Source organism: Mya arenaria, chromosome 6 (assembly GCF_026914265.1).
Source record: "Mya arenaria isolate MELC-2E11 chromosome 6, ASM2691426v1".
In the NCBI taxonomy this organism is placed as follows: domain Eukaryota; kingdom Metazoa; phylum Mollusca; class Bivalvia; order Myida; family Myidae; genus Mya; species Mya arenaria.
In genome coordinates this window covers 10,225,304-10,287,994 of record NC_069127.1, presented here as the reverse complement: position 1 = coordinate 10,287,994, position 62,691 = coordinate 10,225,304, and the positions used below count along the sequence as shown (strand labels likewise).

General features: G+C 38.0%; 2 protein-coding genes across 2 annotated transcripts; one reads left to right on the top strand and one right to left on the bottom strand.

Annotated features, from left to right (window-relative positions):
* Positions 1–31,246: 31,246 nt before the first annotated feature.
* On the bottom strand, positions 31,247–35,181 carry LOC128236640 (uncharacterized). Its single transcript, XM_052951636.1, has 4 exons — positions 34,717–35,181; positions 32,766–32,847; positions 32,331–32,402; positions 31,247–31,979 (listed from the first exon to the last, which is right to left on the bottom strand). The coding sequence occupies exons 1-4, from the start codon at positions 34,760–34,762 to the stop codon at positions 31,553–31,555; spliced, it is 627 nt and encodes a 208-aa protein (XP_052807596.1). The 5' UTR covers positions 34,763–35,181; the 3' UTR covers positions 31,247–31,552.
* A 5,611-nt stretch (positions 35,182–40,792) lies between these two features.
* On the top strand, positions 40,793–42,735 carry LOC128237143 (uncharacterized). The gene is made up of 2 exons (XM_052952414.1): positions 40,793–40,879; positions 41,827–42,735. Exons 1-2 carry the CDS (start codon positions 40,793–40,795, stop codon positions 42,733–42,735), a joined length of 996 nt encoding a protein of 331 aa, XP_052808374.1.
* Positions 42,736–62,691: the final 19,956 nt, after the last annotated feature.

Sequence of the window (62,691 nt, the reverse complement as noted above, 5' to 3'; positions counted from 1 at the left end):
TCTAATAACTAATAATAAATTGTCCTCAATTTTTAAAATCGGACATTAGACCTAGCATGTACTTTGACACATACGGACGCAACACAAGTCCAGAATGACCAGAAGCAAGCAATAAAACACGCACATGACAGCTACATGGTAAAAACTGATGTAGAAAAACACTCGATTTATGTTGTGACACAAACAATAGCCTGTTTAACATTTCATTTTGTCAGAGGCGTAAAACTCTAAGTATCTGTGTAATATTAATTGTCAAGTATTTTTTGAAGTTTGATCTTTATGCAGAAACTGTTGACGTTGACTTGAAAAAAATGCTTGAAGCATTTGTACTCTTTCATAGCTTATTTGTAAGGTGAAGAGAGCCAACATGCAAATGTAATCTACGCAATAATGTGTTAGGATTGTTCACTCGACAAATCGGGAGTAATCAACGATAATGTCACTGAAACTAAACACATAAAGTTTCAAAAGAAAAGCCGATTAGATTTCGTACTTTGATCGTCTACATTCTACCGATGTTTGAAAACAAAGATGTAGATATTTACATATTTATATAAGAATCTTTATACATTTATCATCAAACAATTATATTTCAGGCACGACAGGCATACGTGCATCAAGTCGTGTCTCCTAGAATCACTCTGGAAATATTTGTCATTTGTTACTTTACGTGATTAAGACATGCTTAAAGATGCACTCTTACTCCCAAATAAGATTTACCACAATTAATACTATAGTTTTAATATTCCAAAAAGGATGAATAAATGTCGTAAGCAATGGTTCTTATGAAGGATACCGAGTTTAATTTGAAAGAAATGTGCATAAAACACTGTATTTCTACCTTATGAGATTATAGTAGATCAAAGTAAATCTTTTAGCATTCACCAATCATTTAATATTGTTGCGTTTTTAGCTATTAAATGCACAGTTTCAATCTTGTTATCAGTAATTAATATTTTCAATGACTGTATTATTTAAAAAGCAGTTTAAGTTTCATCAGTCATAATTTATGTTTGTTATTCATGTGTATGTTTCGATTTTGAATAAGAGTGTCACTTTAAGTTTTGTAAGAAGGGTTGCATTATCCATTCGCATTAAAATACTGAACACACATGTTGCAATGCATCTCTACGTGTCGTTGAATTTCTCACTGATCACCAATGATGTAAGCGTATTGTTTAATGATTTAAACAGTGATAATGGGAAATGATTAACATATTTTGTTCTAGATCTATTTACTGTTTTGAAGACGTATATTGCGGTTTCAAAATGTCAAAAGAATGTCAAACTTGTTTAAGATAATCTAAGATTGATTATAGCTGATTTTAGTAAAACAACACGGATGTACGCCTGCCTTTTGGGGGAAATGAAAGGAATGCAGTTTAAAAACACCAAAGACGTATAAGTTTTACACAATGTTTAATTTGGGAAATGCATTTGTTTTGGTTTATACTTATTTATTTTAGCCCGATTGTGACCAAAGCTTATAAGGTCACTCACAAGTCCGTTTCCTGGGCAGAAACAAGTACAGTGTCCTTTATTTTGAGAGGTCATGGGGAAAGTAACCCTAGCTGGGATCGAACCAACAACCTCTTTGGTGAGAGGCGGACACCTATACCACGTATTTCTAATCTGTAATAGTTAATGGAGCAGTGTAGATATAAACATAACTGAATACCTTCCTTCACGTAATGTGGAGTCGGTCAAGGACCATCAGAAACGGTTGGCACTGGTGAATGGGCGGCTTATTCATTCTAAATGTAAGAGTAATTAGAAACAATGCCTCATCATTTGACAGTATGTATACATCCGTATTGAATGCTATAACAGTTTGTATAATGCACAAAAATACGGGCATCATCATGCGAAAGATTAATTCTTCTTCTTAGATTCAAAAAGGCTTTTGATCTCGTCAATCATACAGACATAAACTTTTAATATATCATTCCTCGCGCATGCTCTTAACTAGTTTGAGGTCAACTTATGAAATCGTAATCATGCAATAGCAATTTGCAACCTCAACAACATAAAAAAACCTGCACTGGGTTTCTAAAGGGATTCATTTTATGCCCTATCTTGTTCTTAATCTATAGAAAAATAGATGTATAAAAAGTATAGATATGTATGTAGTATTACCAAAATGATGGGTAAATAATTCATTTGACATGCATAATTCTAATCAATACGGGTGTGATAACCTATTTTACCCTTTTCATCTCCTTTCGTCAATATGGGACGACAGCCTATTACACTATTTTTCTATTCAGATTTGTTATTTTGGTCGAATCTTACGTTTCTTTGCTCGGCTGTCCTTTCAAATGATAATAAACTCATCCAGTCTGCGTCAACAGAACCGATAATAGATGAAAGTACGAATATAAATAATCAGTGTCTGTTATGTGCCGAGATAATACAAATATAAAAACAATGTCTGCGTCAATGTTGTGATTACCTTTGAAACAATCAGTAATAATAAATGGAAGCAGTCCAGGATACCTGATATTCGGAACCAGGCAACCGCAATGCATCAAGTTTTTCCTCCAACAGAACCAGCGAACAGAAGTATTTCATCCAAAGTGCATTTGCATCTAGAATCATCCTCTTCAAAAGATTCATTGCCCGTGCTCTTTTTATGACAGGTAATTATTTTGGATCTTATTTATTGTTCAGAATACAATAAATTGTGACTAACATTTTGTACAAAATACCTGCATCTTTTTCGTATGGAGGCGGCCCCCATTAAACACGAAGTAAACAGTATTTTTAACTTAAACTTTTGTCACAAAACATTGCTTGTACTGTATAGTTTTGAAAACAATAAAATTATATTTTTTCTGCGTTGGTTTGTTTATTATTACCATTCTGTAAGGAATCAAATATTATAACCCAAAACCAATAGTTTCAATATGTGTAAAATTTCCAATTATTTGGAAGAACTAAATAGTGTCAATAATATATAGACACACCCAATTAATAGGTTATAAGTAAGTGTAAAAAAATAAACATTTTTGCCAATACTGATCGATCATCTTATTTATTTTGTTGTTTTACCAAAAACTATTTAAAATATTTAACCAATCATACCATACTTCAGTTCAATTCTTCATGGATTTGTAAAAGTTCATTAACGCAAAGGCAGATGGTACTGTTAATAGATGATCTGAATACTGTTTAAAAGATCACCTGAGCACAAGTTATGAGTGCAAAAACTGACAATAGCCTTGGATGATTTTGGCCAAATAACAAACGATGATATTGCAACAATGCCAAGCTGAAATTGGCCGTAGAGCTCCGGGGAAAGGTTTATTAAGGTACTTATAACTAAATTATAAGTGCAAGATGTGGTCCAGGATGCCCTCTAAATGTTTAAGTTTAAAACTGCTAATTAAGATTGATATTTTGCATGAGTGATGCACATACTTTTAAGATGTTAACCTTTAAATTTATACCAATACCTGCATTCAAACGGACAAAAAACGTAAGTACCTCAGAGATAACTATTTGCTGGATCATCAGAACTTGGCTGTCTTCCGGCCTAAATCAACATGCATTCCATGAAAATACAAAGGTGCTTTACTTCAAAGTAAGTGAATGTTCAAGGAGAGATGCGACATACCTTTTTCATGTTTGAAATAATTTGAACTGAATTTTAAGGAAAATATTGTGATAGAGATGAAACGCTAGAAATGGCTTCTTTTCCAATCTTAAGTGCAGCGTTTTTGCATTGAAATGTAATATTCTATTTGAGCAGTTCGAAGTTGACGCACCTGATACGGTATCTGTGGAAACTCACGAGGCTACCATTCGGAACTCCTCGGCTATTTTCCTTCGAAAACAACCTTACACCATAGAAGTAGTTTGTAAAATTTTGAATAATAGTTTCAATTAAGCGTTTTAACATGCAATTTGGCAGTGAAGTATATTATTGCATATATAGTTAAGATTTTCAAAAATAAAGGCATTAAGTTTAACTGCTAAAATGAACAACGCGATTTACTTGCAGCGTAGTTAAATGTATTGATTTTTTACATTGTAAACCGTCCATATACATCCGAGGTTGTTTTCGATGGAAAATGGCCGAGGAAATCCGACTAAATGAATCCATTTGTTCTTTTGGGCGATGCTGAATGCACATTTATTCACAGAAGAAAAAATGCAATTCATTTTGTCATAGTATAAGGTCCTCACGAATTGTTCACTTAGACACAGTGGCAAACACACTGCTTTCTCGCCACATTGGAACCTATACATACACAGGTCAATGTCTCTACAACACAAATCCTAAATATGGGACAGACGCCTGGTGTTGCACCGGCAGTATAACTACATCCATAGAACATTTCCTCATTTGGCCAAATGTATCTCTTGTCAGTCAGTAAAATGAACAGTTGAAGTTTCCCAATTTTCTCGCGTTGCGAGAAGTAGGACTAAGACTAGGACTCACAGAACCAGAAGAAATCAACTATACCAATTGTCATCTTTTGACATAGGCAGGACTGTCAATTTACAAGACCATCTGACACATCCACATTGCGTAGAGGCACAACTTTTGCATCGTCTTTTATTGTGATTGTCTTTGGCAGTCCGTCTGTTTATTATTCATTTTCAGATTTTGCAAAACTTTTCAACGAAGAAGCTTTCTTTTAACTGTGGTTAGGGTGACTTGTTTTGCTCATACATTATTTAGTTATTTTGGGGTGGTATTCCCTGTCTTTGTTATTACACACAAAGACATGTGAGAAGATGTTTAAGATTGGGTCTTTTTCACTGAAAAGTCTGAATTTCAAAACTTCAGTGTCTTGTTCAGTGTATGGTCCTGTTTCCAAGCCATTGAGAAGTTCTAGAAAGGCTTTATCATGTACCTTCCTCATAATTTATCTTAAATCCATGTAGTAGGTAAGTGTCGATCACAGTGAAAGTGTCAGTGCAGCCATAACGCCATTTGCAAGTTCAAGTATGAATTTCTGGAACACCGGTGGAAGATGATACATGTTACCAACTGCAGTAATTGAAAGTCCACCAAATATTTCATGAAATCCAAATATTTCAGTTAATCTGTTTTGAATTTCGACTAAAAACTTAAAAGTCTCTTCCGACAATGGAAATTTCATCAAGAATAATGAACTGGAGCTCACAACTAAGTGTGTTCTTTAATCATCTGATAGATGGACACGTTTTATATCAAGTTTGTTCCTGGTATCAAGTCTTGCATTCATAGTTACACCATTAATGTCAAATGCCGCTGTTCCCCGTTGGAGTTAATAGCAAAAACGTTCGAACAGTCTGGATTGACATCTTCTTTCCAAAGCAGTAACAGGATTGTCTGTTATAGTGCTGTTATAAGGTGGAATTGTCATCTTCTTTCCAAAGCAGTAACTGGATTGTCTGTTATAGTGTTGTTATAAGGTGGAATTGTCATCTTCTTTTCAAAGCAGTAACTGGATTGTCTGTTATAGTGCTGTTATAAGGTGGAATTGTCATCTTATTTCCAAAGCAGTAACTGGATTGTCTGTTATAGTGTTGTTATAAGGTGGAATTGTCATCTTCTTTCCAAAGCAGTAACAGGATTGTCTGTTATAGTGTTGTTATAAGGTGGAATTGTCATCTTCTTTCCAAAGCAGTAACTGGATTGTCTGTTATAGTGTTGTTATAAGGTGGAATTGTCATCTTCTTTTCAAAGCAGTAACTGGATTGTCTGTTATAGTGTTGTTATAAGGTGGAATTGTCATCTTCTTTTCAAAGCAGTAACTGGATTGTCTGTTATAGTGTTGTTATAAGGTGGAATTGTCATCTTATTTCCAAAGCAGTAACAGGATTGTCTGTTATAGTGTTGTTATAAGGTGGAATTGTCATCTTCTTTCCAAAGCAGTAACAGGATTGTCTGTTATAGTGTTGTTATAAGGTGGAATTGTCATCTTCTTTCCAAAGCAGTAACAGGATTGTCTGTTATAGTGCTGTTATAAGGTGGAATTGTCATCTTCTTTCCAAAGCAGTAACAGGATTGTCTGTTATAGTGTTGTTATAAGGTGGAATTGTCATCTTCTTTCCAAAGCAGTAACAGGATTGTCTGTTATAGTGCTGTTATAAGGTCGAATTGTCATCTTATTTCCAAAGCAGTAACTGGATTGTCTGTTATAGTGTTGTTATAAGGTGGAATTGTCATCTTCTTTCCAAAGCAGTAACAGGATTGTCTGTTATAGTGTTGTTAGAAGGTGGAATTGTCATCTTCTTTCCAAAGCAGTAACAGGATTGTCTGTTATAGTGTTGTTAGAAGGTGGAATTGTCATCTTCTATCCAAAGCAGTAACAGGATTGTCTGTTATAGTGCTGTTATAAGGTGGAATTGTCATCTTCTTTCCAAAGCAGTAACAGGATTGTCTGTTATAGTGCTGTTATAAGGTGGAATTGTCATCTTCTTTCCAAAGCAGTAACAGGCTTGTCTGTTATAGTACTGTTATAAGGTGGAATTGTCATCTTCTATCCAAAGCAGTAACAGGATTGTCTGTTATAGTGCTGTTATAAGGTGGAACTGTCATCTTCTTTCCAAAGCAGTAACAGGATTGTCTGTTATAGTGCTGTTATAAGGTGGAACTGTCATCTTCTTTCCAAAGTAGTAACTGGATTGTCTGCTATAGTGCTGTTAGAAGGTGGAATTGTCTTCTTCTTTCCAAAGTAGTAACAGGCTTGTCTGTTATAGTGCTGTTAGAAGGTGGAACTGTCATCTTCTTTCCAAAGTAGTAACTGAATTGTCTGTTATAGTGCTGTTATAAGGTGGAACTGTCATCTTCTTTCCAAAGCAGTAACTGGCTTGTCTGTTATAGTGCTGTTATAAGGTGGAACTGTCATCTTCTTTCCAAAGCAGTAACAGGCTTGTCTGTTATAGTACTGTTATAAGGTGGAACTGTCATCTTCTATCCAAAGCAGTAACAGGATTGTCTGTTATAGTGCTGTTATAAGGTGGAATTGTCATCTTCTTTCCAAAGCAGTAACAGGATTGTCTGTTATAGTACTGTTATAAGGTGGAACTGTCATCTTCTTTCCAAAGCAGTTACTGGATTGTCTGTTATAGTGCTGTTATAAGGTGGAATTGTCATCTTTTTTCCAAAGCAGTAACTGGATTGGCTGTTATAGTGCTGTTATAAGGTGGAATTGTCATATTCTTTTCAAAGCAGTAACTGGATTGGCTGTTATAGTGTTGTTATAAGGTGGAATTGTCATCTTATTTCCAAAGCAGTAACTGGATTGTCTGTTATAGTGTTGTTATAAGGTGGAATTGTCATCTTCTTTCCAAAGCAGTAACTGGATTGTCTGTTATAGTGTTGTTATAAGGTGGAATTGTCATCTTCTTTCCAAAGCAGTAACAGGATTGTCTGTTATAGTGTTGTTATAAGGTGGAATTGTCATCTTCTTTCCAAAGCAGTAACTGGATTGTCTGTTATAGTGTTGTTATAAGGTGGAATTGTCATCTTCTTTTCAAAGCAGTAACTGGATTGTCTGTTATAGTGTTGTTATAAGGTGGAATTGTCATCTTATTTCCAAAGCAGTAACAGGATTGTCTGTTATAGTGTTGTTATAAGGTGGAATTGTCATCTTCTTTCCAAAGCAGTAACAGGATTGTCTGTTATAGTGTTGTTATAAGGTGGAATTGTCATCTTCTTTCCAAAGCAGTAACTGGATTGTCTGTTATAGTGTTGTTATAAGGTGGAATTGTCATCTTCTTTTCAAAGCAGTAACTGGATTGTCTGTTATAGTGTTGTTATAAGGTGGAATTGTCATCTTCTTTTCAAAGCAGTAACAGGATTGTCTGTTATAGTGTTGTTATAAGGTGGAATTGTCATCTTATTTCCAAAGCAGTAACTGGATTGTCTGTTATAGTGCTGTTATAAGGTGGAATTGTCATCTTCTTTCCAAAGCAGTAACAGGATTGTCTGTTATAGTGTTGTTATAAGGTGGAATTGTCATCTTCTTTCCAAAGCAGTAACTGGATTGTCTGTTATAGTGCTGTTATAAGGTGGAATTATCATCTTATTTCCAAAGCAGTAACAGGATTGTCTGTTATAGTGTTGTTATAAGGTGGAATTGTCATCTTCTTTCCAAAGCAGTAACTGGATTGTCTGTATAGTGTTGTTATAAGGTGGAATTGTCATCTTCTTTCCAAAGCAGTAACTGGATTGTCTGTTATAGTGCTGTTAGAAGGTGGAATTGTCATCTTCTTTCCAAAGCAGTAACAGGATTGTCTGTTATAGTGCTGTTAGAAGGTGGAACTGTCATCTTCTTTCCAAAGCAGTAACTGGATTGTCTGATATAGTGCTGTTATACGGTGGAACTTGCTTTACCAGCACCATCCGTCACATACATATGACTAGATTTGAGCACATTTGTGATGTGTGTACTTTATATATGCAGTACATCAGTCCAAGATCACGTCAAGAACACTGTATTGTTCCAGGTTCTGTCGCTACACTCAAATGCAAGGACCATAATTCATAAATGCCAATGTTTTGCAAATTGAAGGGTCACAACTCTCTCCTTATTATATTCAGCGCTAATTTCCGAAAGGTGAACAATGTATACACCCAACAACATTACCACCATTATTTATGGCTCGAGGTCATAAAGTATTGCAGTTTTGAATGACATAAATTCGGAAATGCATTTTTTTTTCAAATTGAAGGGTCATAACTCTCCCCTTACTATGTGCAACTGCAAAAGAAACCCCAGGTGCATAACTTCATTATCTTAACAACTTTCCCGTTAGATTTCAGGACTCTTGGTCAAATAGATTTTTGAGTTCTGAATGTCTTAAGCTGACATACTACTTACGGAGGGAATCATGCACGGATGCACGTGCGGACGGACGGATAAGGGCAATCTGTATACCACCATAAGTGGGGGCATGAAAAGACTGCGTTTGACCACTGCCAGGACACCTGTCATATTACATTTTTCCGATCAAAAAGACCATCAGATAGGAGATGTCTGGACCTAATCCGCATATTCATCGACATTGTTTTGACGGCACTACTGTAAACTACTGTTCTACACCATGTAAAGTTGGTCGTCTGCGTTACCCAATTGTTCCGGGGTACACGAGTTATACGTTTCTTTGACAGTTATTAACAATCAGTTCTGATACAAAAGACTACAGTCGAAGATGATTGCCCTTTAGCATATTTATAATATATAGCGCTCGAGAACACTCAACATTTATAATATATTTAGATTTAAAGAGGATTAGTACAAAAATGGGGCAAAACTCTAAATTATTCGAAATGTGTTTGTTCTAACCATCTGAATAAGACGGCATGGAGATCGACCCAACTTACCGCGAAGAATGCTTAGGAAACCGTGTGCTAGTGTTACCCAGACATGTATCGAGGCGTTACCCAGACATGTATCGAGGCGTTACCCAGACATGTATCGAGGCGTTACCCAGACATGTATCGAGGCGTAAGAGCAGGAAGAGCAACAATTATAACGTCCTTATTTACAACTGCAGTATTTCCTTGTAGCGAACTGCTGTTTCAACTCTCCAAATTGTTGTCGTTAAATGTGTCATGTCCGGCAGAGTAGTTCAATGGAAATGTGGAAATGTTTCGATGCAAGATATTCCAAAGAGATATGAGTCCCTTTTCAGCCGTTTAAAAAACTTTCAGTCGTTTGAAATTACAAGAAATTACCTGTTTGTTTATCTCAGCGGATGGTGTTTACATCTCTTGTTGTTAACAGGTGCAACAGATTTAATCTGTCGTCCAAAAATGAAATAAGCATGTTGGAATAGACATATGTGCAGAAAAAATGCGCAGTACCCAAGCAATTAAACTCATTCACCGTCAATTCCAATAATAAAATGGAAGCTACAGAGTACAGAGACAAGCCTCGTAGCCAACCATTGCTTAAAGGCACAGTAAACGATACACACACCGTATAAAACTACAAAGACAGGCTACACATAACGTATAAAACCACACAGGCAAGCTACGCACAGCGTACAAAACCGCAAATGCAGAATAAACAAACCGTACATAACCACACGGAAAGACTAGACACAGCGTACGCAATCACACAGACAGACAACAGACACATACAAAATTACAGACAAACTACAGACACCGTAAAAACATGCAGACAGACTACACACACCGTACATAACCGCACAGACAGACTACACACACCGTACATTACCACACAGGCAGACAACACACAGCGTAGAAAAACACACAGTCAGACTACACACACCGTACATAACCGCACAGACAGACTACACACACCGTACATTACCACACAGGCAGACAACACACAGCGTACAAAAACACACAGTCAGACTACACACACCGTACATAACCGCACAGACAGACTACACACACCGTACATTACCACACAGGCAGACAACACACAACGTACAAAAACACACAGACTACACACACCTTACATAACCACACAGACAGACTACACACACCGTATATAACCACATAGACAGACTACACACACCGTACAAAACCACACAGACAGACTACACACACCGTACATAACCACACAGACAGACTACACACACCTTACAAAACAAAACGGACAAGCTACACCCTGGACAAAACCACACAGACAGACTACACACACCGTACAAAACCACAATGGCAGGCTATACACACCGAACAATACCACACAGACAGACAGACTACACACACCGTACAAAACCACACAGACAGACTACACACACCGTACTTAGCCACACAGACAGACTACACACACCATACATAACCACACAGACATACATGTTCTACGCACTGCGTACATAACCACACAGACATACTATATACAATGTACTTAACCACACAGACAGACTACACACTGCGTACACAACCACACAGACAGATTACACACACCGTACATAACCAACCAGTATCGACACACTGCGTACACAACCAATCAGACACGCTACACACTGCGTACAAAACCAACCAGACAGGCTACACACTGCATATTAAACTAACCAGACAGGCTGAACACAGCGTATACAACCAACCAGACAGGCTACACACAACGCACACAACCAACCAGACATGCTTCGCACACCGTACATAACCAACCAGATAGTCTACACACTGCGTACAAAACCAACCAGACAGGCTACACATAACGTACACAACCAACCAGACATGCTTCACACACCGTATATAACCAACCAGACAGTCTACACACTGCGTACAAAACCAAACAGACAGGCTTTACACAACGTACACAACCAACCAGACAGGCTACACACTGCGTACATAACCAACCAGACAGACTACACACTGCGTATTCAACCAACCAGACAGACTTTACACTGCGTACACAGCCAACCAGACAGGCTACACAAACCGAATACAACCACAAAGGCAAAATACAAACTGCGAAGACAACCAACCAGGCAGACTACACACTGCGTACACAACCAACCAGACAGGCTACACTCAACCAGACATGGTACATACTGCGTTCACAACTTCAAAGACAAAATACACACTGCGTACACAACCAACCAGGCAGGCTATTCACTCCGTACACAACCAACCAGACAGGCTACACACTGCGTACACAACCAACCAGATAGGCTACACACTGCGAACACAACCAACCAGACAGGCTACACACTGCGTATACAACCAACCAGACAGGCTATACACTGCGTACACAACCAACCAGACAGGCTACACACACCGAATACAACCACAAAGGCAAAATACAAACTGCGAACACAACCAATCAGACGGTCTACACACTGCGTACACAACCAAGCAGACAGGCTACACACTGCGTACACAACCAGCCAGGCAGGCTACACACTGCGTACACCAATAACCAGACAGACTACACACACCGAATACAACCACAAAGGCAAAATACATACGGCGTACACAACCACTTAGATAGACGACATACAACGTACATAACCACACAGACAGACTTCACACAGCTGACATAACCACACAGACAGACTACACACAGCGTATTTAAATATTCCGAGTTTATGGTTAAAATATATTGAATTGGTAAACTCGCATATGACTTTACATGATATTAATCTCTCAATTTTAACACTTTATACGGATCATTATGGGCTCTGAAATTTTGGCATCACACAATCTTAACCAAGGTGGCGTGCACAGAGACTGGTCAGCCTCAATTGAACCGGGTTGGCGTGCACAGCGACTGGTCAGCCTCAATCAGACCGGGTTGGTGTGCACAGCGACTGGTCAGCCTCAATTGAATCGGGTTGGCGTGCACATCGACTGATCAGCCTCAATTAAACCGGATTGGCGTGCACAGAGACTGGTCAGCCTCAATCATAAACAGCGACAGGCCGGCCTATATTGGACCGCGGCGGTTTGCACACCGACTGGTTGGCCTCTTTTGAACCGGGTTGGCGTGCAACTGGTCGGCCTCAGTTGAACCGTGTTGGCGTGCACAAATACTGGTGAGCCTCATTAAAACCGGCGTGGCGTGCACGGCAACATGCCGGTCTCATTTAAACCGGGTTGGCATGCACAGATACTGATCGGCCTTAATTGAACCGGAGCTGGCCCCTATCGTCTGTGTGGATGCCATGCATCGTTGTTACGCAACTGCTTTTCGGCTCTTGTAATTATTGTCGGCTGTACACGTCGTCCACTGATGAGAGTAATTTCACTGGAATTCCCCTTTAACACTGCCTGAGGGATGCGATGAGGTCCATCAACTACACCTTTGATTTTGAGCGAGCTCACTGTACCCAGTGGCAACAATTTACGTCTTACATTCTGCTTTTTTTGTCGAACGTGAAAGCGATTAATCAATCATTTGTTTTGCGCATTATTCTCAATCACTGCTCACCCTTAAATACTAGTAATCAAACACAAAGCAATTTGGGAAGGTATGGTCGAACCGTATTAAAAGTCGTCATCGAGCTTCATGTTCGTGAGGCATTAGGTAGTGTTCAGATCGACCCGAAGATTGATTGTGAATACCAAGTTCGAGTATAGAATGCACTTTACCAATATAATCGATGGTCTTTACAAATAAGAGCTTTCTTATTTTGCTGTATGTATGAGAATGAACACCAGGTATACACATCAAGCTGTTTGACATACTGTGGCTAGGAAATTCAAGTGTACACGTCACATATTAAATTAAACTAGGGGTGCAAACGAATGGCGAAATTGATATTCGAATATTCAGTAATCCTTTCGATCAAATATTCGATTACCAAAATGAATATTTAAGAAATATAATAAACTACTAATATGATTCGCTTCAGTTATAGCACGGGCTTTTTTCATAACCGGTTCACATGACGTACACTGATTTTTTCCAAACTAAGCCTCTGAAATTCCCCATTTACAGAAAATAAATCCAACAAAAGGCAATATATTCAAAAACTAAAATTGATTTCAATTTAACAGCATTCGTGTTTGTAAACAAGGCTGTTATCGTAAATTCCCGGTTGAATGTCGTGATACACCAACGGATGGTCGTTCTGTATGACGAGCAGCCTCGTTCTGGGATTCATCTCTACTAAATATAACTATGGAAAACCGAACTTACTCGTGAATTAGTTCAATAATAAACGAAAATAACCCTGAATTTTGACTCAACTACTGTACAACAATGTCCTAAAACTCTAATCTAAACTCTAAAACAGTTAAATTTCTAAGCACGAACGTTATATCGAAACATGGAAATCAGTTTATAGCACACAACTAGCACATGTCATTCATATCATAACGGCGATTATTGCACAGCTTAACTGGCAGCCATGACACCACTTTGGTGGCTGATTCTGTTTATCCTTTATTGGCATGGTCATTAAAATTTACCGAAAATAATTGGAACTTGTTTGACATCATTTGTCTAATAGCCAGGTTTCGTAAAATTTCGGGTACTGTTTATAGTCCCCGACGGGATGACCCTTATTACATGTGACGCGTGTATGGTGTCATCACGTTCACGCATCAGGCATTACGGATTAATCGTTGAAAAGTAATACAAGCGAATGTATACAACACCACAGTTAAGGCAAAAGGTTTTTTTATCAAACAAAAAACATCGAATATTCGAATGCCAATTTTGACATTCGAATATCAAACGTTCGATTGAATATTCGAATATATATTTAAACTGTTGAATACGTTTTTGCAACTTAAACTTTTATGTTTATATTGGTTGCGATTAAGGTTTCAGCGAAGTTTTTAACCCTCCAATGAAATCCTGTAATTGACCGTTACAAGACACTAACCTCAACCTTTTTTTAGTGTGAAGTCTGTATGCTGTGTGAAGTCTGTCTGTGTGGTTATGTACGCTGTGTGTAGTCTGTGTGGTTATGTACGGTGTGTGAAGTCTGTCTGTGTGGTAATGTATGGTGTGTGTCGTCTGCCTGTGTGATATGTACGGTGTGTGTAGTCTGTGTGGTATGTACGCTGTGTGCACTCGGTCTGTGTGGTTATGCACGCTGTGTGCAATCGGTCTGTGTGGTTGTGTACGCAGTGTGTGTAGTCTGTATGTGTGGTTACGTATGGTGTGTGTAGTCTGTCTGTGTGGTTATGTAAGCTGTGTGCAGTCAGTCTGTGTGGTAATGTACGGTGTGTGTAGTCTGTCTGTGTGGTTATGTACGCTATGTGCAGTCTATCGGTGTGGTATGTACGGTGTGTGTAATCTGTCTGTGTGGTTATGTACGCTGTGTGTAGTCTGTCTGTGTGGTTATGTACGCTGTGTGCAGTCTGTATGTGTGGTTATGTACGCTGTGTGTAGTCTCTGTGTGTGATAATGTACGCTGTGTGTAGTCTGCCTGTGTGGTAATGTACGGTGTGTGTAGTCTGTCTGTGTGGTAATATACGCTGTGTGTAGTTTGTTTGTGTGGTAATATACGGTGTGTGCAGTCTGCCTGTGTGGTAATGTACGGTGTGTGTAGTCTGCCTGTGTGGTTATATACGGTGTGTGTTGTCTGTCTGTGTGGTAATGTATGGTGCGTGTAGTCTGTCTGTGTGGTTATGTACGCTATGTGGAGTCTGCCTGTGTGGTGTGTACGGTGTGTGTAATCTGTCTGTGTGGTTATGTACGCTGTGTGTAGTCTGTCTGTGTGGTTATGTACGCTGTGTGCAGTCTGTCTGTGTGGTTATGTACGCTGTGTGTAGTCTGTGTGTGTGGTAATGTACGTTGTGTGTAGTCTGCCTGTGTGGTAATGTACGGTGTGTGTAGTCTGTCTCAGTGGTAATGTACGGTGTGTGTAGTCTGTCTGTGTGGTAATGTACGCTGTGTGTTGTCTGTCTGTGTGGTAATGTACGGTGTGTGCAGTCTGCCTGTGTGGTTATGTATGGTGTGTGTAGTCTGCCTGTGTGGTTATGTACGGTGTGTGTAGTCTGTCTGTGTGGAAATGTACGATGTGTGCAGTCTGCCTGTGTGGTGTGTACCGTGTGTGTAGTCTGTCTGTGTGGTTATGTACGCTATGCACAGTCTGTCTGTGTGGTTATGTACGCTGTGTGCAGTCTGCCTGTGTGGTAATGTACGCAGTGTGTGTAGTCTGTATGTGTGGTTATGTACGGTGTGTACAGTCTGTCTGTGTGGTTATGTACGCTGTGTGCAGTCTGCCTGTGTGGTAATGTACGCTGTGTGTTGTCTGTCTGTGTGGTTATGTACGGTGTGTACAGTCTGTCTGCGTGGTTATGTGTGGTGTGTACAGTCTGCCTGTGTGGTAATGTACGGTGTGTGTCGTCTGTCTGTGTGGTTATGTACGGTGTGTACAGTCTGTCTGTGTGGATATGTACTGTGTGTACAGTCTGCCTGTGTGGTAATGTACGGTGTGTGTCGTCTGTCTGTGTGGTAAAGTACGCTGTGTGTAGTCTGTCTGTGTGGTAATCGTTATGTACGCTGTTCGCAGTCTGCCTGTGTGGTTATGTACGCTGTGTGCAGTCTGTCTGTGTGGTTATGTACGCTATGTACAGTCTGTCTGTGTGGTTATGTACGCTGTTCGCAGTCTGCCTGTGTGGTAATGTACGCTGTGTACAGTCTGTCTGTGTGGTAATGTACGGTGTGTGTCGTCTGTCTGTGTGGTAATGTACGCTGTGTGTAGTCTGTATGTGTGGTAATGTACGCTATGTACAGTCTGTCTGTGTGGTTATGTACGCTGTGTGCAGTCTGTCTGTGTGGTTATGTACGCTATGTACAGTCTGTCTGTGTGGTTATGTACGCTGTTCGCAGTCTGCCTGTGCGGTAATGTACGCTGTGTACAGTCTGTCTGTGTGGTTATGTACGCTGTGTGAAGTCTGTATGTGTGATAATGTATCGTGTGTGTCGTCTGCCTGTGTGGTATGTACGGTGGGTGTAGTCTGTCTGTGTGGTAATGTACGCTATGTGTGGTCTGTCTGTGTGGTTATGTACGGTGTGTGAAGTCTGTCTGTTTGGTAATGTATGGTGTGTGTCGTCTGCCTGTGTGGTATGTACGGTGTGTGTAGTCTGTCTGTGTGGTATGTACGGTTTGTGTAGTCTGTCTGTGTGATAATGTATGGTGTGTGTCGTCTGCCTGTGTGGTATGTACGGTGGGTGAAGTCTGTCTGTGTGGTAATGTACGCTGTGTGTAGTCTGTCTGTGTGGTATGTACGGTTTGTGTAGTATGTCTGTGTGATAATGTATGGTGCGTGTCGTCTGCCTGTGTGGTATGTACGGTGGGTGAAGTCTGTCTGTGTGGTAATGTACGCTGTGTGTAGTCTGTCTGTGTGGTTATGTACGGTGTGTGTAGTCTGTCTGTGTGGTAATGTATGGTGTGTGTCGTCTGCCTGTGTGGTAATGTACGGTGGGTGTAGTCTGTCTGTGTGGTTATGTACGCTGTGTGTAGTCTGTCTCTGTGGTAATGTATGCTGTGTGTAGTCTGTCTGTGTGGTAATGTACGGTGTGTGTAGTCTGCATGTGTGGTTATGTATTGTGTGTGTCGTCTGCCTGTGTGATATGTACGGTGGGTGTAGTCTGTCTCTGTGGTAATGTACGCTGTGTGTCGTCTGCCTGTGTGGTATGTACGGTGTGTGTAGTCTGTCTGTGTGGTTATATACGGTGTGTGTAGTCTGTATGTGTGGTTATGTACGCTATGTGCAGTCTGTCTGTGTGGTTATGTACGCTGTGTGTAGTCTGTCTGTGTGGTTATGTACGCTGTGTGTATTCTATCCGGGTGGTTAGCAACAATGTTCTCTGTATGTGTGTTTATGTACGGTGTGTGTAGTCTGTTTGTGTGGTTATGTACGCTGTGTGCAGACTGTCTCTGTGGTAATGTACGCTGTGTGCAGTCTGTCTGTGTGGTTATGTACGCTGTGTGCAGTCTGTCTGTGTGGTAATGTATGGTGTGTGTAGTCTGTCTGTGTGGTAATGTACGGTGTTTGTAGTGTGTCTGTGTGGTTATGTACGGTGTGTGTAGTCTGTATGTGTTGTTATGTACGCTATGTGCAGTCTGTCTGTGTGGTTATTTACGCTGTGTGCAATCTCTCCGTGTGGTTAACAACAATGTTATGTTTGTACAATTAATAAGAGAGGTAACTCTTACTTAATAACTCAAGGCGTTTTCTATAAAATCAAGCAATGCCTATGGAGGGGTTCCTCAAATTTGCATTCTTCTACCGAAACAGGTTTTTCGTCTCGCTTGATATTTGACTCACTTAATTACACACTACTGTACGCCACAACTGTCTTATATTGTGACATATTCTGCTTCATATTAAGGTCTAACTAAAATGCTATTATCTCTATCATACAGGTTATTATGTCTAAATGAAATGTTTAAATGTCTAGGAACACATGTCAGTTAGACATAGTCACATGTCAGTTAGACATAATAACATTTCATTCATAATGGTATAAGATGTCACAACTTAAGACAGCTGTGGCGTTCCATACTATTGCATGAAAAGTAATTCTTAATTTTTACTTAACTTGTCTTGGTAGATAAGATCTGATAGAACAATTCAATCACATGTACGAGTACATTATGTATGCATTTACTTTCAAGCCAGTCAACTTGCAAGAGAAGTGATATCTTTGAATCTTTCGGAATTTCTTTTTGGCTCTGATCCTCAACAATGCAAATACATGTTTTGGGTCTCTTAATTGTTTACAAGAAAAAACAAGATAAAACAATGTCAACTCAAAATGCTTAATAAATAATTAGACGACAATGTCAGATACATACATATAGAGACTCCATGCCAAATTGCACATGTGGCCAAGCTGACCGCGGTTGTCATGGAAACGACTGTCCCGCGGCGTCGCCGAGCTCACATTACTGTTGTTTATGGTGACAAAGCAACCACAAAATAGATTTCAATAAATCGTTGCCATGGTATGCTGCAGGTGGGGCTAAATACACTAGTGACACAACACATCGACCAGAATACGGTCGGTATAAAGTACAGAATATTCGAAAACAGATATAGAGTTATGCATAACATATCATAATGTTCTACTGTTCAGATCGCAAAGTTTACAGTGTTATTGCGATTGCTCCTTCCTTGTTGTCTGACGTGTATTCACTTAACAAGAACCACCATTTACCAGTACCGGTTAGACTAGTTGTGTGTGCTCACTCTTTGTTGTCGGTGTGTATTCACTTAACAAGAACCACCATTTACCAGAACAGGTTAGACTGGTTGTGTTTGTACCGTCCTTGTTGTCAGACGTGTGGTCACTTAACAAGGACCACCATTTACCAGTACAGACTAGACTGGTTGTGTGTGCTTCGTCTTTGTTGTCAGGCGTATGTTCACTTAACAAGGACCACCATTAACCAGTACAGGCTAGACTGGTTGTGTGTGTTTCTTCTTTGTTGCCAGGAGTGTGTTCGCTTAACAACGACCACCATTTACCAGTACAGGCTAGACTGGTTGTGTGTGCTTCGTCTTTGTTGTCAGGCGTGTGTTCACTTAACAAGGACCACCATTTACCAGTACATGCTAGACTGGTTGTGTGTGTTTCGTCTTTGTTGTCAGGCGTATGTTCACTTAACAAGAATCACTATTTACCAGTACAGGCTAGATTGGTTGGATGTGCCCCGTCTTTGTTGTCAGGCGTGTGTTCACTTAACAAAGACCACCATTTACCAGTACAGGCTAGACTGGTTGGGTGTGCCCCGTCTTTGTTGTCTCGCGTGTATTCACTTAACAAGAACCACCATTTACCAGTACAGGCTAGACTGGTTGGGTGTGCCCCGTCTTTGTTGTCAGGCGTGTGTTCACTTAACAAGGACCACCATTTACCAGTACATGCTAGACTGGTTGTGTGTGCTTCGTCTTTGTTGTCTGGCGTGTGTTCACTTAACAAGGACCACCATTTACCAGTACATGCTAGACTGGTTGTGTGTGCTTCGTCTTTGTTGTCTGGCGTGTGTACACTTAACAAGGACCACCATTTACCAGTACATGCTAGACTGGTTGTGTGTGCTTCGTCTTTGTTGTCTGGCGTGTGTTCACTTAACAAGAACCACTATTTACCAGTACAGGCTAGACTGGTTGTGTGTGCTTCGTCTTTGTTTTCAGGCGTATGTTCACTTAACAAGAACCACCATTTACCAGTATAGGCTAGACTGGTTGTGTGTGCTTCGTCTTTGTTGTCAGGCGTATGTTCACTTAACAAGAACCACTATTTACCAGTACAGGCTAGACTGGTTGTGTGTGCTTCGTCTTTGTTGTCAGGCGTGTGTTCACTTAACAAGAACCACCATTTACCAGTACAGGCTAAACTGGTTGTGTGTGCTTCGTCTTTGTTGTCAGGCGTATGTTCACTTAACAAGGACCACCATTTACCAGTACAGGCTAGACTGGTTGTGTGTGCTTCGTCTTTGTTGTCAGGCGTGTGTTCACTTAACAAGAACCACCATTTACCAGTACAGGCTAAACTTGTTGTGTGTGCTTCGTCTTTGTTGTCAGGCGTATGTTCACTTAACAAGGACCACCATTTACCAGTACAGGCTAGACTGGTTGTGTGTGCTTCGTCTTTGTTGTCAGGCGTGTGTTCACTTAACAAGAACCACCATTTACCAGCACAGGGTAAACTGGTTTTGTGTGGCCCCTCTTTGTTGTCTGGCATCTATTCACTTAACAAGGATCACCATTTACCAGTACAGGCTAGACTGGTTGTGTGTGCTTCGTCTTTGTTGTCAGGCGTATGTTCACTTAACAAGAACCACCATTTACCAGTACAGGCTAGACTGGTTGTGTGTGCCCCGTCTTTGTTGTCAGGCGTGTGTTCACTTAACAAGGACCACCATTTACCAGTACAGGCTAGACTGGTTGTGTGTGCTTCGTCTTTGTTGTCTGGCGTGTGTTCATATAACAAGAACCACCATTTACCAGCACAGGGTAAACTGGTTTTGTGTGGCCCCTCTTTGTTGTCTGGCATCTATTCACTTAACAAGGATCACCATTTACCAGCACAGGGTAGGTTTGAGTCTGATCGCTTTTTTGTAGTTCCATAGCATTGTCATATAATAACAAATAGTTACCGCACACTGTATTGAAATTATTTCAAACGAGCGAGAAAGGCGAAGTGTATAATTTCAACCACAAGATTAAGGTGTGAACGATGCTGTCAATTCAATAACTAGCGTGCGCATATTGAACAATCGTTGTTATTTATTCACAGGCTACTTATTGCATGGTAAGGATCTTACCTACTGGTTTTACCATTTTGCTTTTTTGAAAATTAATGAATGAATGAACTTATCAGAGAAAACTCTCACTTATTATGGTACAACATATAGACACATACAGGTATTAATTGGAGTCTCATTAATCAGTTATACTTTGACAAAGAAACAACAGAAAGAATGAACCGTTTTTTGAATAATCATTGCTGGCACTCACTATCCCTCATTTAAGTGAAATCGAGTATGAGTAAAAGTATTTTGTTACGCAAGTTCATACAACCTTCGCCCAGGGCGGCTTGGCTGGCCGCAGAGGCCTCTCACCGCCATCACTCCTCGGCAGCGTGTCACTAACCGGTCGTATTCCTCGCAGGACGTGGCTGAGAAATGAGTTGTGTCGAAATAGATTGCGTTTACACCAAATATTATTTATTGTACTAGATTTAACGTAAAATCTTCTCATTCTACCTTAATTGAAACTGGAATGTCATACATTGTAAAAAGCACGTTTTTACCTGAGTATGGGATCTGGAGGCGGTCAGTACGTCCGGTTTTCGGGGCATGAGACACCCTCACCAACCTAGAGTCGTTTTATTTTACGGCTCTGACTTGCGTCGTTATTTACACCAGATAATGCAAAACAACTGTCAAAATAACGTGCACTTTAAAATGTCAATTTCAATGTTGTTTAAACCGACAGTGTACATGCCTAGGTTTGAAGAGCGTTCCTTCTACAAGTTCATTTCAAAAAACAGATGGGCGGCGTAGACATGTTGGCCGTTGTTGACCGTATCCAGTTAATAGAGACTTCGAAATTATACTCATTTAACCTGATACTATATGACCCAAGAAATTGAACCAAGGGGCCGTCTCGTCAAGAATCCAAGGAACGTTTTTGAATTGCTCCTACCATAACGTCCGAAAGGTTCATTATGACACTCTACCCATGTGTATCAAACAGAGACATGGTTTTATCATAACAGCCTGTATTATAGCGTTGTTTTTTCTTGCTTGGTACTGGTTTTGCATAAATCCCTGTGCCTTTATAGCGGGATATTGGTTAAATTATAGGTTACCGGGCATGTCCAAGTGGCTTTATAGCGGGATATTGGTTAAATTATAGATTACCGGGCATGTCCCAGTGGCTTTATAGCGGGATATTGGTTAAATGAAAGGTTACCGGGCATGTCCAAGTGGCTTTATAGCGGGATATTGGTTAAATTATAGGTTACCGGGCATGTCCCAGTGGCTTTATAGCGGGATATTAGTTAAATAAAAGGGTACCGGGCATGTCCCAGTGGCTTTATAGCGGGATATTGGTTAAATAAAAGGGTACGTGGCATGTCCCAGTGGCTTTATATCGGGATATTGGTTAAATAAAAGGGTACCGGACATGTCCCAGTGGCTTTATAGCGGGATATTGGTTAAATTATAGGCTACCGGGCATGTCCAAGTGGCTCTATGGCGGGATAGTGGTTAAATTATAGGTTACCGGGCATGTCCCAGTGGCTTTATGGCGGGATATTGGTTAAATAAAAGGATACCTGACACGTCACAGTGGCTTTATGGCGGGATATTCGTTAAATAAAAGGGTACCGGGCATGTCCCAGTGGCTTTATGGCGGGATATTGGTTCAATAAAAGGGTACCTGGCACGTCCCAGTGGCTTTATGGCGGGATATTGGTTAAATTATAGGCCACTGTGCATATCCAAGTGGCTTTATGGCGGGATATTGGTTAAATAAAAGAATACCTGGCACGTCACAGTGGCTTTATGGCGGGATAGTGGTTAAATTATAGGCTACTGGGCATGTCCCAGTGGCTTTATGGCGGAATAGTGGTTAAATTATAGGTAACCGGGCATGTCCCAGTGGCTTTATGGCGGGATAGTGGTTAAATTATAGGCTACTGGGCATGTCCCAGTGGCTTTATGGCGGGATATTGGTTAAATAAAAAGATACCGGGCACGTCACAGTGGCTTTATGGCGGGATATTGGTTAAATTATAGGCTACTGTGCATATCCCATTGGTTTTATGGAGGAATATTGGTTAAATTATAGGCTACTGGGCATGTCCCAGTGGCTTTATGGCGGGATATTGGTTAAATTAAAGGGTAACAGGCACGTCCAAGTGGCTTTATGGCGGGAGTTTGGTAAAATTATAGGCTACTGGGCATGTCCCAGTGCCTTTATGGCGGGATATTGGTAAAATTATAGGCTACTGGGCATGTCCAAGTGGCTTTATGGTTGGACATTGGTTAAATTATAGGCAACTGTGCATGTCCCAGGGGCTTTTTGGTGGGATATTGATTAACTTATAGGCTACTGGGCATGTTCCAGTAGCTTTATGGCGGGACATTGGTTAAATTATAGGCAACTGTGCATGTCCCAGGGGCTTTTTGGTGGGATATTGATTAACTTATAGGCGACTGGGCATGTTCCAGTAGCTTTATGGCGGGACATTGGTTAAATTATAGGCTGCCGGGCATGACCCAGTGGCTTTATGGCGGGATATTGGTTAAATTAAAGGGTTCCGGGCATGTCCCAGTGGCTTTATGGCGGGATATTGGTTAAAGGCCTAAATTAAATCCTTCTTTAAGTAGCCTATGTGTATTGATCTTAATCCAATTGCTTAATTATCTGATCTGATCTCTGATCTGAGTATCCTGCTGTTTAGGTTTGGAGTTTTTATTATAGAAATGGACCCTAAATGGCCCTGAGCCGATAAACAAATACTGTACATTGGAAATTGGCCCCTACTGTGACAATAGTACAATTAGCAGGATATGCACAGCAAGGGATTGTCATGCCAAACATCCCCCAAACTAGGCCTTTAAGTTAAAGGCTACCGGGCATGTCCAAGTGGCTTTATCCTTGGATATTGGTTAAATTATAGGCAACTGTGCATGTCTCATTTGATTTATGATGGGCTTTTGGTTAAATTATAGGCTACCGCGCATGTTCAGTGCCTTTATGGTTGGATATTGGTTAAATTATAGGCTACCGGGCATGTCCAAGTGGCTCTATGGCGGGATATTGATTAACGTCAAGGGTACCGGGCCTTGTCACAGTGCCATTATGACGGGATATTGATTAAATAATAGGCTACCAGGCATGTCCAATTGGCTTTACGGTGGGAAATTGGTTAAATTATAGGCTACCGGGCATGTCCAAGTGGCTTTTCGGCGGGATATTGGTTAAATTTTAGGCTACCGGGCATGTCCCATTTGCTTTATGGCGGGATATTGGTTAAATTGTAGGCCACTGTGCATATCCAAGTGGCTTTATGGCGGGATATTGGTTAAATAAAAGAATACCTGGCACGTCACAGTGGCTTTATGGCGGGATAGTGGTTAAATTATAGGCTACTGGGCATGTCCCAGTGGCTTTATGGCGGAATAGTGGTTAAATTATAGGTAACCGGGCATGTCCCAGTGGCTTTATGGCGGGATAGTGGTTAAATTATAGGCTACTGGGCATGTCCCAGTGGCTTTATGGCGGGATATTGGTTAAATAAAAAGATACCGGGCACGTCACAGTGGCTTTATGGCGGGATATTGGTTAAATTATAGGCTACTGTGCATATCCCATTGGTTTTATGGAGGAATATTGGTTAAATTATAGGCTACTGGGCATGTCCCAGTGGCTTTATGGCGGGATATTGGTTAAATTAAAGGGTAACAGGCACGTCCAAGTGGCTTTATGGCGGGAGTTTGGTAAAATTATAGGCTACTGGGCATGTCCCAGTGCCTTTATGGCGGGATATTGGTAAAATTATAGGCTACTGGGCATGTCCAAGTGGCTTTATGGTTGGACATTGGTTAAATTATAGGCAACTGTGCATGTCCCAGGGGCTTTTTGGTGGGATATTGATTAACTTATAGGCTACTGGGCATGTTCCAGTAGCTTTATGGCGGGACATTGGTTAAATTATAGGCTGCCGGGCATGACCCAGTGGCTTTATGGCGGGATATTGGTTAAATTAAAGGGTTCCGGGCATGTCCCAGTGGCTTTATGGCGGGATATTGGTTAAAGGCCTAAATTAAATCCTTCTTTAAGTAGCCTATGTGTATTGATCTTAATCCAATTGCTTAATTATCTGATCTGATCTCTGATCTGAGTATCCTGCTGTGTAGGTTTGGAGTTTTTATTATAGAAATGGACCCTAAATGGCCCTGAGCCGATAAACAAATACTGTACATTGGAAATTGGCCCCTACTGTGACAATAGTACAATTAGCAGGATATGCACAGCAAGGGATTGTCATGCCAAACATTCCCCAAACTAGGCCTTTAAGTTAAAGGCTACCGGGCATGTCCAAGTGGCTTTATCCTTGGATATTGGTTAAATTATAGGCAACTGTGCATGTCTCATTTGATTTATGATGGGCTTTTGGTTAAATTATAGGCTACCGCGCATGTCCAGTGCCTTTATGGTTGGATATTGGTTAAATTATAGGCTACCGGGCATGTCCAAGTGGCTCTATGGCGGGATATTGATTAACGTCAAGGGTACCGGGCCTTGTCACAGTGCCATTATGACGGGATATTGATTAAATAATAGGCTACCAGGCATGTCCAATTGGCTTTACGGTGGGAAATTGGTTAAATTATAGGCTACCGGGCATGTCCAAGTGGCTTTTCGGCGGGATATTGGTTAAATTTTAGGCTACCGGGCATGTCCCATTTGCTTTATGGCGGGATATTGGTTAAATTATAGGCTACCGGGCATGTCCCATTTGCTTTATGGCGGGATATTGGTTAAATTATAGGCTACCGGGCATGTCCCATTTGCTTTATGGCGGGATTTTTGGTTAAATTATAGGCTACCGGGAATGTCCTGTTTGCTTTATGGCGGGATATTGGTTAAATTATAGGCTACCGGGCATGTCCCATTTGCTTTATGGCGGGGTATTGGTTAAATTATAGGCTACCGGGCATGTCCCATTTGCTTTATGGCGGGATATTGGTTAAATTATAGGCTACCGGGCATGTCCCATTTGCTTTATTGCGGGATATTGGTTAAATTATAGGTTACCGGGCATGTTCGATTGGCTTCATGGTTGGATATTGGTTAAATTATAGGCTACCGAGCATGTCCTAGTGGCTTTATGGCGGGATATTGGTTAATATATAGGTACCTGGGCAGGTCGAAATGCCTTTATTTTGGGATGTTGGTTAAATTATAGGCTAATAGACATGTCCCAGTGGCTTTAATTGTTTTGTTAACAAGTCACTAGATTCAAATCAAACACAAAGTTAATCGTTGCTTAAAGTGACTCTCTAATTCAAAATCAATGCATAAAAAATTAAAAATGTATAATAAACATCCATTTTGACAGGTAAACCTTTTATCGACTTACTAAATAATGCATTTATGGAAAATATCAATAACTGATAACAAGATTGTAACTGTTTATTTGATAGCAGAAAGCGCAAAAATATTAAATGATTGGTGAATGTTAAAAGATTTACTGTGGTCTACTACAGTCTCATAAGGTAGAAATAATGTGTTTAATGCTCATTTCTTTCAAATTAAACTGTGTATCCTTCGTAAGAACCATTGTTTTTGACATGTATTCATCATTTTTGGAATATTAAAACAATATTATTAATTATGGTAAATCTTATCTTCGAATCAAAGTGAATCTTTTAAATTGATATAACAATTATATGACCAAAGGCAATATGCCGTTTGACCAATAAACTGGAATCAACTAAATAAATACAGCACACACATATAAAAAAACTTTATTTAATGCAAAATGACAACATGCTATTTTAAATGAAAGTATCACTGATAATTAAGTACGTTAAGACCTACATTAACTTGTTGGAACATATCTTGTTTAAAAGCATCTCTCGTAAGTTGTTAATCTTATTTCAGCCCAATCCTTCTATGAAGTAGTGTGTATGTTGCTCATGTATGTTCTCTTATATATTTAAACCAAGTATTACCAAATTACAGTCAATACAATGTTGATTACTTTAAGTGTCAACACAGCAAGACAATGAGCCTTTAACAACTTCAGGTTGGTATTGTGGCCTGCCGTGCAACATATCACATATGACATAAGTTGCATGTATGTGCTTCTAGCTCTGTGATGTTAAATACAAGTAATATCTACTACACCCACAACCCAAATTATTGTTTTTTGCTCACCAGGGTAGTGTGTGCCGTAACAGTTTAGAACCATGTTGTCAATGACAACGTTCAATAACACGAGTGAGGTGTAAGTGAATGACACTACCATGTATCACTCTAGTTATTAAACCGTAAAGCTCCATCTACGTTTTGTCGTTCAAATACGGGAGTAAATGTATAGGGAACAACAAAGGAAACACTTTCAATGACGTTATTACGTATTTTCATACAATCAGTATCATTCCATATGTAGTAAGTACTTGCATGTGACAGTTTTGAGTCTTATGTTAACCAGTTTGCATGTACATGGTCGGAATGTAGACATTATACGAGCTAGCGAAACTATTACGAGCGTCCAGGTGTGGCATCATTTATCACTTACTGTACATTAAAGAATTTTGATGTAGTTAATGGTCATAACAATCATTTATCCACTGCTCGCCCTGTCATTATCATTTACTAACGCTTGCATATTGTCAATCAAGCACATGCAGTCTCCAGTTATGTGTACCTTGTGTATTACGCAAGCGACTGTCGTCAACCGGGCGGAGCATGGCTATGTTGCGACGGAAATAGGTTTGGCACAAGTATACAGGTTAATTAGTTTCATAAAGAGTGTCTATAACCTTGTTGCTGGTTCTTATCAAATTTAACTGTTACATGGAGTGTTAAATACAATATCATTTTCAATTTCAACTGTGTAGTGGAAACGTTCAAAAACAGCGTTTGATACCATCTACAAAGCTGTTTCTTATATTTTAGTTTGCATAATTTATTAAATATGCATAAAGGCCTTAGAGCCATGAGTATACATCAATGGCACACACACACGCACGCACACACACTCGCACGCGCGTCTACACACACACACACACACACGCGCGCGCGTGTAGTCAAGCACGTGCGATAACATGAACCAATAAAGTAATTAAATTAAAAAAGTTGCGTTTTTTAATTCAAACACCTTACGAAACATACATCGCTATTTTTTTGTTGATACCTGCAAAATGTTTACAAACATTGGCACATTTAGCCTATTCCAAAAAAACATTGACGTATGTATTGTTTTATTTAACTATAAAATTAAATAAAATTCGTGTTTAAAAACTCGACATATTTCAGATTTTCTTTCATAAACAGGTATACCTATATCGGCTTCAATTTCTTATCTACGTGATAAAAGACTTAACCTCGATAGAGCATTTCTAAATTATGCAATATAAGCATTTTACAAGTTAGTTTGTACTTAATAATCTGCAAAACGTACACATCTTTAAGCTCAGGGTAAACTGTTTTATTCTGCAACCAAACTCAGTACATTTGCATCTTGGAATCTCTGTTTTAATTAACCTATGTTGTGGCTATATGAACAACTGCAACACTTTGATGTTGATTACCATGTTGGTTCAAGATCGAATTCCAAATTTCCAGCCAGCTTGGTATTCGAACCTGGCTCGAAATTAGCTATATATTGTTTACGAATATCCAAACCCTAGGTGGGTGTTCGAAGCTGGCTCGGGATTCCCATGCTTTTTCAATGTCGAATAACCAATTAAAAAAAAAGCGTTATCCGAGTATCCTAACCGGAGTGAGGAATCACGGAATGTAAAGATGATCTCACATGGATCACGTGACCTACAGGAGTTCTCACATGGATCACGTGACCTACAGGAGTTCTCACATGGATCACCACGGCCAGAGCCGATGTAAACAAATAAGTAAGTTACGTTAATTTCTAAATAACTTTTTTAGACAATAAAATATGAAACTCTTTCTTAGCCTATAAAAGACTAAGATATTTTCTGCTTCTGCACATGTGAAATGTTTTAGATTTGCTTGTATTTTAATGATGAAATCCTATGCCAAAATTCAACTTTTCAATTTTGTAGATTTCGACATTTACATCACTTACTTCTTTGTTAACATCGGTTGTGGCCCGTGGTGACGCATGTGAGAACCCCTTTAAGTCACGTGATTCCTCACCCTGCCATCTCGAGTTTAATATTTGGACTTGGCTCGGTGTTGAATATCCAATGCCCAATTCCGATTCAAACACCTTCTTGCATCAGGTATACTCGGATTGTCATCACTTTATTTATATCTTTGAAATCCAATCATTGGTTTAACACGTTTATATATTGACATGACTGCATTTATGTTTTTCCCTTTTCACCATGTTCTATCATCTTAATCCAGATGTTGCAACTTATATATTTAAATAAGTTGGCAGAGTCAATGCATGCTGTATATAACCTGTTACTATTGTTTTATGATACCATTCACGCAAATGTACTAGCTAGAGTTCCCAGAGTACTAGCGCCAGATTGTGCTTAATATTATACAGGTGGTATGTTTTAAAGAACTAATTATATCATCAATATTTTTTGTAAACACTTTTCCAAGTTAACAGTATATTTTCTCTATAATTGTTTACATTTTCAGCATCACCTGTTTATGATCAATTCAGATTTTATTGGCATTTCGGCATACTTGCCTAAGGCAATTTACAAGTGCTCAGTGAAAAAGCTTAGCCAAGGTCATTCACATGACAAACAACCAACATATATTAAACTCAAGCGTATTGTTTTTCAATGAAAAAAACAAAAATAAATGGAACTAACACAAATAAAACATTAAAAATTAAACATAAAGTTTGCAAGATTATTAACATTTTTCTTATTTCTGCTGGACAGAATTTATTTAAAGTGGGCCTGTGATGGCCAACTAGAACTCGTATTGTATTTGGTTCTTACTGCTGAGTAAGCACTGTGGAAGAGCATGAATTGCTGTTCTGATTCTATAACATTTTGTGGAATTATCATAAAGGCCTAGGAACAATGAGCGCAAACCAGTTTATATGCACCACTTCCCACTATTGTATTATCTCCCGTCTATCATTTCCACCGTTTCTTTCCTTTCCGAGTAAATCGCTTTTCACTGTGCACGCTATCTTTATACATTTGCGATCATTTCCGACAATCTTACTTCATGTATCTTTGTCTGTATATTGCTAGAAGTTGTCTATGCCATATACATGTATAATGATATAAATAAGGTAAGAAGTCTTAAGTATTATCAGCCCCAAGCTATCTCTTCAATCCCTTACTTGTGATATGCTAATTGTATTAAAATAATATGAATAAATTCTGTTTAACCCAACATTTTGTGAATTTGTTTATACACTCTCTATTGCATGTTAGTAATGTCCAATCAACCAGATTCTATATACATAGAATGACGAGACTGTAGATCTTGATTATTCGTTCTTAAATTGTTATTTTTTATAGAATCTAGATAGTTTGCATATATAAAGTCATTTTATATTATTATAGTACATGTGATCCATTTTACTTTAATGCAGTGGTATTACAAGACCTTCACACTACTTTCTAGGAAATGTTTCATACAGAATAATTAGCTGATATCAGTTACTTATTCAAGTGATTTCTTTCTTAATTTTCACTGACCGTGTAAATGCCGTTAAACCAACATTTACCACCAATTAAGAAATATTACACACCACTGAGAGTCATATGACATTATAAGGACCGGCCAGTCAGCCACCAATGGTGTATAGCCGAGGACCATTCACCTTCGGGGGCTGTTTGATCGGTCCTTATAATGCAATATGATCCGAAGTGGTGTGTTATATTTCTTATATTATACCGAACACTTTTCATTACAAGACAATTTTTTAAAGCGATTTAAATGTGTTTTATTTAACAATCTGATAATGTTTACTTGCGACAAATTTTCGCCGTTGTGAAAATAGCAAGCCGCACTAACCAATCGTATGACGTCAGCGGTCCATATTACATTTTTGGCGAGGTCCGGACCGGCCAAAAATATAATATGGACCGCTGAAGTCATAAAACTAGATTTTCATCAAAATACATTAATATACGGACCGATCGAGATTATATACATAAAGAAGAGACAAATTGATGTGAGGTATAATATCAATAGTTGGATCATGTGTAATGTCTTTTTCGTTAATTTGTAGGCTTCTTGGTCTGTGCTGGTGGTACCACTCAAGAAGAAATCGTTGCTATTATGAAAGTAGGGTCGGATATTTTCATCTGAGTTACAAACATCGAACTAAACAAAGGGAGCAAGCTATGATACTAATGTTAGTAATTTGTTAAGCAGCTGTCTAGTTTGCCTGTTAGATGTCATTAATATCACATTATCATATTTTCTTGGTAAAAAAGAATACTTCTATATTTTGAGAATACATGAGCAATTATTCCTGGTAGGAGTTGAGCCGTTAAAACAGACGCCAATAGCTCGAAAAGACACAATCACTTGTAAGTAAAACACGCACTTTGGTACAAGATTTTATTACAAAAGTTTTTTGGTACAAGTGTTCATTACAAACTTGTTAAGCACAATGACAAACATGAAAGATTTCAAACAGGTATTGTGACAGATATGGTTAAAAGGGTGTTTTAGTTGGCGCAGCATTAACTATAATTTGTTCCCAATAAGTTATTCTCAGAAGGAATGTTTTATGATCAAGAGAACAATTTACATCTATACCATAACTCACGCAATCTTAAGCTCATTTTCAAAATAACAAAGAAGTTATTTATATAATAGATTTGTATTTTCATTGCTGACAATACAGATTACAACATTTAAATTATCTAAATTTAAGAATGCAGAGATGATTGAAGTTACATGGAAACACCCATTTGGAATTCATTTCATCAACAAAATGCGTAGAACAACATTTAACTGATATCAAAGCAATACTGAGTATATCAATTACAGAGTTATCTACTCTTGTCCCTCTCCCCGTCGCTTATCCTGCCTCGCCTGTTTCTTTATATGTTTACGTGCCTTTAGTTTCTCTTTCTTTTTAATCACAAATGCTTTCCTCTGTCCCATTTTTCTTGCTTTCTTTTCTTCCAAGAATGCCTTGAGCTCTTCCGGTGTCATGGCGGCAACTTGTTCTTTCCTTTCCTGCATTCTCGCTATTTTCCCCGCCCAATGTTCACGCATGCGCTCAACCTTTTCTTCATTTCCCTTGTTCATCCAAGTCTCGATCATGTTCTCTCTCTTCTCTTCAATGGCCGCCTGTTTCTCTTCCGGTGTCATCTGCTTCCACTGTTTTCTCTTCTCCATTCTCATTCCCAACTTTTTCTGAATGAATTTCCGCCTGTGATTCTTCTTCTTCATTTTACGCTGCTCTTTCGTCAACGGCCTGAAAAAGGTAAATATTCAGACACATATTTGAGATGAAAGTTATTAAATGTAAAGTTGTAGTTAAAATATTTAATATTTGATATGTACTTTATATATCATCATCGTAACAGAGTTTTGATTTTAAGACAAGAGAACGTGAACAGTGCGGCAATTTATGCGCCTGTAACTCTATGTGGAAATAAGTAACATGTTATTGTTACAAAAAGACCGAATTTAGGGCAGCATTTAATATTTTGCAGACGACGACACCGAACTAAAATCTTGTTCTGTATAAAAGACAAGCTAACGAGGGACTGAACGGATGTATTTCTATTTTGAGTTAGTATTACTTAATCATATTAAAACTTACGCAATACACTGGGCAGTGACGTCAGCAGAATCCGCCATCCACGTGACTTCACAAGGGTCACATGATCCGGGTCTGAAAAGGGAATAATATATAATTTTATATAGTATGCATGTTCATAAAGTCATTATGAATGCAAGAATTTGTCAACAGATGAAAGAACCGACGAAGAACATTAACGATTGATTTTTAAACTATAATTGCATTAATATTGGATTAATTAAGTTATTGAATAAACTAATGAATGAACTAACTGATGAAATAATGCCTGTATGAAAGGAACGGGTTACGAACAGTCGAACCATTAATTATGTATATATATCGATATAATAATAATAAAAGGAAATTGTTATTAGATGTAAATAAATGAGCGATTATGATAAAATTCTGTAAAATTTAGAACTGCATTTTAGTGACTGCGTGTAAAAGTGTACATACTGGCACTGTGCTTCTTCGACGTCACAGGTCAGGTCTTGGCAGGGATCGAACGCGCACACCTCCACATTCTCGTTCTCGCAGACTGGGGAAGGAAATGTAGGTTCAAATAATTAAGAATATATTTGTTATGAAATTCTAACAAAAAACACAGTATGCTTTGATGGACTACAACTTTTATTTATTTTTACAAAATTGTTTAAATATAGTGTACGGTCAAACGGTGATATGGCATGACCAAGCACATTTTTTCACATCATTTGTCCTATTTGTCTTCCGCATCTCATATATTTGGAGGTTTGTGTGACTAGTGAAATATTGTTCCGTTGTTCATTTGTCTGTCTGTCTACCCGTGGTTTTGTCTCTGTGCGGGTAACTTAGCCATACGTCCAATCGCTGAGCTAGAAATTAGTTGGTGTATCTGATTGCCTAGAAATGCAACTAATTACCATCAAGTTATATATTCTCATTGTAAATCATTACTCATAAAATATGTATTACGAATTTCAAGAGCATAAGCATCTGCTTTTAGCTATGACCTACAGCTGTGACAGAACTAATTCGACATTGGGAGGTCCCTGTTATTTTAACAAAAATATTTAGCTTTGTCGAACATCCGATGAATGCTCGGGTCACGGTCATTATTTACCATGGACATTACGGACCAGACATAACGGACCAGATTTTGGGACATAACGGAACAGATTTTGGGGACATAACGGACCATATTCAGGGACATTACGGACCATGATATATAATTTAACTCACAGTTTCTCAATGTTCTCTGTTAAATAGGACTCTCAACCTGCATATCTGATAATTTAGTTTATAACAAAAATTTTGTACCATTTATATGTAGATAGTCATTTCTAACCCGACCGTAATACAGTTCGTCTTATTATAACTGCATGCTATTTCAACAGTTTAAAGCTGCACTCTCACAGATTTACCGATTTGACAACTGTTGTTTTCAGTATTTTTTGTCTCGGTATGAGCCATTTTTTCGTAAATATCTCCAAACCAATGATAAAAGATGTACGTGAAGTTAGCGGCCTAGCGGCGTAAAGTTAGCGGCCTAGCGGCGTGAAGTTGGCGGCCTAGCGGCCTATCGGCCTGGCGGCCTAATTATTTTCTCTATTTCCAAGCAATTGTTAATGCGTTTTTTTAAAAAAAAAACAATGATAAATCAAGGTTTTTTTATTCATATAGTTACATAGCGGCCTTAAATTGTTATCTATTCGGAATATTTTTCTTTACCTTTTATTCTAAAACAATTTTAAATCAACTGTTTTATGCACAAATTATCACTCTGAAGCGTTTTTCAACTTTTTTTCAAAAAAGTCGATCGAGCGCTTCAGCGGCCTAGCGGCGTTAAGTTAGCGGCCTGGCGGCCTAGCGGCCTAAAATGGTATCCTATTTCAAAGCATGTATACATGCATTTTCTTCTAAAACAATGACATTTTAACTGTTTTTATGCACAAATTAACACTTTGAAGCTATTAGCGATTATCAACAGTCTTTTTTTAAGAGCGTCGATAAAGCAGTCAGCTAATTCAAAGCATTAAACATGCCTGGTCTTCTAAAACAATCATGTATTTACTGTTTGTATGCACAAATTATCACTCTAAAGCGTTTTATCATTTTTTTTCCAAAAAAGTCGATCGAGCACTTCAGTGGCCTAGCGGCCTAGCAGCGTGAAGTTAGCGGCCTAGCGGCCTAAAATGGTATCTGCGATCTGATGTTTTGTCAGCAGTCTTATATCACTTGTCTTTATGCATTTTCACATAAATTGGCTCGTTCGAAGACAAAAAAAGTCGTCAAAACGTTCAATCTGTGACAGTGCAGCTTTAAATATATAAAAGATTCGGGTTTTTTATTTTTATTTGATCGTATAAACGTTCATCATTAAAAGATATACAGCAACACAATACTAATAAATCTAAAATTCACTTACCGGCATGGGCTCCAGCCACAATTACACACAAAATAATCCACTTCATTGTTCCACTGGTGTCTCAATCTTGATTGACTATGACCATTGCCATATATCGAAGAACCTCTTATATATGTTGTGTTCTGCTGTTGTACACCTGGACGTCGTGTCAAGTTATCAAAGCCAGGGGGCTTTGCTTATCGCGGATTTGCCAATCAGTGCTTTCAAAACAAAGTGATGATTACAGACGAAGCCCTAAAATGAATAGGCTGGTCACTGGTTCTCACCGGATTCCGGTCATTATCACCTGATAGATGTCACAGATATATCACAGCCAGATCCTGTGACATTTTCGAGTTCGTATTAAATTACAGTGGTCGCAGTAGTAATATCCTTCATTTTGAAGAGATAATTACTATAAAATACATAACTAATACATAATATAACATCACAAACCCGCGTAAAAATATATGATAAACGAGTAAGTAAAACACATCACAACACTGTCCAAATTCGAGAGGAATAAATTGATATGATTTTAGAGCGTTTTGTATTGTACTCAATGATAGCCCATTTCATAACGAATGACGCTCGGGTACTCAACTGGGTATCACTACTTGAAAAACATTCATTTTTTCATAACTTCTGCCATGTTATAAATGGTTTGTGTCACGTCATTTAAGTCATGCATAATGGTATGAGTGATTACATGGTGTTTGAATCGAATACACATCCAAGAGATTGAAGATATGAACACAAAAACACAGTATTATCTGCACAGTACACAATACATAACTTCAATTTTCAGTTTGTGATTTTCCGTTAACGCTGAATTTCTCCACGGAAGCGAAACAGAACAAGTCTTTAGTGAACATTTGATAGACGAATAATATAGGTTGATGTATTTTTGTATTGCTTTTTCAAAACCAAAAAACATAAAGAATACATTATATGGCCACGTAGCTGTTAAAAAGAACTATTAACCAATATGTGGGTTAATAGTGTTTAATCTGCACACACAATCATATGCTTTTTTATTTCATCATTAAAGTAAAATGAGCTAAACATTATGATGCATTTCAATTAAACAAAATGCTTTGCATCAACCGATATTGTGTCGTTAAGTTTTAAAAAACAGCAGCTTATATTTTAGACGTTATAATACTGGACATGTTAATTCAGCACGAGAAGTAATATACTTAGTACTTTGTAATTTTTAAATAAAATAAACTTTAAATGTAATTAAGGGCAATTCTAAATAATGGTCACTCTTCTGGCATCTGAAGGAAAGGAGTAAAATCTGACAGTAATTCAAATGATTGAACATCTGGAGAAAGACTGGATGACCAAATACATTCATTTCCAAGTGCTCATGCTAGACAAGTCTATACCGTACAACTCGGACAGTCATTTCTTACACAAAGCATTGTAGTGGGGAATGCATCATTTTCAACAGACAGGTTACATTGCACTGAAAATGGTGTGAGAGTATAACCTACGAATTTCAGATAAAGCGGTTATACCATGTATTTGATATTTCGTATAAAATGTGCTGAAATATCAAAGGTTAAACCGGGTGTGGCACCAGCTTCTTCTCGTAAAGTTAGGGGTGACCGGTCACGATAAGAAGCTGGTTCAAGGTCCGGTTGAACCTGGGAGTAGGATTTGTTATTGGACCCAGGCTTAACACCTCGAACGAGATCACGTGCAAATTTAGCAGATTTCCAAAAAATGAAAGATGCTATAGTACAGTCAAAGCGCTTATAGAGACCTCCATGTTCTGGGTTTAATATAGTTTGGCTGTCATTTTCGAATCTATCGGTGTTAAAATTAGTACCGTTTGGCACAAATAATGGGTCCTGACTTGAACAAAGACGTTCATTAAGCGGATAACTGGAGAATTTTACCCTTATTTGCGCGACTGAATACTGTCGGTATCTTGTATCTTGGGTGGTATGGATACCTTGCCATTTTTCAAGAAACAGTTTCCAGACAGAACATCATAAATGGAAGAAGACCCGAGGTCGTATTTAGGCCGGCTATACCTCTAAACATACATGCTGATAATTGTGAAAACAAGTGACTTATCTGATATAGATTATGGGGAAATGATGTTTTAAGGGCTTGCAACAGTGCACAAACTCCATATATAACTTTATACAAGCATTTACACGATTTGAATATAATTGAAGGTCCTTAATTGCTTTACTTTTAAACTTCTATAACTGATCATGGTAGTTTTTAATGTGTTATTTCTAGTAACATGTAACTTCACGTACTTGGATGGTCCGCAAGGTTTTTAGTGATAAGAATGTATTTTTTCCCATTCATATGTAATCCAAATATGCTGATCTGTGTTAAACATGCTTTTGCTCAATATGGCCTAAACAGTTTAGTAATGAATTGACAATTTAAAAAAGACGTAAGCCTCCTTATGAAAAATCCAGATATCGCATCAAACTTTCAGATATCTGAGCTAAGGATGTGTGCAATATATTATTGCATTGTATCATTAAAGAAATCCTTATTGTTTTATTTTTTATTGAAGCCATTTTAGAATTAATATTGCGCTAAAAATCTTTATTTCATTTTAATGTTTATTGTATCTTTTACACTATCAGTTGCGATAAAAAAAACTGTAAAAATTCAACAAAATACTGAATAGTATTTAATAATGGGAATATATCACGAACTTCTACTATGTGAGACACACTTTCATATGAATACATGGTTCTCAAATATATAGGTAAGGTACGTAAGCAGTAATTGTCCGTCAGAAAGTGTGTTTACTAGTTATCGTCGTTGGATCATGGTGCTACATAGGAACAATAGGTTAACCATAAACAATGGCATATCACAGCTGTCTTATGGTGTGACATATAATGCTATTATGTCTATCTGTCATGCTGTTATGTCTAACATACATGTTTTAATATCTAAATGTCATGTTGTTATGTCTAACTGATATTCACCCATCCAGATTTAACTAGAACATTAGCCAAAACCTGTCATGAGATTTTAACTGTTAGAAACAATATGTTGTATAGCAAAAATATGTAAGCTAGTCAGTTCTGAATATGTATACAGTTATCATGATAGTCATATTTATGATTCAGCTCTTTATTAGTATTTTAATAATATCAGATGTTTTAAAAATGAAACATGTCTTTGTATTTTATAATTTTCAACCTTTTTTATATAATGGTAGGATGAGTCAGTTAATCTGTTCGCTCCTAACCTAGTTAGAGGTGATACATGGTTTATTAAAATATTTCTTACCAGAGCTTATTTAAAGCACCAAAGACACAGCTGTTACATTTTATGTTATTCTCTCTTTTAAGACTTCTTTTAGACACCTAGTGTCACAATTGAATGACTCAACCTACTTTTTAGTGTATAATTGTGTCTAAGTATACAATGATATATAATGTATTCATATGTGTTGTTTGAAGCAGTTTTGAAGCACACTGTGAAATGTTATGTAAAAGTTTTATAGTCTCTTGTAATTCTATAATAGAATGGCCGCATATATATCCTGTTTTGTACATACTATGTTTTAACTGATTTGAATATATGTGGATGAGACTTTAAATAAATAAATAAATAAATACATGTTTTAATATCTAAATGGCATGTTGTTATGTCTAACATACATGTATTTATATCTAAATGTCATGTTGTTATGTCTAACATATATTATATTATGTCTAACAAACATGTCTTAATGGCATGGTATGTTGGCTAACAGCCTTTTTAGTATGTTAAACAGCCATGTTATTACGTCAAAATGAAATTTAATTATGTCTAATCATGACTAATCGACATGCCATTATGTCTTACTGACATGATATTTTGTCTAATTGACATGTTATTATGTGAAATGGGGATCAGTTGAAAGGGTTTTGTATGTAAAAAAGAATATGCTAATTGTATACTGAAAAACGATTATAAAGAAGCTTTTAAGACGTTCAGGATTTGCAAAATATATTATTTCACGTTCGATTTCAGTTGAAATAATGAACAAAATAATAAAATGGTATAACTTTATACATAATGATTTTCGTTCATTTATTTTAAATATTAATACTCAGAAATCAATCCTTTTTCAGATGAAAGCCAAATTATATGGGGTCACCAGGAATAAAATAATATAACTTTACAAGTAACACTATAAAACGAACAGCTTCTGTGTACATCAGCTACCTTAAATACCCCTTTTATCACAATATAGGTTGATACAAACATTTTAAATGCATTATTATGCTCAACTCATTTGAATTTAATATGCAAATGGTTTGTGTACCGATAAAAATATATCAGCGGTTTTTGGCGCCTTTTTAACTAGTGAGTTTGTGGCCACGTAGCTATTAATTTAAACCCTCCATTTATAAAAGGCATTTTTTTAACCAGACGTATATTCTATTTCTGACTTGTACAGTGTACATTGTCAACACCACATACGAAAACAATAAATTTAGTCAACATGTACATGCACAGAAGCAGATACAAGTATATTATTTCTGGCGTATCTAACAGTCTGAATACGAAGTGGATGTACAGACAGTCGTTATCTACAAATGTTTTTGCTGTTCAACCAGTTTCGTATTCCACATTGGTCTTAAAATTTCCATTTACATCTAACACTGTGCTATTTCCTATTGGTGTCATACCAATTACTTATATAAATAATCATATGTACTACTTTTGAATACTACTATGAAAGTCTTAAGATCAATATTGAGAACATTATCGAAGACGTAACGAAAACCATAATCATTTATATTTTGAACAGTATACGCACAGTTACGACAGTCATACACATTTTGCTTATGTATTGTTTTTATAATGTCTTCTATGTCTATACAATATTCCGGAATACTCATGCATAGCAATTATCAGTTTCTTTAAATAAAATTTTGAAAGCCTCAGCTGCATTATTCGAGATGAGCCAATGAATGCATGAAATAACTGACATATAATTTGGGGTATAAGGTATTTACAAAACAATACACACACCGCCGTAAGGGCTTTTCAAGTCAGGTGTTTCTGGTTTAGGCAAAAATTACCATATTCTTAGCACTACATATTTTAATAACACCGATAACACCTAACCTATTTGGCTCGCCGGAGCTATCATGGGCACAAATTTGGCGATTTTCGTGAATCGGTACTTGTACCGCAGCGCAACGGTATCACATTTTTAAGACCGGTTGTACATCACCGGCAAGAAAAATAGCATCGGACGGAGAAAATTTCTACCGTTGCGCTGTCGAAGCGAGCAACGGAACTACATTGGCAGTACATCGGCAGTACACCAGTATGACTTCGTTAATGTCGGCAGAGTAACGGTAGCGCCCCATTATGGATCGGCAGCTCTCCGGTAGCCTCAATTTGTACCGTACTGGTACTGAAGTGATACCGCAGTCCTGCCTATGTACTAACCATGCGCTATCTTTCCTAGCGATGTGATACCGTACTACTACCGTACATCGGTAGGGCAACATCAGCGTAATGGTATCACTCCGCTATAGCTCCGCTCAGCGATGGCACATCTTCGGTAGTACAGCGGCGGCGCTTCGGTTTAACATCAGTGACAGGAATGTGGTATTTCGGTTTTTCGGTAGCATATCGGCTATTACGCCGGTATTATATCAGTATTGCTACGGCGAGTTGTGATTTTCAAGTGCTTTCTCGGCGAAGCTCCGAATTTCTCACCTTGATAATTTTGTTAATTGTGTGTTCCGGTTTAGTACCGGCGATGTACATGTGTGACAGGCCCTTGAGTAAAGCGGTAAATTGGACTGGTTCTAAATGTTACCATGACATGACAAAGTTTCCTTCATTCTCTCCCATTATATGTTAGTTTGCGCATATCCTGCTGTTCTAAAGGTTCCGTGGGTCTCTGGTTGTAACTTGACCTATGGCGATTCATTGAAGTTGCATGTATATTACACTGAATAAAATTATCAATCCACATATGGATTATTCCGTCAACACAAATTCAGCTTTAGGTATCTTATGCAAAACACAATAGGACAATACAATATCCTTTATTTTAATCTAATATCCATATCAACGTATTCAATTCTCATTAAGTATGAAATACCCTCCAATCTCCGTCGGGAAGGACAAACGAAGCCTAGCGGAGAAATACAAGAGACAAGATAGAAGAATCCTTATTAAAGTAGGGTATGTGTTAACAAGAAACGTTAGCTCAATGAGCTATTTTCCGACATGAATAACAAACATACATAACATATCAAAATAAAAAAACAATGAGAAATAAACTACGGTACACCTTAAGCGACACTCGTACTGCATTTCAATACACACGTAAAGAGTATTTGTTGAAACATCCAATTAAATCATTATATTAAGACATGTATTTAAGGTTATGATGTTGTTTGTTCTCAAGATGATGTGTTAAATTAATTCTGCGCTTAAAATGCTCTTTGAAATCCGTCATTTTGCACATTGAATAATTCACGCCTAATCTTCCGTAATAAAACTACTTATTTTAACAATATCACACGGAAATTATTTAAAAAAGATAGACAAAAATCGTTTGCTTTGTTTGGTGAGACACAAATTGCTATCAGTAAAGAACAGTAACATTTTGTAATAGACAGAATTAAGGTTTCATTAAAACTTTGATAATAGATAGTACATAAACTCCTACTGACCGAACTATTTGACCTTCTGACATGAATCATCGACAGACCTCGATATGGGAGCACCGCATCATTATGTACGTACGAGCGACTTGTTTGTGTTCACGATCTTCTGTCACTGGTCAGTAATAAATATTGACACACTGCCATAACCAGAATAGCTTTGAACACATCGACATCATGTGGAAAATTTGCATCTTTTGGAGTTTTGTGATTTATTCTCAAGTATGCACCGCCTCAATTTTTTCATGTTATATTTAGTAAAGAATGAAAGCAAACTTCGTGAAGATAAAACGACACTGAATTAACTATTTGAGTGCTGTATATACCGGGATTTAGGATCTATTACTAGCATTATTGGATAAAGTTGTTCTCTTGACGAATAACTACATAACTAGATTTGTTGCTTTTAAACATATCCAGGTACTTTCATTTAAACTTGATCCTGTGTCTCTTTCAGACCGTGCATGGTGACGTCCAGTGCACGGTAGGCTCAAACGAGCGACCCTGTCCGGCGGACTTCTGCTGCGTGCATGACGACTTCTTGTTTCCGGACACGATCTGCAAGCGCATGGGAAATACCAACAGCCTATGTTTCACTAAGCTATCGGACTTCGAGTGCCCGTGCAAGCCTGGGCTCATGTGTGCCAGTAACCGCGCCGGCCAAATAACGTCACTCTTCGGTCGCTGTTATCCTAACGCCACCACAATCGCGCCAAACACAATCGTAACGCCATCCACTTCCGTCATCATCACCAACAACTCCACCGCAAGCACTACCATTACAACTGACAGGAGTAGCAGCACCAGCCCTACCACTGGTAGCAGCACCAGCTCTACCACTGATAGCAGCACAAGCTCTACCACTGGTAGCAGCACCAGCTCTACCACTGTTAGCAGCACCTCCTCTACCACTGATAGCAGCACAGCCTATACCACTGATAGCAGCACCAACACAGTTTCTACTACTGCTACCACATCTACCACATCAACAACTCCAAGTATAGTCACCAAGATAACGACGAAGATGCTGTCAACATCTCGCACTGCTCCGTCTTTTACTCGATCTTCACCATCTGTAGGCACAGGCGCATCACGTGTCACCTCGCCGACAACAAAACCGTCTGCTCCTACCATGACCACCACTGATAATGCTGATACACAATCAGCACCAACAACCACGCTGTCTAGCTTATCAAGCATTAGTGACCTAGGACACAAAAACACAGGCTCCTTGACCATGAGAACGGTCGCCATGGATACATCGGAAATTATAGAAACGAGCACCTCTGAACGCAAGACCAATCGTGGCCTTGGTAACGACAGGAAATCCACAATGCCTGCTATGAAGATCTGGCCAGTCGGCTGATATATATGCGTTCACAATGAAAATGGAATATGATTTTAGACCATTCAAAAGGGATTATAACATTAACGAGATATCATGTACTATTAAAATTAGAATATATAATTAAGTGATGATAATTACTCGATTTTAGCACTTCGTCTAACTTCTAAATATGTCTCGTTCTAATATCGATTGCTTTAATGGAAGCTGATTGACAATTGTGGATTTCAGAAAAAAGATAGAGCTATTTATTTGTTTCAGGAATACATTTCACCACAAGAGCACCAAGGTCTTTTATATAATGTATTTTACAAGTGGCGTAGCCAGTTTTGAAATATTCAAGAATGTTTAAGTAAAACTCCCTTTTAATATTAAGGAGGCAAAGTATGGGGCTGTATGTGGATGTAATAGAAATATTGCCATACACCAACTTTGTTTTAAATCAATAAAACAGCCGAAAGTTATTCATAGCGAGTATCGTGAAAGCCAAACAAAATGAGGCCCATCAACACCGTAATTGCTGATTTTGTTGATGCTACGTCAAACTAAATTGTTCTGTGTAAATCCAAAGATTCTAAATGCACATCATTAAGGTAGTATCCAAACAACAATGTCTCGTGACTGTGTGGTGATGACTTATGTTTACAATAAACAACAATGTCTCGTGACTGTGTGGTGATGACTTCTGTTTACAATAAAATACAATGTTTGTTATAAACAGGCCCTTTTTGTTATTAGTCTTTATTTTAAACAATATCATCACAATGCCGATCTATTTTATTGATTTGGTGGCCTGAACATTTTCGCACAATACCATTTTTATTTTAAGAACTTTTGTGATGGAATGAAAATAGATACTGAACAAAACTGTTATAAAGTGCTTCTTAAATCCCTTACACTTCGAAACATACAGCAAAAATAACTGTTTTACCTTTGCAAACTACTTTACAACAATAACGGACGGTGACATTTTCGAAAGTTAACATATTTAGCCTCACCCACATACTTTTTGCATTCAGAAAGATCATTGGTAAGAAGGTATAAATAATTGTGTTACAAGCATCTTTCTCTGTATCCTTAATGTAACGGTTTTCACAGATACGGGACATTATCTTCTATTTAAATCTTCGTCGACGCTGACGATGAAGTGTTGTATATATAGCTGATATATTCATTTGTTATCTATGTAATTGTTATGCATTTGTGATATATATATTGTTTTGTATTTGTTATCTATATTGATATGTTTTACTATGGAGAATCAAGCTGTTGTAATGACGAATATAATGGAGCAGATGCGTTCCACTACTTAAAGAGAAATGTGTATTTAAAAAAAAATAGTTATCTTAACATATTTGCTGTGCAGTGAATGCGCATTTTTAAAACCTTTAAATCGGTATTTTATTTTTTTATCATCTTTCACTCGAAACGTAGCCAACCTGCTCATTTATGTTCGCGAATACTACGACTCGATTCGCTATCGTTTGTTTTTGAGTTTTATATTGTTGCGCATTTTAGATATATATTTACTAGTATATGTATTTGTGATCAATATTGTTCTGTTTGTGTGATGCAATAAACTATGATCTGAAATGTGTATACATGTATTTTACTTCTCATCAGAATGAATAAGATACCTCTGTTGTCAAAACGATACGGGAATCTGTTACTACCCACGCACGCACGCACGTACGCACACACGCACGCACATCATCATCATCATCGTCGTCGTCATCATCATCATCATCATCATCATCATCATCATCATCATCATCACCATCATCATCATCATCATCATCATCATCACCATCTTCATCACCGTCATCGTCATCATCATCATCAGCAGCAGCAGCAGCAGCAGCAGCAGCAGCAGCATCAGCAGCAGCAGCAGCAGAAGCAGCAGCAGAAGCAGCAACAGCAGCAGAAGCAGCAGCAGCAGCAGCAGCATGAACATCAACATCATCATAATCATCGCCATCACCATCATCATCGTCGTTATCATCATCATCAGCAGCAGCAGCAGCAGAAGCAGCAACAGCAGCAGAAGCAGCAGCAGCAGCAGCATGAACATCAACATCATCATAGTCATCACCATCACCATCGTCGTCATCATCATCATCATCATCATCATCATCATCATCATCAACATCATCATCACCATCAACATCATCACCATCACCATCATCATATATTACTAAATATTACTTTTGGTAAATATACGTCACTACGACAAACAATACATACATTGTTGTTTCTTAATTTTAATAAACTTTAAACATTAAAATTAAACACATATGCCATACTCCCATACAGGTTCACTCTTCTATATTAGCTCATATAATATACATAATACAATCATAATAAATGCCACTGAACAAGATGAGAACATTATTACGTCATAAATGACTGTATTATGACGTAATTGTATGTCGCGTGACTACTATTTTGGTAAATATACGTCACTACGACAACAATACATACATTGTTGTTTCTTAATTTTAATAAACTTTAAACATTAAAATTAAACACATATGCCATACTGATGAGATAAATGCACAAAATAGAATGAAGTACTCAAATTAAAGAGTACTAAACCAGAGTGCCAACTCCATGTATGAACTAAAATCTCCAATACTTATTTACTCATGATTAAGTATGTCATCTGTGAAGCCAGAAGGAGTCTGAGAATGCACGTAATGCGCGAAGAAAACCTCTGAACTTTTCCATCGCCCGACTTTACGTACGATCTCGGGATTTATATTCTGAGCTATCGCGGTAGTAGCTCCCGTTGGACGAAACGACTTTGCCGTGTAACCCTGTCCCTCTAGACCTGCCAGTTTAATAGCTTCATCCAAAATCTTGGCAACAGACGATGCTTGAATTGCATTATACGGCGCGCGAAGCGATAAGAATACCGGACCACCTGGCGGCCGGAACCTGTCTGTCCGTTCAATGTAGTCCTGTAATGTCTGAACAGGATGAAGCTTAACGTTGCTCGCCCTTGGCAACTCGACCTCAAACCCTGACCGCGATGTTTCATTTTTGATCCCAATTGACATACGAGCCAACCGTTGATACCATGTTTGTGTCTTCCACTGCGGAGCTATTATGGTCGCATACGCTTTTTGCGTTTGTACTATGTCTAAAATTTGTGGTATAAGACAAAACGGGGCGTTTACAAAGTTGTTTTCGCACACCCAGTTGCCCTGCGATAGGGCGTCCACTGCTTCTGACAACGGATCCCAGTACCGACTGTTGAACCTCGGTAACTGTGCGTTCTGACAATTTGCAAACCGATCTATTGTGTGACGACCGTACAATTTGTCTATGTAACCGAACACGGCTGGATGCAACATCCAATTGTGCTTGTCTGGCGTTCTCGACCAATAATCGGCTTGACCATTCTGTACTCCTGCGATATGAGCACAACGTAACGTGATTCCATGATCGAACGCTTCCGCCCAAATTGCTAATGCCAGCCTTGACAGTTTTTGGCTCGGGCCCCCCATATGGTTTATATAAGTCATTGCAGAAATATTGTCGGTTAGTACTTGCACTACTAACCCGCGTAACAGCTTCGCGAAGGCTTTGATGGCCATCAATATGGCCAACATTTCTCTTTCGTTCGAGGTGAGATACGAGACGCGGCGGTTCCAGTCGCCCGATGCAACATGGCTGCCGTACGTTGCTCCCCAGCCTAGACCACTGGCATCGGTGACCACCTGAGCCTGTATTGTCTCGGAACATATCTCGCGTGAGTTCCAGTAATCTACTGAATTTAACCACCACTGTAGTTCTTCTGCAACTTCCGGTGTTATAATTAAGCTATCCGACCACGATTTACGGGCACTAAGTAATTTATACGAATTTCTCAGAAAAAGTTTGCCAGGTGTGACGGCCCAGGCAACTGACACACACTGCCCCAATACTTTCGCTAACTGACGGGCAGCTGCCAGCCCTTGACTAAGAACTCTCCGAATAGACCTCTTAAGCCTGGCCACGCGAATCAACTGCACTTTTACGATTATTTTGCTGTCGGCAGTACATATTGTATATCCAATATATGCAATACGCTGTGTTGGCACTAGGTTTGATTTCTCAAAATTCACTTCAAACCCTAACTCGTCTAATGTATGCAGTAACTGATCTTTGTGATCTGTTATATTTGACACAGATGCACAAAGTAGAAAATCGTCAACAAAAACTGTAATTCTCAACCCTACAGACCGTAAATACGTTATAACATGCCTCAAAATCTTATTGAAAAAATATGGTGAACAGCATAAACCAAATACTAACACATTCCACACATAATAAACTCCATCCCATTTAAATCCTAAGAATTTTCTGTGTGATACATGAACAGGTATATGTAAAAATCCGTCTTTGATATCAGTCGTAATAAACCTGTCTTCGGGTTCTATTAACTTCACAGCATCTCGAATGTCTTCATTTCTGTACTTTGGAACATTACAATTATCATTAAGCTTCCTTAAATCCGTGATAAGACGTAACTTATTGTTCTTTTTAGGCACAACCCCTAAAGGGCTCACATAAACTGGTTTTTCTTCCCTAGGTTCTATGTATCCGAGTAATAACAACCTATGTAATTCCTGATTAACAAACTGACACTGTTTTGCACTAAGATCGTGATTCTTTAACTCGAAAGGCTGTACTTGTGTCGCAAAGGGAATAGTAATACCATTAGTAATCCAATCAATTATGTGATTGGGAGCATCAATCTGTTTCCATGCAGATATATTTCGTTGGAGATTAGAAATACACATTGAAACAAAATTTTAATTAAGGCCAGAGTTTTTATATCTTTAGATTTACGGGAGCGCCGTACCTAAATATTGCAAAATCCAAATAAAAATAAAATTCATTTTCGTAGTTTTATTTTTATTTTTTCCGACGAACGGTGCTCCAATGTTAAGAACAAAATAAAATTAGTGATCTATAACCCATATCTCAGAACCAACTGGTGTACCAATTGTCATTCATTATCGGTCTTTTTACTGCACAAACCACGTAAACCAGTCGGAAATACGCGGGGAAACAGAACAGGTACCCGTTACCATAACAACGTCCTGTCAAAAGTGAAAGTACTTTTTGTCATACCCCTTATTTCTCGCAATTTCTGCAGCTATATCTAGGAATGTTTTACAACAAAAAACGTTCCGATGTTTATGTTTCATTGTTTAAATCAAACCGTGGTGAACTTAAAGCGTGTTTATTGTTGTGTTTTTTGTAGATTCAGTATGTTGTTCGCGTTTCGTGGAATGATTGCGTGGAACTTCCGGTCAAAATAAGGAGACAGAAATTCGTGGGTTGTATTGTCTATTAAAAGTCGTTGGCGCACGTCGTATATTAACAAGGATGAATTGGATTACAGCGCAAAAATGTATAGCTTCTGACAAACACAAACTGCAAAATGATATCGTGTTCATCATAGTCAAAATGGATATTTTTTTCTGAATTTGACTCTGGGGAGCATTGAACACACTGCTTCACGATCACATATTTGAAGAGAAAAACACAAGGTATCGTGATATTCGTAGTTGTTAACTAGTTTAATAATGATTTCGAATTTAAATCGTTATAGAATACTGAAAATGATGTAATAATAATGATGTGTGTTTCCGATAAAACAGAAAAAAATCTGAACATAAGATATCTGGCAGTCAGTGCAAGAAGTCAAACTTATCCGTTTCTTATTGCCAACGGGCATAGCTGGAATTAGAAGGATATCTGGCAGTCAGTGCAAGAAGTCAAACTTATCCGTTTCTTATTGCCAACGGGCATAGCTGGAATTAGAAGGATATTTTTCAGGACTGATTCTAAAATCAGTTCAGGGCTTCTACTTTTTTTGGGTTATATTTTCTATATAAAAACCACATCACGGTAAATTGTCACGGTGCTATTTCGTTAAAGACAGAAAAAACACATTTGACCTCCTTATTATACCGTGTCTGAAACTGTGTTCAATGTTTGATTACTTCACAATGGAAAGGATATGCTTATATTGTGGGCAAAAGGTTAGAATTGGCCATTTAAACTTCTTTATAACACTGACATGTTTCATAAAATCCATGGGTTGATAATATATGCACCTCATATGCATAGATGCATTCGAACAAATATATACAATTAATTTCAATGAGCGCTTGAACTCACAGTGTTGAGGTCAATATTTTCAGTCATTAAAAGGATCTTTTAATTATGCTTTTGAAACTTTATGGTGATCTATCACGCTTTTTTCAGCCTATGAAATAGCTGACACAACTAAGGTGTGTTTTGTCTTCATGATATAAGAAGTTTTAAAAAATAAAAAAAATCGGAGAAAAATCCGTTTTATTTTTTGTTTATTTCTCCTTTGGGACATTTTATGCATTTTATTTTTATTTTTATTTCCTCCTCCTTACCCAACTTTTTGAAAAATCTCCCGTAAATCTAAAGATAAAAAAACTCTGGCCTAAGTGAAATCTTAATGAAAACAACGCTTAATGTAAGCACACAATGCGTAACTAATCGTCCTTATCGAATGTGTTTGGTGCACCCTCGTCCTTCTGGTGACTGTTGCGGTATCTCGACGACGGGAACTGGCGCGACGCGAAGCTATTGAAAACGTCTCCCCGACGACCTCCGCGTTGACCTCCACGATAACCGCCACGTCCCGACTCGTACGATGATGTTGACGCACCACGTGTTGGGGCTGTCGTACGGCTGGCCGCCGATAAGGTGGCTGCAGACCTTAAATTATCGAGCGAGTCTGCGTTTAACCCGGATGTGTTCTTTTGTAACGCACGAAATATCCTTGATGTTGATTGGTCAAACTGTCCATTTACAAGAATAGCCGCATACTCGTCCTGAACATATTTACACTGGGCATGACAAATAAGAAACAACTGGTCCAATGTTTCTTGGGTTACACTAGATCCTGGTTCAATTGTCGATAGGAGTTTTGCCGTGGTTTCACTGTAACGGCTACACTTTGAAAGAATGTTCAATACAGGAACATCCGAACGCTTGATTCCTTGACGGGATTCGTTGAGTCGTAGCTCTGTCGGCAGCTTAATCCGTGCCAAACTGTCCTTCAGTGCGGAAAAATCCCCCTGGATATCAGAATTAGACCCGGTGGCAGTTAGAGCTGCGGTACCGGGAGCCAACACGTGGCTTCTTTCTGGGTGGTCGTTTACCGAGAAGCACCCTTCACGTGGTGAATTTACAAATCCGGAGGAAATATCAAGTTTCTGAATCACTGTCTGTAGATTTCGTTCTACGCCGATAATCCTTTCGTTCACAGAGTCTTTAAACTCCTGAAACTGTTCCTCCATCTGAATAATTGTCTATGAAATAAACTTATTTTCCTGACTGAACAAATACACGTCCTCTCTCGAGAGTGAACAAGATGAGAACATTATTACGTCATAAATGACTGTATTATGACGTAAGTGTATGTCGCGTGACTACTATTTTCGTGCACAAAAAGCGGATTATAGATGCGATCTTACCCTGTAACAAACACTTATTAAACATCAACTTAATGCGGTTAATGGTGAACGAGGTTGTCGTTTTTTATAGGAATTATTACTAATATAATGATAACCCCTTCATACATATACATGATCACCTCTTGTAACGTTTTTAAGACCCCAAACCACTCACGAACAGAATTCCAGTGATATGGAACACAGGCTCGTATGAAACTGTTGTTGAATAGTAGCATTTGATGAACAACTGAAAATTGAGTGTTAATTTCACTAACATTTGCCAACTAAAATATCACGGTAACACCAATGATCTTTGAATTCGCCAATTGCCATTGTTGATATGCGGGATGATTGTGCATGCTGAGGGTACATAAACTCGATTGTACTACAAGTATGTACTCTTGTTAGTATTTTAGATTTAGTAAGGAATTTTCAGAATGCAAAAAAACACTTTCATAGCTGTTTATTTGCAGGCGGTATGGGGACAGAACTGCGCTACCGGTACGGACACGCCCTTCTGCCCGTCCGGATTCTGCTGTGTTCACGACGAGTTCCTGCTATCGTCCATCGTTTGTAAACCGTTGCCCACCTCCGGGAGCCGCTGCACCACCAAGCCCTCCGACAACGAGTGCCCGTGCGAGACGGGCTACATGTGCGCAAATAATGCCAACGGTGACGTCACTTTCGTGTTTGGAAAATGCTACCCAAACGTTACCAACACTACAACAACCACAGAAACGCCCTCGCCGGAAACCTCAACACCTGGTACATTTTCCAAAAAGAAACAACGAAGAACGAATTAAGTGGTTCGCAATGAGAGAACAATAACAACATTACGGATTGTTGAATATCCTGCTGGTTAACCTGGATATCTATTCTGATAAAATTGAACAAGGCTATAATAAATTTAACGTCTATTTCGTGTTTTGACACACTTCGAACTATTATGTAGATATTTCATCAACTTGTATAAAACTATACACATGCCACATGGAGTTCTTGTATGTATTCGAAATTGTTCTTATGTTAATCCAAAATTATTCCAGATATCTGTCAGTTGTAAGAATCTGAAGTGGTATGTAACGAAACAGACGTTCTTTGGCCTACAAACATTAATTTCGTTCTTAACCGTAGTAGTTAGAAATTGATGGGAGTAGGACTCCCCAGGGGAAGTTTTACTCATAGAAATTGATGGGAGTAGGACTCCCCAGGGGAAGTTTTGCTCTTCAACGAAAATTGTGTCCTTGAAAGCGGGAAGACTCGTGTTGTATACTGTGATGGTCCTTTACGATATAAGTAAAAGAATTGACAATAATGCGAGTGTGTATAAGTAAACGTGAATGAAAATTGTTGTAGAACGATATTGTTCTTTATAGTATAAGGGAAACAACTGCTACACTACACGAGGATGAAATACGGAGAAGCGTTATGCTTCTTGATCACAGTCGATGGGTTGTGAGAGTACTTTAAATTAGTACTTGGTGTTGCTAATTCCTGATCGTTTGTTTATATTTAAAGGCGAGGATTATAAAGACCCTTTGTATAGCTAAATGCTCTTTCAATGTTTGATTTTAAGCTTGTACCTCGCAAGTATTTTTAATGTTACCACTAAGTAAGTTAATTTCATCTTGAAAACAAGGTACAGTAATGTACGGACTTTATCTAGGACATCGTAAAAATAATAGGTTGTGAGAATAGCTATACAGGTAAACACAGGTACATACCATAAACTAACACAGTATTAAAATTAAATCTAAGACAAATATCGTGAACGCTTTGAAAACCCTTTAAACGGTGTGTATTGTTCAATAGGACACAACGAAAAGTTATCGGATTATGGTGAGGGTTATTGGTCACATTTTTACAGTCTGTACATGCAGATTTGTATGAATTACTAATTACTCTCACCAGTAAACATCGGCTTAAGACGCCTTACATAGCACGATGATATGTATAATTGAGGTAAGTCGTTGTTATTTTGGTTTTAAAAGTCATTGCTAAAATGTTTGATGAAAATGCTAGCGCGTTAAAATAATGCGGCTAAAGTTGTAGTTTGTATCACGCATCAATACTGACTATGGGAAACAACTTTTCTATATATTTATGCTTTGTTTTAAATAGTTAGTTCTCTTTTAAACAGTTGGATCCATCGAGCTATTTAGTTGCAAGATAAGCTTCAGTTTTTATATAAGGAGGAATTTGTAATAGTAACACATATATTTGTAAGTACGCATTCCTGAAGGTCGGTGTTTATATCTTTAAAATTACCTTTTTGTAAAATATGTAAATGACCCCCCCCCCCCCCCAACCTTCTGTAATATAAATTTATATAATTATCTTCTTTTGAATTGCTTTGAAGAAAATGATACAGTATAACTCTGAGATTGCTTTACAAAACCAGATAAGTGTGGAAATGGAAATGGATCTATCTATCTATCTATTGTCCATACTTGTATTAAGTTTTACAGATGAAAGTGAGTAAAGTGTATACAATTTTTGTTTAATAACTTACCAGAGCTTACACTATCCCCGTTTACGTAGACTTTAAAAAAATGCCTTATTATACCTACTGTATTCCCCGCGTTTGACGCAGTAAAAAATGCTAAATACAACAAGGCATTCTTTTCTTTTCCTCTCACGATTTCCTTTTTCCTATCCGAATTAAGGTCTCCGGATTTCACTTATATTTATCGCTAAGATGATTACTTAATTATCCGAAAATATTTGCTTTATTTCGAGTCAAGCAATGTTAAATTGAGGTCAATCGAATAAAAGCTTCAGTCACTTATTGTATTTTAAATTTTAAAGTATGTTCACTTAATTACTCCTTTTGGCGCACAAATATAGTTTTATCCGAAGTTTAAGCCACTTGTAGGTCACTCCATTTTACCATCATTTACTACAAGATCTTGCAATGTATTATCGATATTTCTTCTTATCCTTTTCACGCAAGTGCTATCACATTGATTTAAATCGCTTCAACCCTTTTGTATCCTTTTATCATTTAACAGTTTTAGTTGTTGTTTTAGTTTTTAAACCTAAATAAGCGATCACGAAAGGTAATTGACTATAGTAGCAGTCAACATTGGCGTTTGATGCAAATTGACAATTGACTATTTCCTACTGAGTGATATCCCTTTTCGAGCAGAGAAAATCTGTGACACCGCGTAAGACAACTAACTTGAATTGAGCTTATTATCGTTTTATTTTTGATAAATAAATATGTTGCGTGTATTAATGTAATATTGTATTTAAGTTTTACGAAATAACGTTTTACATTTAATAAATGTATAAGAAAATTTAAACTTCGAACTGATCGTTTCTGGGATTATCAAATACTCATTATAAGAAAATCACTTTGCAGTTTTGGCTTTTGTCCCTTTACTTATAGGTTCTTGTTCTTTTTTCAGAGTCTTCTTCCACCCTATCAATATGTACCTCAAATACAACAGGAGACAGGAGGGATTGACGAGGACACAGGAGGCTGGGATGAGTGCTGAGGAGGCTTAAATGAGTGTCTAGTAGTGTTTTCCCAGCATTTGAGAAACGTGAGGGTTGCTATGTGCGCATGCCTTTAACAAATATACTTGTGTCGAATCAAAGTCAGTGTCCGGCGACATATCGTTGACAGATCTGCATTTATAATGGAACGAAACGAGAATGAAATTCGTCTATATTCGTGCGTCAAATGTAGGTACTTTTTCTTTTCCTGGAGAAATCTGTTGCACCATTTACGAGTATGGCATACATGCGCGTATTATTCCTACACATGTATATGCTGCGAGCAAACGTTTCAGGGTCGGAAAACATTTTTGCTGCATTTGAAGAAAAGACTTGGTACAAACCCGCGCGGTTAATGATGCTACTATAAAATCAAGTGTCATGAAGTTTTAAACCACAGTGAGTGTCTGGATGACAAGTAGTCAAGTCGTACATTAGTGGAAAAAAATGGATCTATTGGATACACGAAAATATAAGATGAGGAGAAAATTGAAAAGCAGTGCCTCTCGAAACAGACATGAGCCTCTCTCCAAAATGTATATACGGATGGTTCTCCCGGCTGAACAGACGACAGCTATCGCCAAAAGCATGCTTGACCGTCAGTCGAAACCTAAAGGGACTTGGATTGACTTGGAATTACAAAGAATGAAAGAAGCCAGCAAAAAACGAAAAGGCAAAGTGCTCAGTGCGGGTGTTATCGGTAATAAGGGCAGCAAGAAACCTAGAAAGGTGGCACCATCTAGACAGAAAACGCCGAGACAAACTTCAGAAAAGTCCGAAAACATCGTTACCATCGGGCAGGTTTAAAGCTGAATGTTTCACTCACTCCTCCTCATTAGCGCTTAAGGATTTTGTTGCGATGCACCAGTGTGATATTTGTTTGAAAAGTTTTGGAAGACGCGATAATATGTTGCGACATAAAAGGTCTGCGCATTCAAACGAAGATTCGGATGAAGACGCTATGTCTGACGTTACTGACCAAGAGGATATTTTTGGATCTGTTGATGAAAACGAGTCTGATAACAGCGACGACGACATGTCTATAACCTCGGAGAACTCTTCGGGTATTGATCCTTGGCAAGAGGTTGTCGATGAGGCTTTTCAAGAGTGTCAATCGCAGTATGAGGAGGAAGTGCGTGAAATTATGCAGGATGATACCGACCTTAGTGAAAGCGAAGCCAAGAAGGATGTCTTTGAGGATATGCGAAGTACTTACAGAAAGGCCCTGATGAATAGTTTTGGGGCAAAGCTGATGTGGTTTGACTCTATCAAGCGAGATACCATCTATAAGACCATAAAGAAAACAGTTAATCAACTTAAAGAAACAGAGGACTACGACGAACAGGAAGCCGTCAAGTACGCCATCCTTAAGCGGAGATTTCTGTTCGATAAGGTCTTGGACAGTTACGACGTTCCTCAGTTGGATGCAGAGCAAGAGAAAGAAACAAAACAGTGAAAATCATTCAAAGATACTTTAATTCGTTCGGACTAGAGTGCTTTGGGAAATTATTTGTTTTCAATCCTTACACAATGCAGAATACAGACGCCATTTAATTCCATAACACAATTGTATCTGATAGTTTTGCAACACGTACTTGTTTTTAAGTAAAATAAATGTCTTTAATGATGTAAAATAAAATGTCTAATAATACGAAACGGAGTTGTTCTTGTGTGTTTTAGTTGTAGTTTTATTTATGTTTTAAGCGTTTTCCATATATAAACAAGACAAATGTTGATGCTGGGTATCAAAGACGCCGCCAGATCAGTTAAAAATAATAATGATTGCATTAAAATATTATGTTAATATTGTATTCAGTCATACCTCTTAGTTTGTAAAAAGGTGTGCTAAAAATTAAACATCTGAACTATCCAAATAACGAACTAATTTCATTGTAATGAGCATTAGGTTTAAAGCTACAATTACTACAAAATTTAATCAAGTAAGTTTTATACTAGTATCTGGTTACAATTCATACATACTACATAAGTAATATTCTCGATGACATTTTATTACCCAGCTTGTATGTCTACAGGTTATGTTCTATTTTTATATCTCTATGTTATATGCGTTTACTAACACATTAATTGATTGTGTATGTCATCTGCAACAGTGCAAATCCTTCTTCGCCTTTGATATCTGCAACACTATATCTATAATACTAGTATGCGTTTCAATCTGCGCCCGTAACCAGACTGCTGTAAATGTGCCTTTTCGACTGGTGCTTCGAGTTCTTTTCAATCCTAGTTTGACTTTTATTATCAATTTTAAAATAAAGCGAACTTTGCTGATTATATCCTTGTACAACATTGCTTGCCATTTCTTGGTGAAAAATATAGGGAACCAATAGCGAGAAATGTCTATAATACTTCCGACCATCGTGAATTAAAACTCTGCTAGCAATCACGCGATCTCCGTCGGATTGTTTCAATCGAACACATCCATGATATTTGATAAACTCAACGCTCACATTTTTTGTTGTATTTTATACCTGTTCTTATAATACGGATACTGCATATTATCTTAGCTCTTACTTGAAGATAAAAAAAAATATCAATTTACCTACTGTTTAGTTTTCGGATTTTCCTAAAGCTATAGAATGGACACGTCTAAAGAAAAGGGTAAACCAATCAGGTCCCTCTTACAGATCACATAACCCTACATGGGGGAGGGGGGGGGGGTACATAAATGTACAGAATGGAGAAGTCTAAAAAAGAGATCAACCAATCAGGTCTCGCTTATAGTTAACATGATCCTCCATGTTCCCATATGAAATTTTCCTCGGCCTGGAACTACGTTGACTAATTACATGTAAATTGAATCCAATGAATAAGAAAATCGAATGTATGCAATTTAAGTTAAATATGTTGTGCTGCTCTAACGAGGTCGTCCTAACAGACATATTGATATAAATATATATTGCTTAAAGATAGATCTAGGGTTCTTCAATACATGTTTCGTGGAATGCATACGTGTGACAACAATACGAAACATCAAGTCTGTTACACGCTTCGCGTTTTATATAGTTCAATGTAGCGTATTATAGTCAGGTGTGGCTATACAGAAAAGAGGCGCTCTGTTGGACCTTTCTATATCGATATATGTCCGCCATCTTTATGTATTACCTTCAAAGGGGAACCGAGGCTCTTCCCGAACACTTAAACAAGATCCTGACTCCCTCCTCCTTCACTCAGAGAGCCTCCTGACCCCCCTCCTCAAATCTCCTTAGTCACTCCGAGGGCCTCCTGATACCCTCCTCAAACCTCCGGAGTCACTCCGAGGTCCTCCTTATACCCTCCTCAAACCTCCGGAGTCACTCCGAGGACCATCTTACCCTTTTTTGAGCCTCGGTTCCCCTTTGAAGGTAATACATAAAGATGGCGGACATATATCGATATAGAAAGGTCCAACAGAGCGCCTCTTTTCTGTATAGCCACACCTGACTATAATACGCTATATTGAACTATATAAAACGCGAAGCGTGTAACAGACTTGATGTTTCGTATTGTTGTCACACGTATGCATTCCACGAAACATGTATTGAAGAACCCTAGATCTATCTTTAAGCAATATATATTTATATCAATATGTCTGTTAGGACGACCTCGTTAGAGCAGCACAACATATTTAACTTAAATTGCATACATTCGATTTTCTTATTCATTGGATTCAATTAACATGTAATTAGTCAACGTAGTTCCAGGCCGAGGAAAATTTCATATGGGAACATGGAGGATCATGTTAACTATAAGCGAGACCTGATTGGTTGATCTCTTTTTTAGACTTCTCCATTCTGTACATTTATGTACCCCCCCCCCCCTCCCCCATGTAGGGTTATGTGATCTGTAAGAGGGACCTGATTGGTTTACCCTTTTCTTTAGACGTGTCCATTCTATAGCTTTAGGAAAATCCGAAAACTAAACAGTAGGTAAATTGATATTTTTTTTTATCTTCAAGTAAGAGCTAAGATAATATGCAGTATCCGTATTATAAGAACAGGTATAAAATACAACAAAAAATGTGAGCGTTGAGTTTATCAAATATCATGGATGTGTTCGATTGAAACAATCCGACGGAGATCGCGTGATTGCTAGCAGAGTTTTAATTCACGATGGTCGGAAGTATTATAGACATTTCTCGCTATTGGTTCCCTATATTTTTCACCAAGAAATGGCAAGCAATGTTGTACAAGGATATAATCAGCAAAGTTCGCTTTATTTTAAAATTGATAATAAAAGTCAAACTAGGATTGAAAAGAACTCGAAGCACCAGTCGAAAAGGCACATTTACAGCAGTCTGGTTACGGGCGCAGATTGAAACGCATACTAGTATTATAGATATAGTGTTGCAGATATCAAAGGCGAAGAAGGATTTGCACTGTTGCAGATGACATACACAATCAATTAATGTGTTAGTAAACGCATATAACATAGAGATATAAAAATAGAACATAACCTGTAGACATACAAGCTGGGTAATAAAATGTCATCGAGAATATTACTTATGTAGTATGTATGAATTGTAACCAGATACTAGTATAAAACTTACTTGATTAAATTTTGTAGTAATTGTAGCTTTAAACCTAATGCTCATTACAATGAAATTAGTTCGTTATTTGGATAGTTCAGATGTTTAATTTTTAGCACACCTTTTTACAAACTAAGAGGTATGACTGAATACAATATTAACATAATATTTTAATGCAATCATTATTATTTTTAACTGATCTGGCGGCGTCTTTGATACCCAGCATCAACATTTGTCTTGTTTATATATGGAAAACGCTTAAAACATAAATAAAACTACAACTAAAACACACAAGAACAACTCCGTTTCGTATTATTAGACATTTTATTTTACATCATTAAAGACATTTATTTTACTTAAAAACAAGTACGTGTTGCAAAACTATCAGATACAATTGTGTTATGGAATTAAATGGCGTCTGTATTCTGCATTGTGTAAGGATTGAAAACAAATAATTTCCCAAAGCACTCTAGTCCGAACGAATTAAAGTATCTTTGAATGATTTTCACTGTTTTGTTTCTTTCTCTTGCTCTGCATCCAACTGAGGAACGTCGTAACTGTCCAAGACCTTATCGAACAGAAATCTCCGCTTAAGGATGGCGTACTTGACGGCTTCCTGTTCGTCGTAGTCCTCTGTTTCTTTAAGTTGATTAACTGTTTTCTTTATGGTCTTATAGATGGTATCTCGCTTGATAGAGTCAAACCACATCAGCTTTGCCCCAAAACTATTCATCAGGGCCTTTCTGTAAGTACTTCGCATATCCTCAAAGACATCCTTCTTGGCTTCGCTTTCACTAAGGTCGGTATCATCCTGCATAATTTCACGCACTTCCTCCTCATACTGCGATTGACACTCTTGAAAAGCCTCATCGACAACCTCTTGCCAAGGATCAATACCCGAAGAGTTCTCCGAGGTTATAGACATGTCGTCGTCGCTGTTATCAGACTCGTTTTCATCAACAGATCCAAAAATATCCTCTTGGTCAGTAACGTCAGACATAGCGTCTTCATCCGAATCTTCGTTTGAATGCGCAGACCTTTTATGTCGCAACATATTATCGCGTCTTCCAAAACTTTTCAAACAAATATCACACTGGTGCATCGCAACAAAATCCTTAAGCGCTAATGAGGAGGAGTGAGTGAAACATTCAGCTTTAAACCTGCCCGATGGTAACGATGTTTTCGGACTTTTCTGAAGTTTGTCTCGGCGTTTTCTGTCTAGATGGTGCCACCTTTCTAGGTTTCTTGCTGCCCTTATTACCGATAACACCCGCACTGAGCACTTTGCCTTTTCGTTTTTTGCTGGCTTCTTTCATTCTTTGTAATTCCAAGTCAATCCAAGTCCCTTTAGGTTTCGACTGACGGTCAAGCATGCTTTTGGCGATAGCTGTCGTCTGTTCAGCCGGGAGAACCATCCGTATATACATTTTGGAGAGAGGCTCATGTCTGTTTCGAGAGGCACTGCTTTTCAATTTTCTCCTCATCTTATATTTTCGTGTATCCAATAGATCCATTTTTTTCCACTAATGTACGACTTGACTACTTGTCATCCAGACACTCACTGTGGTTTAAAACTTCATGACACTTGATTTTATAGTAGCATCATTAACCGCGCGGGTTTGTACCAAGTCTTTTCTTCAAATGCAGCAAAAATGTTTTCCGACCCTGAAACGTTTGCTCGCAGCATATACATGTGTAGGAATAATACGCGCATGTATGCCATACTCGTAAATGGTGCAACAGATTTCTCCAGGAAAAGAAAAAGTACCTACATTTGACGCACGAATATAGACGAATTTCATTCTCGTTTCGTTCCATTATAAATGCAGATCTGTCAACGATATGTCGCCGGACACTGACTTTGATTCGACACAAGTATATTTGTTAAAGGCATGCGCACATAGCAACCCTCACGTTTCTCAAATGCTGGGAAAACACTACTAGACACTCATTTAAGCCTCCTCAGCACTCATCCCAGCCTCCTGTGTCCTCGTCAATCCCTCCTGTCTCCTGTTGTATTTGAGGTACATATTGATAGGGTGGAAGAAGACTCTGAAAAAAGAACAAGAACCTATAAGTAAAGGGACAAAAGCCAAAACTGCAAAGTGATTTTCTTATAATGAGTATTTGATAATCCCAGAAACGATCAGTTCGAAGTTTAAATTTTCTTATACATTTATTAAATGTAAAACGTTATTTCGTAAAACTTAAATACAATATTACATTAATACACGCAACATATTTATTTATCAAAAATAAAACGATAATAAGCTCAATTCAAGTTAGTTGTCTTACGCGGTGTCACAGATTTTCTCTGCTCGAAAAGGGATATCACTCAGTAGGAAATAGTCAATTGTCAATTTGCATCAAACGCCAATGTTGACTGCTACTATAGTCAATTACCTTTCGTGATCGCTTATTTAGGTTTAAAAACTAAAACAACAACTAAAACTGTTAAATGATAAAAGGATACAAAAGGGTTGAAGCGATTTAAATCAATGTGATAGCACTTGCGTGAAAAGGATAAGAAGAAATATCGATAATACATTGCAAGATCTTGTAGTAAATGATGGTAAAATGGAGTGACCTACAAGTGGCTTAAACTTCGGATAAAACTATATTTGTGCGCCAAAAGGAGTAATTAAGTGAACATACTTTAAAATTTAAAATACAATAAGTGACTGAAGCTTTTATTCGATTGACCTCAATTTAACATTGCTTGACTCGAAATAAAGCAAATATTTTCGGATAATTAAGTAATCATCTTAGCGATAAATATAAGTGAAATCCGGAGACCTTAATTCGGATAGGAAAAAGGAAATCGTGAGAGGAAAAGAAAAGAATGCCTTGTTGTATTTAGCATTTTTTACTGCGTCAAACGCGGGGAATACAGTAGGTATAATAAGGCATTTTTTTAAAGTCTACGTAAACGGGGATAGTGTAAGCTCTGGTAAGTTATTAAACAAAAATTGTATACACTTTACTCACTTTCATCTGTAAAACTTAATACAAGTATGGACAATAGATAGATAGATAGATCCATTTCCATTTCCACACTTATCTGGTTTTGTAAAGCAATCTCAGAGTTATACTGTATCATTTTCTTCAAAGCAATTCAAAAGAAGATAATTATATAAATTTATATTACAGAAGGTTGGGGGGGGGGGGGGGGGGTCATTTACATATTTTACAAAAAGGTAATTTTAAAGATATAAACACCGACCTTCAGGAATGCGTACTTACAAATATATGTGTTACTATTACAAATTCCTCCTTATATAAAAACTGAAGCTTATCTTGCAACTAAATAGCTCGATGGATCCAACTGTTTAAAAGAGAACTAACTATTTAAAACAAAGCATAAATATATAGAAAAGTTGTTTCCCATAGTCAGTATTGATGCGTGATACAAACTACAACTTTAGCCGCATTATTTTAACGCGCTAGCATTTTCATCAAACATTTTAGCAATGACTTTTAAAACCAAAATAACAACGACTTACCTCAATTATACATATCATCGTGCTATGTAAGGCGTCTTAAGCCGATGTTTACTGGTGAGAGTAATTAGTAATTCATACAAATCTGCATGTACAGACTGTAAAAATGTGACCAATAACCCTCACCATAATCCGATAACTTTTCGTTGTGTCCTATTGAACAATACACACCGTTTAAAGGGTTTTCAAAGCGTTCACGATATTTGTCTTAGATTTAATTTTAATACTGTGTTAGTTTATGGTATGTACCTGTGTTTACCTGTATAGCTATTCTCACAACCTATTATTTTTACGATGTCCTAGATAAAGTCCGTACATTACTGTACCTTGTTTTCAAGATGAAATTAACTTACTTAGTGGTAACATTAAAAATACTTGCGAGGTACAAGCTTAAAATCAAACATTGAAAGAGCATTTAGCTATACAAAGGGTCTTTATAATCCTCGCCTTTAAATATAAACAAACGATCAGGAATTAGCAACACCAAGTACTAATTTAAAGTACTCTCACAACCCATCGACTGTGATCAAGAAGCATAACGCTTCTCCGTATTTCATCCTCGTGTAGTGTAGCAGTTGTTTCCCTTATACTATAAAGAACAATATCGTTCTACAACAATTTTCATTCACGTTTACTTATACACACTCGCATTATTGTCAATTCTTTTACTTATATCGTAAAGGACCATCACAGTATACAACACGAGTCTTCCCGCTTTCAAGGACACAATTTTCGTTGAAGAGCAAAACTTCCCCTGGGGAGTCCTACTCCCATCAATTTCTATGAGTAAAACTTCCCCTGGGGAGTCCTACTCCCATCAATTTCTAACTACTAACCGTTACTGCATAAATACATTATATTAGAAAGGTCGTCATTAAACCATTGGAGAAATAGACTACTTATGAAGATTGCTCGAGGCGTTCTTGAAAGTTAAAAAAGGAAAACAATGTCTTTAGTT

What these genes read in the sequence shown, in the direction of transcription:
- LOC128236640 (XM_052951636.1), bottom strand. Translation starts at nt 34,762, where the DNA reads ATGAAGTGGATTATTTTGTGTGTAATTGTGGCTGGAGCCCATGCCG. An exon ending in TGTGGCTGGAGCCCATGCCG is followed by an intron (nt 32,848 to 34,716) that starts GTAAGTGAATTT and finishes TTCCTTCCCCAG; the next exon opens with TCTGCGAGAACGAGAATGTG. An exon ending in GTCACTGCCCAGTGTATTGC is followed by an intron (nt 31,980 to 32,330) that starts GTAAGTTTTAAT and finishes TACCTTTTTCAG; the next exon opens with GCCGTTGACGAAAGAGCAGC.
- LOC128237143 (XM_052952414.1), top strand. Translation starts at nt 40,793, where the DNA reads ATGAAATACCCTCCAATCTCCGTCGGGAAGGACAAACGAAGCCTAGCG. An exon ending in ATAGAAGAATCCTTATTAAA is followed by an intron (nt 40,880 to 41,826) that starts GTAGGGTATGTG and finishes TGTCTCTTTCAG; the next exon opens with ACCGTGCATGGTGACGTCCA.